This window comes from Cryptomeria japonica, chromosome 6 (genome assembly GCF_030272615.1).
Source record: "Cryptomeria japonica chromosome 6, Sugi_1.0, whole genome shotgun sequence".
Taxonomy (NCBI): domain Eukaryota; kingdom Viridiplantae; phylum Streptophyta; class Pinopsida; order Cupressales; family Cupressaceae; genus Cryptomeria; species Cryptomeria japonica.
The window spans coordinates 420645144-420717232 of record NC_081410.1 but is presented as its reverse complement, the minus strand read 5'-3'; the positions used below and the strand labels follow the sequence as shown (position 1 = coordinate 420717232).

The window sequence follows — 72089 nt, the reverse complement described above, 5'->3', positions numbered from 1 at the left end:
TGGATTGTGCTTCCTCTTGGAAAATCTTGACCGCTCATCATCATTTGATCTCAGCCTTTGGTTTCTTTCTGAATTTTCTATAAATTCAGGCTCTCATCTCTTATTAAAAAATCCTGGAGAATATATTGTTATTATGTTGTTTTTGCTCTAGGTTCATTGAGATATTGCATATTAGTTATTTCATATTGCTTAAATCATTTAGCTTAAATAGTCATATATTGCTTAAATCATGTTAGATTAATCTTGCATATCTAGCTTAAATCTTGCATCCATTTAGCTCATATTCATGCTCATATAGATTTAAAATCCTTTGTTTAGATGTTGTCTAGTCACTGGATAGCTTAGCAATCTGAGAGCAATCTAAACTTGCATCTACTAGAAGGCAATAGGTCGCTTTGTAATGGTTTATTATTCATTGATTATTGATTTACTAACCATGCATCTAATGACTTAATTGAAGTGTTGTGTATTCCAAATACAGATACAGGTCCACTTTTCACACACACATATCCCAATGCCTCTACACAACTTGTTCATGAACCCCTTATCAATTAAATCACCAATCTAGATCATACTACAAAGAGCAATTTATCAATGATTGTATGTGCACCATCATCACATGCCAATGCTGTAATAGAAATAGGATTAGCACTAGCTAATGAGATCAACACCTGGTTGGCTTCATCATCCTCTTCAAGTGCAACAACACAAACAAGCACAACATCAACAAATATCACAAGGCCAAAATCCATCATTCAAGGAATGAGAAACATCTCAATAAATTAAGTAGGATCAACAAGTCGTGCAAATATTCCACTCATCATCAACACTGCAAAGTTTTCTCTCACTCCAATTGAGAAAGAATTATATGATGAGAGATTAGATATATACACCTATGTGGAAACCATAACTGATTCACGTGACTATGAATTCCTCTCTTCATAGCAACAACACATGAGACATAGATAGATCTTATGACCATCTCCCACCTGTCGATGATGGCATCGCTTATGAAGATAAGGAAATAGATCCAAATTCCTTGAAAAGATGTTATGATAACCAGGCTTGCATGATATCAACAACCTTTCCTTCTAATGAGGATAGAGATCTTTGCCTCATACACTGACGCTTGATAGACTGGGGGCAAGAAGATCTACTAGAACTATATTGGTTTGAAAATGATGAAGCTATAACAGAAACTGCACATGAAATACACCCAGTTGATTCTTTATATCCTCTAAAAAAGGAAAGGTTCATCCAAATCTTCAAAAACATATCAATGAACTACTTACACAATGAAGGAGATACACTCTCTGACCCTATGAACAACATGCACCTTACAAGATATTACATCTAAGGGTTGGGTTAATTTAGTCTTTACTTTTTGCACTTGCATATCATTTTCTTTAAAGCATTGCATCTCATATAGTTTCTTTCTTAACCGCATCACATTCACAATCTTCATAACATATAGTTTTCGCATTTGCATATAGTTGCATCAATAAAGCAAGGAGACTGTTTTAGTTATTCACGTGTTTGCATTGAAAGAAGCGAAGGTTGTTTGGTTTCTTAGATACTTGTACAAAAAGATCTTGAAAGTTTTAGGTCATTCATCTTCAACGTCACCTTGGGTTGAGCTTTATCTTTGGTTGGGTAGAAGTTTCGCTATTGATTCTTGTTACCCAGAGTCTATCAATTGCTATATCTCGAACATTAATCATTTGCTCTAAGTCATTATAGATACCTGGTTGATTATGTGGCTAGTGAAAAATCCAAAATCTACTTTAGCGCCGTTGTAATTATTAGACCCATGTAGGTTTCATTACTTACAAGCCAAGGCAAGAATATAAAAAGAAAAGAAAATAGCTATGCCAAATTACATTTCAAGGCAAAAGAAGCAAAAATATATAACTGAAATATCATGCACAAAAGTGAAATAAATCTTGGCTATGGGAACATGCGAGTAAATCCATCAGGGCTATGGACACCTGCTGGCAATGGAGCAATATTTGAGAGATTTCAATGTATAACCTCATCGGGGTTATAGACGTCTAACTGGCAGCGAGGCTCTATCTAGGATGCTTTTGAAGTGAGAATAAACTACGTAGATAGTCACTTAGGATGCTAAGGGTCTCTAATGGTTATAAGTGTCAGAATAAATTTAGTTGCACGCACATGGGCAAAAGAAGATCAAATTTTTAAGAATCAGTGGGGAAGTTTTTTGCATCTCCATTTATAAATCTTAGTTACATAGTGTGTTAAGTTGGATGGTCCTAGGTATTTTTGAGAATGGATTGAACTCCTATCTCTTAAAAATTTTGTACCTTTATTTCAATTAGTGCAATACAGAATGATAAGTTCTTACAATCATCCTTGTTCAATAGGAAATGCATCCTCATCTTGTATCTTGCATCTAGCATAACTACATTTCAAAATTTCATTTGTCCCCACATGCATTTTGTAGATCATCATATCATAACAGATCTGCATACTGGCGGCATGACTGAAAAAATCCTAAAAATCAGATACATCTCTCAAAATTTCTGAAAAAATCATAATGTCCTGAAAAAAGCCCTAAAAAATCAAAAATTCAAAGCAAGAAAGCATAGACCATCCATCAAATCAAATCATCAACAGACAAACTCTCAAAATTCGCAATCAACTGATCAAATTGTCTTATCAATCATATCAACTATCCTTATCAAGTGATCATTATCTTGTCTTAAAAAGAAGAGGATACACTCAAAATCAGACATGTTAGTCTTAAACGAGATCCAAAATTTCTGAAACCAGACATTATCAACCATCACATCAAGCAATCAAAACAATGGCACATATCAGTATGGTTGTTGGATTTTGTCCAAGTTAGTCTTTATCTTTTATCAATTGGTGATAGATTATGTTCCTATGTTACTCAAGGATGTCCACTAGTGACTAGAGGAGCTGGGATGGTTCATGATCTTTTTCTTTGTTTGTTATTTATGGTGTGAACCGATGAAGTTCTGGGGCAATAGTTCCAGTGGGTGTCTGTGTTGATACATTAAATCGGCAAGTATTCTATGCAAAAATGAAGTCAAGGATAACTATACTTATGACTACCACACATACCTTGACCCTTGGTGTTATTCCCATAATAGAGGGTTCATTCCTTGTCTGCTATATGTTTGTTTCTGCAATGTGATATCTTTACATATTGGTTCCTAATACCCTGATGTACGAAGTTCCATTGTTACATAATAAGGCTCGGTGATGAATATATATTACGCTACGAATAAAGGCACAAAAATTCATGAAAACCATCATCTTCATTTTCAATCTATTATCTCATATCAATCATCTTCAACCATTCCTTCTAATTATCATCTTTCTCATCTATAATTCCATCTCAAATAATTTCCTTACGTCAACTATTCTATCAATCAATCAATTCTATTTCCTAACATTCTTCGCTTCCATAATTTCTTCATCATTCATCCAACTTTCATCATATTTCCTCAATCATGAATCTTATATAGGATATGTCCTTCCTGAAACCAGACACTATCATCTATCTTTGTCTTATACAAGATGTTGCCTTCATGAAACCAAATGTTTTGATCATCTTTGTCTTATACGGGATGTGTCCTTCTCGATACCAGACTTAATCTTTATCTTATCAATCAATCAATCATATCGATCAATCAATCTACAAATTGCTTCAACCATATCTTCTATTCAATCAAACTCATTTGTGTCATCAAGTTAACCATTCTTCATCTTTCATCTAACATTCTTCTTCTTTCGAGAGATCATTCATGCTTTTAATGCACAAACAATCTCTTGAGGGGGCATTATACCCTAACATCACTAGGGCACAATGGGGCAAGATTTTCTTTAATTTTCTTTGAAACAATATTGTTCCAACATTTTCTCAAAGAGGGGCAAAGGTAGACACCTAAAAATGTCTCATCATTCATGTACTAATTATTTGTCTTATTAAGTAAGTAATTCTTTAATTATTTAATTAAGCTAATTAATCTTATTTCTTCTCAACTAATTCAAATCATCATCTTCCACGGTACTAATTATTCAATTTCCAATTCTCCACCCATTCATCATTTAACCCCTTCTTAAATATTAATTATTTAGTTAATTGTGATTTTATTCCTTAATTAAATAATATTTATTATTTAATTAATTCTATTTCTAATGATTAAATAATTTAATTAATTAATTCATCCTCCAATTCCCCAAATTTGAATTTCATCATTTGAAAATTAAATTTAAAATTAAAATCAAAATGAAAATGAATTTAAATTTCAAAATCCTACAACGCATGTTGAAAATCGGGACTGATCAATCAAGTCAATTAACTAATCAGTTAACTCTTCAATCTCCACTTTTAACTCTCAATCACCTTTTTTCTGACTAACCAATCAATTCAATCTTCTCCCCATTCTATTCAGTTAACTAGCTAATCAATCTAGTTGACTAATCAATCAATTGAGTTATCTTTCCAAACTATCCTATTAACAAATCAATCAAAGGATTTAATAGATCAATCAAAATCAGTTAACTATCAATCAGCACTTGAGGTCCATTTCTCACCCAATTTGTCTCAAAAATCTATAAAGAGCAACCTCATTTCTCCATTTTTCCTAAACCACTGTCTTCAAAATTATTGTGCAATCTTTATGCAATAATCTCAGTGCGACACTGAGAGCCATGCCAACACGATGATGAAGAAGAGCAATGGAAGCCTATTGAATTTTCTCATCGATGTGGCCTTTACTCAAAAGTAGCTCACTGGGTTGTTGGGGGCTGAAAGGGCTCCCAATGATGCATATGTCTTCCACTGATGCCTTGGTAGTTAACACCTTGTTTGGGTTGACAGTTCAATCTCCACCTCACCGTCCGCACAAGCCCAACTGTCATCATCTTTCACTTTTCCATTGCATCATTGGAGCCTAAAAGAGGCTCCAACAATAGCTTCATCAATGGTAGGGGCCCACCGACACATTCTCGTCACCACATCATTGCCCCATAGTTGCTCTAGTTGGGCCCACCAAAGCATCATATTGTTGGGTTGTTAGGTCTCAAAAGGGCTCTCAACGACTGTGTAACTCCCAATGAAATTTGATCCCACGAGATGTATCTTGTGTTGCTTACTAGTTGGTTGTTAGGTCACTTAGGCCTAAAATAGCACCTAGTGACAATTTTATCTTCAACAAAACCCGCTTAATTTCTTGATCCATGTTAGCACTATTTTGGGCAGGTTTTTTTCTTCAAGGTTATATTTAGGTTTTCCCGTTGTTTTTAACATTTTTGTCTTAAGTCGCTTTCTTTTGAAAATAGCCCCACTAGTCATGGAATAAATAGGAAATTATTTTGGTCTATATTGCATCGGTTATGACTTTCACATACCCTAGGTCGATTAGGTTATGTCCCTCCCCACATGTAACTTAAAGGGTTTGTATTTGGTCACGTGCCTCGATTATCCTGAGGTGGGCCTTGATTAGCATAAAGATTATGTTGGCACCGAGCTATTGTCTGACGTGGTAGATTGTAGATCCCTAAACTATTAACTCGACACTTGGTGGAAATGTTTTCTTAACTTGGCTGAGTCCCAAGTTGAATTAGCCAAGTGAAGGTTGCTCGAAACTTGGTGAGTATTGTGTTTTATGTTCAATGAGTATCCGAGAAGGACATTGTGGCTACATCAAAAGAGTACTCGATACTCGATGAATGCCTTTTTTCCACCTCAACGAGTCTCAAAAGAAACAGAAATAAGTAGGAGCGTGGCGACCATGTGGAATCCAACGTGTCATCTTAGCCCTCGCTAAAGTAGCTTTTGTGATCTTGGAAAGTGCCAAGGGAATTAAATAAAGTGACGAGACAAGTGTTGTGATTGACAACTCCCTCGAGTATGGTTATTTGAATTTCATTGCCTGTCGTCAATTTTTTCATATCAACGGTGCATTTTTAAATCTGTGTAAAGCCTGTTTGCGCCATCATTTTTCACATGAATTCCATTTATGAGAAAGGAGCTAGTTAGTTAGAGTTTTGAACCATTCTAATCACAAATTACTAGAAGAGTTTGGTGCGGAGCCAAAAAAATAGGTTGCGAAGGTGTCCAACAACCATAAAGACTAGATAATGAAGGTGAATTTCAGTAAATCTTGTTACCCATCTATTTTAATTTTCTTCGAAGTGCTTGATAAAGGACTCAATTGTAGTCCTTTCTGAAGTATTGTTAGGGTTCAAGGTAATTTTGAGTCAATTTGGAAAATATCTACCCGTTCGAAAACCTTAGAATCTATAGAACCCAAAGCCAAGAGACATAAGAAAGATAAAAGCCTTCATGATGACTTAATTGCTCAATTTCTCGGGTCGTCTTATAGACCTAAGACAAAGGTTGGTGTTTTGAGGTTTGTTGATAAGCACTTTGAGTGTAGGGAGAGTTATTTTAAAGTCAGAGGGCACCATATTTTCAAATGTTTTTATATGAAGTCAGAGTCTGCAATTCCGGTGTGTAATCCATGGAGATTGGGACTAGCTAGATTAGTTGTTCCAAATTTTTTTCTCAATGTAGACTTGATCAAGGCTTTGACAAAGTGTTATAACACTGAGGACCGATACATCAGGGTCATAAATGGAAGGTTGATAGATATTGATAGAGATACAATACTGGAAGTATTTGGCCTACAGGATTGTAGAGATTGTGATATAGAGATTAACTTGGAAAACCTAAAGGCCGAGTGTGATGCTACAAAAGGACTCCTCAAAATAAAATGATTGCCTATCTATAGACCTAGGTACAAAGATAATTTGCACTAGTTTGCTAGAAATGAGGTGCCCCCATACAAGGTGGATCTGTTCTACAGATATTTTGAACTGACTTACCATGCAATTTGTTGGGTATTAGGATACAGTGGGGAGCCCATGACGCCCAAATAATTAATGTTGCTTGCTTGTGATGTACAAAATGAGAGTGACTACAGGTTTTATGATTACACCCAATTTGTTACGGATGCGCTACATGAGTCACTGGTGAAAATTCAACATGGTAGTTCAAAACCTACTTTCAAATGGTATTCATTACTGATGCACATGATATTATTTCAAGGAAAGAAATATGGTGTATGGAGTCCTCTGCTTAATATAAAAATTATATAGAAAGGTGTTAAGATGCTAGTTCAGTTATGGACTGCTATTTGGGATAGTGGATATCAACATTCTCAGGCTCTTGTGTTTGAACAATATTTTGTCAGAAAGGTATATGTTGCATGTGGTATAGGGGTTCCTCGGTTGACAAAGCAAGTAATGAATTTCTTGAGACTGAAGGGCAAGGAACAGTAAATCAAAGTGAATATTGACCATAATTGGGCCGACTGGTACCTGGATGAGCAATATACATACATTAGGGTATATGGATTCAAGGGAATGCCACATATTTTACCATTCATAGTTTCCAATAGATCGGCTGCTTTAGAGATTGTGTGACAAATGTATGAAGCTTCATCTCCTTTTAGGGCCAGCCAAAAGGGATCCTTTTTGCCCATGTGTCTAGTAATTGGTGATTTTGAAATCAATTCAAATAAAGGTTTTTAGTAAGCTATTAAGTTGATTAAAAGCTAGGGAATTTGACCCGGAAGGGTATTACACTTCTGCTAATAGGGCAATGACACTGGGGAAAGTTCAACATGAGTTTGAACTAAGAGAAAAATTAATGAGGAATTGTGATTCTTATGAAGAGGTGCAAGTAAGGAGATCAATGTACTTCAAAGTACAAAATATTGAAAGCAGGAAAAGGTTGGAAGACCCTTCTTATGAAGGACTTTTCTTGGATGATTATGACATGGTACTAAGGATGGAAAAGATTATTCAGAATGCCCCTTCTTTCCTTGCCAGTATATCGATTCCTCCATTGCCATCTCCAAGTTCATCAACTTTTGCAATAAGAGGACCAGTTGAGGTTTCTCCTTTGGATAGAATGTCTCTAGCACCATCTTCATGTGTTGATTTGTCTTGAGAAGGTGAAGGTGCAAGCAAATCTCAAGAGGAAATGGAAGTGACCCAAGAAGTAAGGTTGCAACCTTACATTCCACCTGATGAGAGTAATGATGATACAATTCTAATAAGTAACTATTTGATAGAAGATGTGGGAAGAAAAGCTTTAGAGTCTTTATATCTGATGTTAAATTCATTAAGTCTCAGGAGTTTAGATTATTTATGTATAAGTGGAAAGGAAAATAAATTGCCAGGGTATTAAAAGAAATTCCTAATGAGCAACGAAAAGAATGTAGCAAGAAGTTTTATGCAGAGCTCAAGGAAGAATTTGACCAAATGACACCCGAGAAGTGGAAGCTTAAAGAGGCTAAATGCTTGATAATTCTTGGGATGGATCTATCTTCTAATATTGTTTTTTATTATTTGAGAAGAGATCAGAAATTTGAATGTAGCCTCCCAGATGAAGGATATGACAAGCTTTATTTTGGTTCAAAGTTTAGACCTTCTTATAAGACTCTTTCCACATGGTGCATGTATCCTGATGGACAAAGGCCAAAGTTGATTAATAATATGAATGAAGTAATAGGATAGTTTATGGTCTATAGGCTTAAGGATATTGTTGCTAGTGATGTAGGTGATTTGAATATGAATATTGTCGGGTTTACTCAGGCCAAAGTGGAGGAGTTAAATGAACCAATTGCACAGGTTACCTGAGAAAACATTGAGTAAAGAGAAGCATTAGGAGCTTCAAAAGGAAAGGGTTTGTTGTTGGAAGATGAGAACACCATTTCAAAGTTGGAGACTAGCCTCATATATGAAAGGAATAAAAGAGAAGAGGCTAAAAAATAGGTGTTAAAGTTGCAATATGAGGTAATGTGTTTGAAGAAGGATCTCCGAATGAATAGGTTCACATGGGCTCAAGATTATTTCAAGAGCAGGGTTGAAAAATTGTTACCCTATTTACAAATCACATGGACAAGATATCATGAGTTGTTTCATGTTATGCAGAGGCAAAGGGCAGTAGAGATCCAATAAAAACTTACCATGTGGTACTTGTTCCAGAAGTAGCAATTACTCTATTGTATCTATGAGTTCATCGAATTCGTTGGTGGTCAGGATGCTCAAGTATGGAGGGATATGTTGAATGAATTAGAGTCCATACTTTCTAAAGTTATTGAGTTGCTAAGCAATCACCATAGATTCAATGGACATATTGAACAAGCTTTGAGAAGGTTTACCAAATTATAAGGCACTCCCCTCCCTTCATTTACAAAAGAAGGTGGATAACTTAAAACTGAACATGGGTGGAAGATAGAACTTAGAGACTGCCTTTTCTGCAAGGTGTTGGATAAAATTTTGGATGATGTTGATAAAGTGGTGGAAAACTTGCAGTTACAAGTAAGTGACTTGTACTAGTTGGAGTATAGTCTTAGGATATTAAATAAAGTGAATTCAACTTTAGTGACTCCTTCATACAACACACTTATGGATGCTTGTCAAAGCTTCTTTTCTAGAGAGAAATGAGTCTTGAGAGGTACTTTTGCTAGCTGGAGATTTTCTTTTGCTTTCGTGGAATTCTGTTGCAACTATTTATGACCGGTCAAAGAGGTTGTAACTAAAAAGGGTAGTGTTTCCTTTGAATCATGGTTTGTTACAATATTCCTTATGCTTGTTTTTCTTTGAGGTAACTTTCATGTTTCATCCAATGATGATAAAGTTGGATGGTGACATGTGTCTTAGTATGGGTCGGAAGCTTTGTGCTCCCTTGTTTTTTTATAAAAGGGAATTCATGGCCATTTTGTAGGGGTTTTGAGTTTTGGTAACATGGAAGCAGTTCAGTGATATGGTGTTATCTTTTTCTGGCATACGAAATTGCTGCATATATAGAAATTAATAGAAATATTCCAAATGAATTATCTCATATTTGTTATTTCTCAGTTAAACAAATGGAATTATCTCTATAGGTTTACTATAGATGTGTGATGTGATATTCAGGTTTTCTTTAAGGGAGAAATTAAATTCTGATATCATGTTATAGTAATTGAGGGATAGTAATATGACTTGTTTTAGTATGACTCATGAGGTATTACTATAGGATATATTTGTAAGGCATTTGTATTCAAGAAATTAGATGTGACTCTTGTCGGTATGTCAGGAAATATGACTTTGTGCCAATGAGTAACACACTGGTCTGATGATATATTCATTTAGTAACCACAATATCTGTCAAGAAATTGTTCTATCTTTTTACTTTGTTTATTATATGTTTTGGGTCCTCAGTTGATAATATCCCGTGAAATAAACAGAACAGGGCCAATTCTAAGCGCTTATTTGTATTAATTTTGTATCACTGAGTATCATCTATTTTGAAAGCAATACAAGCCTAATATGTTGTAATTTTGAGAGTATTATTGTGTAGGTTAACCCACCTGGGTCTTGCAGAGCCCAAAGTGTAGAAGGATTGCCCATCTTGTCGTGATGTCCTTATCAATTGGCCAATGATCTTGAGTTCTTAGGGAAAGAAGAAGGCTAATTCTTAGAGAAACTCAATAAGTCATTTGGAAACACCAACACTCCACATGAGCTAGGAGCCTTATATCACTGGGTTGATGGGGGCTAAAAGCGCCCCCCAGCAACAGTGGAGACTCTACCGATTGGGTCCAAGACTTAAATAAATATAAACGCATATGGACACCTAGTCCTCGCTAGGGACTTGAGGGGGAACAGGTCGTGGACTTAGGACATAAAATAATAAACCCAACACATTTAGACTTTAGAGAATTTAAAAAATCAAATAAAATGGGAAGCTAATACAAGAGTTAGATAAACACACGATGGTAGGACACATAAGTGATGACTTAAGAGTGGGGTCTATTGGGTAGACAAGTTTTTGGGAATATAACATTACAATGCAAATACAAATGGATTAGGGCTTTAGAATTAGGCAAGATTTTTAACATGCCCTAATGGCTTTAAAAGGGTAATCTCAAGGCAAATCCAAAACACAAAGTTACAAAAAATTTGATGGTCCTAACATGTCCCTCCTTAAGGCCATCTCTATATCTCTTGCTCACTCACACACACTCTCTGTATCCCCCTCACTCACTCTCTCTCTATCCTTTCTCTCCATTACTTATTTTTATCACCTCCCTTATATTTCACTTGGTCATCCTTTGTCTCTATATTGTCATCTCTCTCTCTTAATTACTCCCTTTGCAACACTCTCTTTCTATATATCCCTCTTTTTACCTCTCTCTATCACTTACATATTTATCTTGCTATATTTCCATCTTCCCCTCTCCCAATGTCTCCCTCTTTCTATCTCTATTTCTCACTCTCCCTCTTCCTCTCTTCTTTCATTACTCTCTCTTTATATACTTATCTATCTTTTACACTCTATCTCTCTATTGGTCACTCCATTTCTCCTACTTTTTCTCTATCTTTCTATCTCTCCACCCCCACTCTCTTGTCACTTTTGTCTATCTCTATTTCTCTCTCTCTATCTCGCTTCCTCATTCCATCTTCCACTCTTTACACACACACACACACACACACACATATATGTATACATACATACACATACACATACACATACACATACACATACACATACACATACACATACACATACACATACACATACACATACACATACACATACACATATACATATACATATACATATACATATGTATGTATGTACATACATACATATATACATATATGTACACACACACATATATACATACATATATGTATGTATGTATGTATGTATGTATGTATACACACACACACACACACACATACACATACACATACACATACACATACATATGCATATACATATACTTATACATATACATATGTATGTGTATGTATATGTATGTATATATGTACACACACACACACACATATATTTAAACACACACATATGTATGTATGTACTTACATATATATACATACATACATATTTATGTATGCATATGTATATGTATATATGTATGTATGTATGTGTATGTATGTATGTATGTATGTATGTATGTGTGTGTGTATGTATATATGTATATGTATATGTATATATGGATATATATGTATGCATGTATGCATGCATGCATGCATGTATGTATGTATGTATGTATGTATGTATGTATGTATGTACGTACGTATGTACGTACGTACACACACACACATATACATGTGTGTGTGTGTGTGTCTATATATATGGCCCGTTTATGGGCCTTCTCAGGTTGATCCAACCTCTTCTTCTTTGCCCAAAGTACAATGGGAATCGCTGCAACAAGGGTGGTATAAGGAAAAATTTGATGAAGCCTCCAAAGGCAATTTGGGTGTTTCAAGAGTAGGGGTTGTTATTAGAGATTGGCATGGAAATGTTGTGATGATGGGATCTCAAAAACTTGAGTGGGGCACAAATAATGATGTGGAGGCCCAAATAGCCATATTGGTAGTTCAGTGGGGCTTAAAATTTGGGGTACAAAATTTGCACCTTGAGGGGGATTCACAAATCGTCATTAACGCAATCCTCCAAGGATAAATTAATGCCTAGAATTTAAATAAATATATCTCTAAATTAGAAATGATTTAAATATTTTTCAGGAATTACAAGGTCTCACATGTGAGAAGGACATGCAATGAGGTGGTGGATGTGTTGTCCAAATGGGCAACATCATTTGAAGTAGTGCACGAAACCCATTTGGAATATTTTTTAAATCTGCAGGAGGATGATGTGGTGTAGGATGTACAAGGGTATCATTAAATGTACTCATTTTGTAGTATGGAAGGAATGTGGGGATGGGACGAGCATTTATTTATAGGGCCTCGAGCCTATTTTTGGAAACATTGGGCGTAGGTTTATTGTGAGTTGGTGACGAATATGGAGGCCACCTTTATCCTATATACATCTTGACAACTGTTGGAATTTGTTAGTGATATTTAAGGCAAATAGTTGAAATGCATTTTCAAATTCTGCGATGATGCATTTGTTTAGATAATGACAATGCTATTGGGGGAGAGTTTCCTCAAGACTGTGCATAAGTACAAGACAAATGTAGATGTGGTAACCATGGTCTTGGCTTGGGGTTTAGAATTGGGAGAAAGGAAGGATGTGCTGGTTCAAGTCATGTGGAAATGTGTGGAGGATGAATGGCTTGACAATTTGATGGAGCTCTTGGAGTTGGCAATGTTGGGGGCCGGTTTTGATGTTGGGGAAGGGTTGGACATTGATGGAATTCATAAACTGCGTGAATTGGTCCCTTACATCCGTTGGCCTTTTGGTTTAGATAGATATGAGCGAAGAGCAAAGTCAGAAATTGCTTGGGACTCTCTCAAGCTTTATCAGAGAGATAAAGAGTTAGAATTGCAGTGCCCTGCAGTGGGTGGCTCTACAAGGGGTGGTGTCACAAAGAAGACTATGAAAGTGAAGGGCAAGCAAAAGGTGTCGGGGAAGAGGAGGGTCAAGCTGGACAAGGAGGTAAAATATGTTGATGGTGTAGAGATGGGTGGTGGTTGGGGAAATGCTAATGAAGGGTCAAGTGACATTATCCCAAAAATGCCCTAATTTGGGTCTGCACAATGTGGTGGTGATTGGTGGCTCCTGTGTTTTTTATTTTGTTTTCATTTTACTATGCTAACTATCTCGTACCTCTATGGTTTTTGTGAATTCTTTGGTCTTTGTATGTGGTGTAGATAGTGGTGTCGGCTCGAGTAGTAGAATCTTGTAGGGCTCGAGGTGTATGGGTTTATGGTTGTAGTGGCTTTTTGGGGTTTCTTCGTGCCCAATTTTTGTTTGAATGTTGTAATACTAGCAAATTTTGAAAGAATACCAAAGTAATTATGGGTCTATAATAAAGGTATGGTAGCTATATGGGGGAGGGTTTCTTAGTGGTGCCTGAATCTATCAAGATTTTTGTAATCATGAAATGTAAACTTTTATTTCAATATAATAAAATACACTATAATTATCGATGATTTTTTTTTTACACACACACACATATACATATACATATACATATACATATACATATACATACACATACACATACACATACACATACACATACACATACACATACACATACACATACACATACACATACACATACACATACATATACATATACATATACATATACATATACATATACATATACATATACATATACATACATGTACACATACATACATACATACATACATACATACATACATACGTACATACGTACACACACACACACACATACATACATGTAAAGTGGAAAATTGGATCCTAGTGACTCCCCACCTAGGAGAGAGAAAGGAAGCCACTAGGATGATTTTCGCTTGGGAGGAACTTTACATTCAAAAGAGGGGTTGAATCCACTAGATCCAAATCAAAGAGAGACAAGGATATGAACACTAAGTGGATTGCAAGTGGTTGATGTGTGATTTACCCTCTTTTGTAAATGAGAAAGTTGACTTGTTGACTACGTGGAAAAGAGAGGGAAAATGAGTGAAATGAGGAGCTAGATTCAGGATCGCGTTGTAACTTCGGATCTGAGCTAATTAAACTAACATGGATCTACCTTGAAAATTTGGAGAAAATTCGTCGGAACCGTGGCGGGAATGTACATGGTCCGCCACAAAATCGGCGAAACGAAAAGGGTTCTTTAGTCTCTGCAAATGAAGCCCAAACTTATAATTACAGCTGCGCACCTGCAACCTACACACATAAAGAGAAGAAATGAGGGTCGTGGATAGGAGTTTGCCTCAGTCAAACCTCGATTGAGGAATCAACCTTGAAAGAAAGTAATTGCAAATGCTTGAATCTGAACAATGGATATATATACCTTGTAGATCTGCAACTTGTTGATGATGATTGCTTTGCTTCTTGAATGTAACCACAAATATTGTATGAAATGGCATGTAACATAATAAAACCCTAACACACACATGCTTGAAAATGAATGTTATAATATTGCTCCAATGGATGAATGAAGAAGACTTGAATGCTTGATGATGACCTTGAAATCTTGTATCTTCTCCTTATGCTCTATACATGTCCTTTCGTTGTTCATCCGTCTATACGCTATCCATCCGTCCTTGAATGAGGGTATTGAATTCCCTTTTATACATGCCTCAAGGATTAATTTTCAACCGTTGAAGGCTGACAAAGAGGAATAACAAACCCTAAAGACAAGAAGTGCACAGGAGATTGGGAAACCCACACATAGGACCACCCTAGGAGGTGAGGACAATGGAGCCACACCACTATCCTAGGGGGAAAAGGGTGCCACACCCCTATCTTAGGGGGGACAGGGGCACCACGCCCCTGTCCTGCCTTATTTCGGGGCCCGGACAGGGTCTAAATCAGACACAAGACATGAAGGAGGACGAGAGAAGGGTTAGAAATGTAGAAATAGGTTTCGGTTAAGGAAGGAGATGTCGTCGCCAAGGTGAGGACCCCAAATGTGGTTAAAATTGCAGGGGTCGCAGTTTTATGACACTACAATACATATATACATACATACATACATATACATACACATACACATACACATACACATACACATACATATATGTACAAGAGAGAGAGAGAGAGAGAGAGAGAGAGTATGTATATCTATACATACATACATACATGTATATGTATATATATACATATACATATACATATATGTATATATATACATATACATATACATATATGTATATATATACATATACATATACATATATGTATGTGTGTGTATGTATATATATATGTGTATATATATGTATACGTGTATGTATATGTATATATATACATACATATATATACATATATACATACACACACACACATATATATGTGTGTGTGTGCACGCGCGCGCGCGCGCGTGTATAAATACAAATACACACACACACACATATATATACACACACACACACACACATATATGTATATATATGTATGCATGTATGGATGTATGTATGTCCCCCTCTCTATCTATTGAGCTCACTTACATACACACACATACTCCCTATATCTATCTCTCTATCTTTTTACCTTTATATCTCTCTCCCTCTATCTCTCCCTCTCCCATCTCTACCTGCCTATCTCTTCATTCCTCTCTCTCTCTCTCTCTCTCTCTCTCTCTCTCTCTCTCTCTCTCTCTCTCTCTCTCTCTCTCTTCTTCTCTTCATCTGTATTTATCTATCTATACTTCTCTTTGTTTGTTTATCACTCTATCCATCTCCCTACATCCGTATCTTCGTCTTTGTAACTCCTGTAGACACATAAAATTAATTAAATTAATATTTAATTAATTACCCCACGTCGCATAATTAATTTCATTAATCATGTTAGCCCGCTATTATTCTTAAATTAATTAATTCACATTTAATTAATTACCCCTTCCATCCATATAATTAAATTATTAATTAATTATATATATCTCATTTCTTCTAAAGTTTGATTTATTTCAATAAATCAAACTCAACCTTAGACAAATATTTCAGTCTTCCTTCTAATCCCAACTAGTTAAATTAATTCACAATTAATTAAACTAATACCCTAGTTCCTACAAATCCCCCTCTTAATCCCTGCCATTTAGCCTAATTAATCCATGCCTAATCATCATTATCATTTCTCTCAATTTAAAATTCTCCACTCATTCTCTCTCCACCCATTCTATCCTCCTAACTTGTTCACTTGCACCATAACCCCTCATTATCTAACTTAATCACCCTCACTAATCATTTGCACATTCCTAATGTCAGATTAGGAATGAGTCAACCACATGTCATAGATGGCTCTCCCATCTCACCTCCCACCCTTAAATGCTAGCCACTTTTGTCTACCCAAGGAATTTTGAATTCCTTTATTTTCCCCATGCTCCCCTTCCCAAGGAATTTTTAATTCCTTAATTCCTTTATTTTTTCCATTCCTCTCTTCCTAAGGAATTTTGAATTCCTATTCTCCTTCCCAGGGAATTTTTAATTCCTTGTTCCTCTTCTCGATATCCTTTTTCCCTCTTCCCCATGTCCTCGAGGAGTGTGGAGTCAATGAATGCCTTTATGGATAAATCTCAAGTGGATCTCCCTCTTGTCCTCTCCTCTCACATTCAACCCTCGTCCTTCATTATCTTTCAATCTCAACCGTCCATTTCCAATTCAAAATTTTATAAATTGGAGTTCCATCCCTTCACAAATTATCCACTTCCATTGCATTCTTATGCTGTTAATTTGATTGCATAAGCCATCTATTCACCAATCCACACCCCCCTTACCATGTCAAAATCTTCATCCATCCACACATCTTTTGTTATGCAAATGTGAGAGCAATCTAAATTCATTATCTTCAACCATCTCCCAATCTTCATTCGCCAATCTTGTAGCAATGGGATTGTGAAGAGGAGGACAAAGAAGAACAAATAGTATTGGGAGCATCATAAGGGAATTAATGCTCATTTGTTTGTTTATTTTGGTATTTTCTTTATTGCTAATCTTCCTCTATATGTTGTTAAATGGCTTGAATTCATTATGCTCATGGTTGGGCTTATCATTTATTATGAATTCATATTGATTACTAACAAATCTCCATTTTATTGACATTAACTCCTCCTATCTCTAACTCTCAACCACTCTATCTCACCATCTATATCACTCTCCCTTGACATCTCTCTCTGTCTTCTATCTTTCTCTATCATTATCTCTACCTCCACCTCTCTCTATTTCTATCACTTTTCCTCTTTTCCTCTATCCTCCTCTCTCACCCTCTATCTCTAGACATGTCTCCCTCTCTATCTCCCTCTTCCTCTTCGTAAACCTTTATACTTGTATCTCTTTGCCTCTCTATCTCCATGGCTCCATATTTCTTCTTTTATCTCTCCCTCAATCTCTCTCATTATCTTTCCATCTCTTTATACCTCTATATTTATAAACATATCATAAGCCTGTTGGTAAAAAATCATTTATACCTCTATATTTATAAACATAACATAAGCCTGTTGGTAAAAAATCATGATTATCCTCTTAATTTAGAGGGTTTTATTTTATTCGTGATATATGCAACTAATAGACCAATTTTTTTCCCAATTGACCTTCCAAACCTCTTTTGTGTACTAATTACACCTAAGTGCAATTGCTAGTTTATACTTACTATGCTGAGTTAAAAAAATTACTTAGAAATAGAAGAGAGGAGAGTCGTCGTCCGACCGTAAACCCTCCTCGACCGGCTTATTGGTGTTATTTGGAAGAAAGTGTCGTGCCCTGAAGTTTTGAGAGGCTTGAAAGGTAATAAAAAGAGGCGCTGAAACAATCAGTCACACACAGCGTCGAACAATATAGGTCTATGATTGCACTCTTTTATTTTCCTTCTAACCGTTGCACATAAACCTCTCCAAACGATTCGTCTGATACATTTTTGCAAGCACATAATATGGCGCTTTCAATGCAAAATTTGGACATAATGGGCGAACGACACTCCGGGCAGGACGTCCGCACTCAAAATGGTTTGTCTTACATTTACACATTTAAATCTTCAATAAATTGCTTTTGGATGGAAATCTAACAGTGGTAGATGTATCACAGTAACGGCATGCCAGGCAGTTGCAAACATTGTCAAGACGTCTCTGGGGCCGGTTGGTTTGGACAAGGTGAGTAGATTAGGTTTTGTATCCTAAAACCCTAAACCATTAGTAAAATAGGGTTTTATCTTTTAAAACCCCGAAAAATGTTGTGATCATGGTTTGAATATTTAACTATTTAATATAGAAAGTTATGTTGAAATCATTTTCAATTTAAAAGCAATATTACTACTTGAATAAATGTTATGGAGCACAGTAGCAAAATTTGGGGAAAACTTGTGAATAGTAACTAGAGATCATGGTTCATTGGCTTTCTAGTGCTGGTTCTAACCACTTTAATGTTCTTAAGTTAAACTTGCAAAAAAAGTGGTAAAAAATTGAGAGTTATTGAATACAGCCCACGTTCAACCATGCAAAAAGTTGGGAAAAACTTACGATTGCACTTATGCCATGCCATTTGATGCTGTGTAAGTATAATGTGACTGTGGTACAGAGTTGCAGATTTAAGACAACGCAATAAATTGCTTGATAACAAATTTATGATAAATATCTATACAAAATTAAGCAAGCATAGAATTGACATTTAGATAATATACGAGTTTGACAGCATTGAATTTTTTTGCCTTAAGTTGGTTACACAATGTAGATTTTTCATGGAGCTATGTGTTGTGAAATATAATTTGACACTATCTCTGAATAGTGCAGTGGGGTATTTTTATATTTCCTGCATTTATTGTGGAATTTTACAGGTTGTTTTTCTCTGTGGGTGGTTAACTTTCTTTTAATGGAACTCGAACCTATAACTTCAGCTATTAATCCTGAAGTAGTTGCTATTGTAGTGGCTCATGATGCCATTTGCGAAGAAACTTTGAAATTCATTTCAAATGTATTTCACAAGCTGTGGCAAAGTATTTGGTATTGTAGTGGCTCATGATGCCATTTGCAAAGAAACTTTGAAATTCATTCCAAATGTATTTCACAAGCTGTGGGCTCTGAAACTTGTCTGGATTTTGTTCTTTCAGTTCCGTATTTTGATAATGCTGCTAGTGACAAGAACAATTTACTGTTATAGGATATTTTGAAAGAAGAATCCCATTTGAAAGCATACTTTAAAGCTGGGTGAATACTGCTTGGGTCCCTCATGGGATTGAACTAGATGCAATCCAAAACTCAACCAATGATTTTTTTTTTATGCTCTGCAGAAGCCAAACATGTGAATGTTGTCCTTAGACATGGCACTTGCCATGACCAAACTTGTTATTAGTTTTCTCCCTTGGACTAGGAGATTTTGCTCTACCACCAACCCTTCGAGGTGCTAGCATGGGTTATACTTTCTGGTTTTCCTTTGCCTTGTTGGCCATTTTAAAAGTGTAGTGCCTCCTTTTCAAGAGGATTGTTTGTGTCAATATAAACAAGTTTTAGTTAGCTTGACCATAGTGTAGTGTTTGCAACTTTGCATGGAAATAGACCTTTCTTATGGCTTTAAGGAAACCATTGATATACGGATTGCGATATGAGCCATGTGTTGTATATCATTTTGCTAAACATTTGTTTTAGGTGCTAATCCTTTGGGTTCGAAAATTTTGTCATTAGTTTTCTTCATCCGGGTTCGAAAATTTTGTCCCTAAATTTCGCTGAGTTTCAACCTCTGGAAAACCCTAAACAATATTTAACTCTTTAAAATAAAAAACACTAAACAATATTTTTAACTTCCAGAAATAAAAAAACCGACATAAAATTATTTTGCATTATGCATAAGAATCTTGTTTTGTTTTAGATGACTCTCATGGCATTTTGCGAATAGCAATGGGTACTCGAAAACATGAGCACTTGATTTTTGTGGCCCGCTAAAAGAATTGCACACCAGACGTGATAATGAGCATCCATATCACTAGCACCATCGATCAAAATATCTCTTGCTGCATTCCCTCACTTGATGCCTGCTTGCTGTTGTCGCCGCCATTTTTCATATTTTGGCTTTCTTTGACGACCCCTAGCTGGACACAAATCAATGATGCCAAAAGAAGAATGATTAAATAGTTAATATTGTAAATGATGTTCAATTTACATTCAATATGCAATTTATATTCTATTTAAAATGATCTTGTTATATATATATATTACTGAATTAATATATGAATCTGACTATCTTCTTCTTTGTGGCAGGTGAGAGGAGCATTTGTTGTTTTCTATGTCCTATCTCACGAATGCCATTCAATATAAGTATATAACAAGTGGGGTACGATCAAGCAATGCCTTGATTGGTCATGACCGATCAAGACATTACTTGATCGTGCCTCTTTGTTAATACCAAGCAAATGCATGTTCATTGCTAATGTCAATCGGTATGTAAATACTTTAACACTCGATGACTATCGGTGTTTGCATAATACTAACAGCCAATAGTTATCGGCATGTGGTTAGCCTTAACAGCCGATAACTATCGGTGTAGGCTTAACAACCAATAACTATCGGTAACCTTTATCATGCCACCCGATATATATTGAAGCATATATAACCCAATATCAATCGGTGTTTGATTAATCATTTATTATTATTATCAATTATGTTAATCGATACAAATCGGAATGCAAGATTTAGTAATCGATGAACATAAACAAAAGATATAGTATGATTATCAATCTTAAGGGTTTGCTCGAACTGAATAGGTTATTTATATGCAAATGTAGAATGGCTATCAAAGAGGAATTAATTGCTTGAAGGTTTTTATCATAGTTATCGATATGATAGATGATTGAATGAGAGACTTCATTTATCTCTCATTCAATCATTTATCTTACCGAAGCTATCATGCATTAACAAATATCATGAAGTAGTTTTAAAACTTAAGCCATATCAGCAAAATCGTGTGGGGAAAAAATTGGCAAACCAAAAAAGTATTGAAAAAAGGGGCAAAAACTAGATGGTGACAGTTGTACAAAGTCAACATATAAACTAAGTACAAAGATAAAAAAACTCAAATGTAGCTAGTGACTCTTGCTACTATAAGTAGAGCTATGCTAGAGGGCAAGAGGTCTTGATGATGAAGCTTTTGGGTAAGAGCCTATCCTAGCCTGTTCAATAACACGAGGATCCAAGTTGGCCTTCGTTAGGATCTTAAAATCCTAAGGCTCAAGAAAAGCATCATCACCAACAATCCACTTAGGCTCTGGATCAATCTCGTCAAGGTTAATTGGCTTGTCATCCTCAATAGATCCTATTTCTGTCCATGTAGAAATTAGTCTTTGCCTACAAGTGAGAAACATAATGAATATGATTTCAATTGACTATAGGTATATTAAAAGTTAACTTTGAGCTTTCTTTAGCTTAAAGCAGAGGTTGTGGTGAAAAAACACCAAATCATTCATCAGTTGTCCATGTAGAATTTAGTCTTTGCCTTATAAGTGAAAAACATAATTAATACAATTTCAACTAACTGTAGGTATATTAAAAGTTTAACTTGAGCTTTCTTTAGCTTCAAGCAGATGTTGTGGTGAAAAAACACCAAGTCATTCATCAATTGATGTGTCCAAGTACGCTCATAAGCGAACGAGCTGCATGGCTGGCTTAAAATGCGTTTCACCATCCACTTAAGATTTTTGGTTCCATGATAAAAAATTCCTACCTCTGCATTGAAAAAAACATTATATGTAGATGATATAATGTAAGAATTTCTTAAAATATTAACACATTTGATGATCATGTCCACAAAATAGACTCTTAAAAGTTCATAGAGTCTTCCTAGTGGGAAAGTCTTCTTGACTTCCACAACAACCTTAGAATGTAGAAAACACCTTGCTTTCTTGTACATTGGCAACTCTGCCATAGCTTAATGCAGTATTCCGAGTTTGGAAACATGCATATGAACTAGCCCCGTGTGATCTCAATGTCAAGGGATTGAGAAAGTATCTTGCAACATGGAAAGGAGAGTGGATTTGTCGATCTCATCTCTCATCAATTATGTCCCATAATGTTATATACCTATCCTTTTTTTTTTCAATCCTACCCCTCATCACCTTCTCGGCCCTATGCATGGTGCTATACAAATATCCCATGGGAGATTTATCCCCATCCACTTGTCTCAAGACTTTTATTAGAGGCTTTAAAAATTGTACAACTTGTTTAGCCGCATGCCAAAAACTAGTAGAATACATATACTTTGCCACTGCTATGCCATCTTTTTGATTTGTGAAGCCAAACTCCATCTACTCTTTTTGCAAAACCTCTTTAACCCATTCAAGTTTTCCAATGTCCTCTAGGGTTAGATCAAGGCAATGTGCTGCACATGGGGTGAAAAACATGAAGAGGTTTTTTTTGTTTGTCTCTCCTAGTGGCACACAAGGAACAACATTGTTTATAATGAACTGAACCACATTTTGCACTTTCCATCCATGCCCATTAGGTTAAATATCTCGAACTTCGCAGCTGCAGATTTGATTGTATTTGATGCATCAACAAATGTAAAAAATATCATGCCAGTATCACAAGAGATCAGAAAGTTGATGAGGGTTTGGTTCCTTCTAGCTATCCATCCATCTAACTTAATGATGCAACCACTATTAACCCACTCTAATCGATGCACATTAACAACATCTTTAGCATCATGCACTGCATCATTGAGCATACCTACCTTCAATGACTTATAAGATAGGGCTTGAAATCCAGGACTTGTAGTTGCAATAACATCCACCTTACCTTGCCAATATGGAGACCTGGCAACATGGAATGGCAAGCTAAAGTAGTACAAAAAAATTGCAATCCCCTACTTTGCTTGTTCATGGACATTCTTCTTCTATCATGTACACTCCAAAGTGGTTTGTTATCTTGGCATAGTATGAGGTGCAAAGAAAGATTTAATGTTTCTTCCACTTGTATTTGGGCCACATTTTGTAGAAGAAGGTGTTGACCCAGATTCCTTAAAATCATAGTTACAAGACTTGGAATTGCCTTGGACTTGGCAAGCATGTTTTGGGCTCAGCAAAAAAAATTGGCAAAATTTTGGGAAAGTGAAAGACCCAAGAAATTTAGAGATTTTTAAGGATGTATAACTTTATTCATGCATCCTTAATTAAATAAACTTAAAGACACAATAACATCATCAAATAAAATTATAAAAGCTAATTTGATCCCATACACAAGTATACATCGATCGTATAAGTATGAATTCAAATTGTAGCTGAAGGAAATAACACACTTAGATATATAAATATTGTCAAATGTATACAAATCTCATGGAACATGAAATCCATAACATCAAAATTTCCAAACAAATATCAAAACAATAACTAGAAGTTTATGGCTTAGAGGAGACTGCATCCTTCCTATGAAGGTGTCTAAGGCAAGTCCTGGATGATGTAGCAGCCATAATATATTTTTAACTATGAATATGCAGAGATTTGCAACAAGGGATATGTATTATGTAGATTTTTAAGATCACAATTCATAATTGGCCTATTACTTGCTTAGACTTATAGTTTGGTGGGGGTTTGGGGGCACCAACAAAACAAGTTTGAGGGCAGCACGCCTCGCGGGGGTTTGAGGGTGAGAGATAGGTCTAGATCTTGGGGGAGAGAGGAGAGAGTGAGATAGAGGTAGAGAGAGGGGATAGAGGAAGAGTGATTGTGAGAGAGATAGGTCCAAAGTTTAGGGGAGATAAAAAGAGTGAGAATAGAAAGAGCAAGAGAATGCTGATAGGAGGATGTTGATTACTGAAATTTTACTAAGTTTGAAAACTTATAACATCTTTTAAAACCTAGAATTTGCATTATAACTGCTAGAGATCTGAAACCACTCTTAAACATCCTGCCAATATATACATGAAATATAACTTTAAAGTATAAGAAAGGAAAAACACATATTGAAATGTATATTCTGATGAAGAGAATGAGACTGATTTAAAGACAAAAAGCATTGAAGCTTTGTGAGTTGAAAAAAAATGGCAGTCTTAGGCCCAAACTTGTCGAGTCTGGGAGTGACTGGGCCAAGTTTGAGCGCCCCCCCCCGACTGGGCGAGCCATCTGGCTCGCCTCGCGAGTTTTGGCAAGTCCAGATGAGGCTCGTTTCTCTGCCTGAAATACTCATGCGCACCATCTTCCCAACCCAAGTGATTACTTCTAGCATTTGTAGAATTAGAAGCTATTTAAACTCTGGTTTTGCCTTTTTTGCCTTACCCTCAAAAATCGAGTTAAGAGCTTGTTTTGTTTTGAAATGCGACATTTGTAGGGTAATCTATGCAAACATTGGTGCTAATTCTCACCTTTTTTGCCAAATGCCACTTGAAGTGATAAATTCCACCACTGGTTTAACTCTAACACCAGTTGCATTTAGTGTTTTGTGCTACCTGCAATTGGTGTGCTGGACATTGTAATGAAGAATTAAATCTGCAAAAGCATTCCATTCAGTCTTTAATTTTTAATGCATCTAGGGTTGGGTTTTTCCAGGTTATTTAATTTTCTTATTGAGTTGGAGTATTTTAAAGAGTCTGATTCTAAAAGTGTAAATGGTGATGGCATAGGAACATTGCATTTAAATTTCCTTGGCATGGGAAACTGAGTGTAAATGTAATTGAAAACAGGATAAATATTAGAGAAACCTAGCAAATTAGAAAACTTTGAAGTATTTGTAAAACATGGAATTTTTTTTGCTAGTGCTATTTCATGCCCAATATAGTTTAGAAAGTCTGATCAAATTTATCACATGGTGGAATGATTATTGTCTTTCAGAAGAAAATGCTGAGACTGTGGCACTACACTATTTCAATTGAATTCAGTATTTTCGATGTCTTTAAACCATTACATATGGGTTGCTCAAGGCTCAAATCAGTAATAAAATTTGATCATTTTTTTCACTGTTGAGTGATTGATAATTTAGTAGCTCTATATCAGTCAAGAAACAAGCTATCTCCAAGCTAGTCAGAAATTACTAATTGGTAAATGAAGTTTAAATCAGATAAGTTCTCAAAAGTGACATCATATTATTTAAGCACAATGGGTCGGCTAGCAATTTTTTCCCATATGCAGCTTAGGCGTTGTTTCACGTAAGAAAACATACAATCTACATTCATGTGTTTTCGTTGTTTCATAATATGAAGCTGCCCTAGAAGTCAAATATAATAATGAAATTGCATGCTCTATGTTTGAAGCAATACAACGGTACTAGAATGGTCGTTTTTAAAATCCAATGTTATTATCCAGCAATCATGATAAACACCTTTTGTAATTTCTAATTTGTCATGATTCATAATTTTAAAGTATTAAGTGCCATTTGACATTTTAGCCGTCATATGGAGAAAAGGTATGCAACATTTTGACTGACATATAAACAAAAACTAGAGACATCATTTTGACATTTAATATTTCCGAGACCTGCCACTATAAGGTGTATATATAGAAAACAGGATCCAAGTTTACACACAAATAAAAATGATATGATTTTGGCATAAGATATGGTGATCATCACTATTAAGAGTTTATTTGTTGCCTTTGAGCATTTTGTTGAAACCTTTCGTATTACTTCTCCTAATTTTTACTTGACATTTCATGATTTGAGCAAGTTTTGGAACAATATATGTTTAAAAAGCAATTTGGTAGAAAAAGGAATGGGGATTCAGAGTTGGCCACCATAGCCAAATTCAAGGGTAAGGGGAAGAAGTTTGATGGCAAAGACAAAGAGTGCAACAATAGAACATATGACATAGGTAATCAAAAGTCTTTTTTAAATGTTACTATTTGTGGACATAAGAAAAAGTTTTCTAGGAAATGGTTGGCAGATCAGGAAAACCAACCAAGTGCCTAAGAAACAAGATGATACCAAAATGATGAGGATCTATTTATTTTTATAGCTGTGGATCAAGTAAATAATTTGAAAAATTGTGCTTCTTGTATATATAAAAAAACAGGGTCCGAGTGTACATACAAATAACAATGATAATATTTATGCGAATTTAGAATAACACTTTCAGTTTTTGGCATGGTAGTTAAGATATCTTGCAGCTTGCCAACTCAATGCAAAAACTTATGTCCAGTCTGTCTTTCACTGTAACGTTTTCACTCTTTCATGTCATTTTTTACTATTTCCTGACCAGCTGTGCAATGAATATGTTGCACAACCCGATTTATAGCCAATTCATGGTTTTTTTTATTGTTTTATGAGTTTTTTTGGTTTTTGTGTCATTTTTAGGGTTTCGTTTTTTTTTAAGCATTTTTTCCTGATTTATTGAACAATTTAATTGTGATATAAGTGGAGATAAAACTGTTGAAAGTTGTTGACCTATTTAATCATGATTTTAGATTTTTTGGTGGAAAATGTCAGGCAGCTAGGTGACTCTTGATTAATTGTGACCAATTGCATTTTATTTTAGTCTTTTGCTTCTATGATTCAAACTATTAAATACTTGTTAAACTATATAGTAATAATATGTAAGAAAATTATAAATTAAAAATAATATAAAATTTTGAAATTACAAATCAAAAACTTGTATATTTATACAATGGTATCAGATACAAGTATGTTTATTTATTTATTAAGTTTTTATGCAAATTGCTACCAAAGGGGGTAGCTCCCTATATTAGCTTAAAAAGATAAAGAAATTACATATTAGGTTTGCAGCTGGTGGAATAAGAAAATCATTCCTCCACTCAGCTTGAAGATCCTATCCAATTGTGCGGCTGTGAACAGGTTTTCATTTTCAGCCATAGAGTTGCTGAACTCCTCTATGTTTGGTTTGACAAATTCCCTCTATGAGGAGGGTACAGGCTTTGCTTATGTTTACTTTCTTGCCTTCACACTCTGGTCCTTCAAGTAGGTTCCTGCATTCTCTTTGGTTTGTTAATCGTTTGCATTGGAGGATAAGCTTGCAAAGTACTCTTCTTTTTCACTTGAAGCTTGCCAAGGATAATTCTTCAAAGGTAGATGGTAGAAATTAGAAGGCTAAAACATAGGAAGCATCAAGAGAAATTGTTGGCACAAAATATCTAAGTTACCAGTTCTGGTTCTGGTTTTGGGGCTTAGTTTGGGGATTTGACAAAATGGTTTTTTTTTGGTTCCTTGGTGTTGAATATAATGTTGTCATTGATGTCAAAGGTGTGATTGGTGATGTCAAAGAGGTTATGTTAGAGTATTTGAGAACAACGAATGATAGAATCTAGTAATGTTAGATAGCTCTCTTGCAGAATGTTAATTTTATCATCATGTACTGGTATCAGTTGTTTTTGGTTTTCTAATGTATTTGCAAAGCTTCAAAAGTGTCTGTGGTAGGTTTCTGAGTTTTGCTGCTTAGAGACAATATTTGTATTATGTTGCATTGTCATGGTTTTCGGTACCGCATTCTACTGTAGTTATGGCTTGCGGTTTTGAAGTAAATTCACACATGAAGCACGTTATATCCAAGTTTCAAAGGATTCGACCAAGTGTACAAAAAGTCAGAAGTGACATAGTGCACATTGTGTTGGCTTGATGACTGTGCATATGTTCTTGTTGGATGTAGCAGAGAATGAAACGTGCACCAACTGGAAGAAGCATGTCAAGGTGGTTTTGGACTAGTTGAGTTTGTGTTGGGTAATGCATAACGTGATCTAACTCCTGGTGTAACTTGTTGGCTTTAGAACCTAGCTGACAACACATTTGGTTTAAGCAATGTACTTCTGGCTGATTTGCGAATATTGTAAATACGTTTTAGGCTGACATGAAGATGTAATTAGTATATTGGAATACATAAATAATGCCAGTTAGTTCCATTCTAATGTGAGAAGATTTTAGAGAAGTTGCAGAAGTTGTGCAAACTGTATATTGATAAGAGGAGTATAGATGTGAGAAGTGTGCCAACTAAGATTCATATTTTATACACATTGTGAGAATATTCTAAAACAGATCAGATCAGACAGATGATGAAGACTGAAACCATATAATATATCTTTTGTATTTCCTATTGTATTTGAGGTTGGTGCCTCATTATCTAAGTTGGTGCTCGGTTCTTTGGATTAGGGGATTGGTGTCTCCTATAGGTTGGTGCCTGCAAATCAGATTGGGGATTGGTGTTTCCATCCTAGGTTGAAATTTCAATGGGTTGGTGCTTGCAAAATTATTTTAAGTTATTTATATTTCTGTGAGGCTGAGTAGATCCAAGAAGCTTTTTTCACCATGGTTTCTCCCTTTTGGGTTTCCATGTAAATCTGGTGCTCTCTTGTGTTGATGTGTGATTGTGCTTATTACTTGCATAGCTGCTTTAATGATAATGTGAGATGCAGTAATTGTTTTAATGTTGCATTGGTTTTGAAGTTAAAGTTGGCATATGTTGATTCCCTCAACCCCTCAACCCCCATGTATATTTGTGTTCTTAATACTCCATACAAAAACATATAAAAATGATAAATAACAAATATATTGGATGCATTATCCCATCTTACCAACATAGTCATTAATATGGTGTATCTGAAAGTTGTATAAAACACTTGAGGAATTAAGGAATGAACTTGTGTAGATTTTACAATAATACAATTGTTTTTAAGCTTAAGTAGGCCATTAGCCGGACAGTATTATTTAAATTTGCTTTCTGCAAGATGATAAGAGACATCTTTGACTATGATGTTGGTTTTATGCTTTAACACGGCTGACATATGACAGATGTTGGTTGATGATATTGGAGATGTTACAATCACCAATGATGGAGCAACCATTTTGAAGATGCTGGAGGTGGAGCATCCAGCTGCAAAGGTTGTGTTATTTGTTCTCTTGTTTTTTCTTATCATCCCTTTGTTGTTCTTATCAGCTACGCTATACGCAGTCAGTCGTATTGGATGAAAAAAATTACATTATTTTGTCTTGTTCTTCAAGATCCCACTATGTTTATCAATTTCATTCTATAAAATTTTTCAGTGCACTCAAAATGTATTGTTGACAAGGTTGGCGTGTTGTTCATCGATCTCTAGGTTTTGGTGGAACTTGCAGAATTGCAGGATCGAGAAGTTGGGGATGGCACAACATCAGTTGTTATTATTGCTGCGGAGTTGCTGAAGGTATGTTGTACAGATTATATCTCCTTTTAGGGAAATTGTCTTTTGTTTGACCTTATATACTTTTCTAAGAACTTTAAATCTTTACCTTTCTTTTTTAGCTTCTTATTTCAAATTTCTTCAAGGGATCTTCTTACAGTCTGCTGCATGTGCCATTTGATTTTTGTACTTTCAGCGGGCAAATGACCTGGTTCGGAATAAAATCCATCCAACTTCTATCATCAGTGGATATAGGGTAATTTTAGCTATTTACCTTACTAATAAGAAATGTATGCATACAGAATTGTATTCATGGATTAAATAAGCATAGTTTGTGAGAATTAGAATCAGCTGTTTTGCTGTAATTTAGATGATTGTTTTATAATTTGAGTGTTTTCAGTTGCAAATCATATTGTGATTTTTATTTTGAACAGCTTGCCATGAGGGAAGCCTGCAAATACATTGATGACAAATTGGCTGTCAAGGTGAGTTATGCATCGATAGTGTTAAGGATGCTTCTAAAAGTAATGCTTGCTTGATGTACAGTCTCATATGTTGTGTGTTTAGGTTTAATTGTTAACATCATATTCAGATTTTATTGGGGAGTCGCATTTTCAGCTTCTTATATTTGTATTAACTTGATAATAGGAGGTGACCTTTTTTGTATAGGAATAAATGTTAAAGATTTTGAAATTTGATCTATCATCTAGAATATTTTGATGAGATTCCTTTTGCCTTGATGTTGAATGCTTAGTACGACAATGAGGCCAACTTTTGAGGAGTTGAATGTCTCATAACAGGTTGAGAAGCTTGGCAAGGATTCTCTTATCAACTGTGCAAAGACTAGCATGTCCTCAAAAATTGTAGCTACTGACGATGACTTGTTTTCAAAAATGGTATGTCTTACTAGATCAATCCAGAATAATAATTAAATGGTGTGAGTTTAAATTATCATTGTGCTATAAATGATGAAACTGTGGATGCAAGCAGAAATATGGTGTTATTTTCAACTTTGTACATGTTCTTGCCATTAAAATTTGATTTTATTCATGAATTGTTCATAAATATTATATGATGATGGCTGAAAAATGTGAACATGTATATTAACTCTGTGCTTTCACAAATAAACACTTTTCTTGGGCCTTAAAAATTGCAAATATGGGAAGAGCTTCAGATACATGGTATTGCATTGTGTTGCCTGGTTAACATTGTTAGGAAGCAAAAATTTTACACTTTAGGTTCTTCTTCTAAACCAGTGTAGACAGATTACATAGAAGTGAAAAACAAAAGATGACTGATGAAACCCTGCAAGCACTATATTGAACTTAATTAACATAAGATTATGTTGATTAATCAGTCACATAAGCATATAAATGTTTATGTGAAGATCAAGCTCCAAGACAATGTTTGAGTGGATCGGACTTCCATGATACAATTCAGTTTACAGTGTTGGTATGTCATAAAAACCTTCTTTATACATCATTATTGAATTATTCTCATTTAGAGTCTATGAACCTCAGATATTTAGAATCCTGCAAAGAAAAGCTTAAAGCGTTGGTATGTCATAAAAACCTTCTTTATTCATCATTATTGAATTATTCTCATTTAGAGTCTATGAACGTCAGATATTTAGAATCCTGCAAAGAAAAGCTTAAAGCTAATATTGGAACCTATTATGAATCAAAACATCTTCTAAAGAGTAAAGCCAAATGTAGACTTAGGAAATATGTTTCTTTTCTTTCATAATTTATGGAGGGATGATATTGGGGCCCTCACTCATAGGCAAAGCAAACAAAATACACCATAGACTATCAGACAAGGGGGCTTAGTACCAAAAAATTGCAGAAATAGTGACCTAAGTCCAACAAAAATCAATAATGCCAAAAAATGGACAATATGGATATGGGACCAGCCAAAAGAAAAAGAGTGTTATGACAAGGAATAAACTTCCCAACCATCAACACCACCACTGCATCCAGAAAATGAATCTGCCAAATAAGGAGATTTATTACCATGAATAATCTCCTTGCACTATACAGAATCACGGAGGGCTTCATCTACCGACTATGGGATACTGTAAGTGTTGGTAACCTTAAGGGGTCCTAGGAGTGGGTTACGGAGAGATTTTGCAGAATGGAACGCAAATCTAAATAGGACTGCAAATCCATGAGGTACTGGTAACCTGCCAGCACTTCCTTGTTCAATACTCAAACACCACTCTTAGAAGCTAACTTCTGCAAGGTAGCACCTGTTGAAGAGGAAGGCATTTTTAGTTGTAAATGCAGAAAGAGATTTATTGGAGAGGAGTGGAAGCATTGCAGCCAAGTCCGTAATGTCCGCTTTTCCTATGCTCTAGTTTTTGTCCTAAAATAACAATTCTAAAACAAGTGGTGGAATAGAGTTAGCGATATCATTTACCAATTGTGGAACAAAATAGTTCCTGGTTGAGACCTTGCAATTATGTTAGGAAATCCTCGAAGCATAATCCATAAAATACATCTTTGCTACTAGAAACATTATCTCAACAAGCGTAGGTCTTTCCGAGTAGGGTTGGGAACATTAACTCAATCATATGATATAACTAATTTGATTGAGGGAGTTCCTTGTAAAATCATGTAAGGTGCCTCAAGCTTATTCCTTTCCATCAAGCCCAAGAGCATGGAATGACATCCACCATTCGGCCGCCTGGCCCCACTCAAGGTGGCTCTACTTGAATGGAACTTAGGTGCTTCTTGCATCCCATATTATGTATTCCAATAATACATTTACCTAACAACCTATCCTCATTATGGTGTCCCTTGGGAGATCATACAAGGCCCCTCGAGCCTTTCCATAAAATCCAGGAGCACCGATGGCACCCGCCATTTGGTCTCCCAGCCCCACTTGGGGTGTCTCTACATGAATGGATCACTAGCTACTTGCATCCCTCATATGTACATTCTCCCCTCCATAATGGGACGGTTCGTTGGTTAAAGTGTTTAAGAGTCTTTGATATCTATTATGCATTAGCAAACAGTATGTTAACTGCTTATCATTCCTACCACTTATCAAGTGGAAGACAAGATAACAAATCAGCCAGAACAGAATTCCTTGCATTATGCATCTTATCAAGCACCTTTCATTGTCTGCTGGCTTTCCCTTAGTAATTCTGAAATCAATTAACCAGTTAAGACACTCAGATCAGATAGTCAGTTAAGATCCATTGACTTGCTGTCTATTTCTCCCCTCTTGTCTTGTATATATATATATATATATATACGAATAGTCATGACCTTGGCAAGTCTACTTCTTCCTCAAAAGAGGCGTCTCTTGTAAACCACCCTTTGCCTTTTCATTAATAAATTGCTTTTTGTTTATGTGTTAAGATAACAACCGATACCTCTCGACTTGCCATTTACTTGGTTCCTTTGCAAATAATCAGTGATATTCTTGCTGCGTGACTCATTTTGGATTAGTGCTTATCCATCAAGGCTGTAGAAATGAATATCTTTACTGATTGGTTAGGACTGGAGATTGTCGATCAGTGGAAAGATTATTGTGAATGCTTAAGTTCTTATCTGCCACCCTCCAGCCTTAGAAAATCGTGCAGTCTTATCGATAAGATGATTTTCTGGATGTATGTATCTGAATCCATCCAAATGACCGCATGAAAGATGTTATTAAGGTGGGGCATGACACATAATTTTCTGCCCTAAACCTGCTCCTCATCTCCTCTTAATCTGCCTTTTTATGTCTGCCCCAACTAGAATTATATTTCAATCTGTTCTCCCCTCATTTTACCATATTTTATCTCCCTTTATACCACATCAAAGGGTGCGGTTCTCCAAGAGAGGTGACCTCTTTAGGAGGGTCGGCGTTTAGTTCATTTTGCCTAGACTTAATTACAAGCTCAGCCCTTTAATCTAGTTTCTTATTTATTTGTATTTTTATCATCTATTTGAGTTGGCCCATGATTTCTATTAATTTCAGTTAAGCCCTAGGTTGGCTCTTCTGAATTTGCAGCCCTAGTTTCTATATTAGAAATGGTGGGGGCATGGCAAACTTCTTACCATGGCATTTAAAGCCTTTTCATCAAAACAATGTAGAATTGTTTTGGTATAGACAATTTATTGTGATGCTTCCTAGAATCTCCAAACCTTTTAGGCTCCAAGATATATGTTACCAAGTTCAAGGAAAGTATCGTTGAACTTCATAAACATGTCATGGAGTTTGAGAGTTGTTATGGAAGTTGAACCATTTCAACCATTTCTATGTGATTCATCATTCCCTAATGGTTAGGTAGTTTAATTAGAAGAGGCAAACTATGTTGGTGGATGACCTAGCATAGCACAAGCCTCAAGAGGGCCATTTCGATTATGTGACTACTACATTATCCGATGTTCGAAATAATGCAGTGATGTTTGTTGTGAATTAGCCTTTGTGGTTTCCCTTGAGAGGTATGTTGGACCTTGCTGAAGCAATGGTAGAAACTATCAAAGGTTTGGCAACAAGATGTTTAGTGCAGAGTCCAATCTCGTGTAGAGTGCCTGCACCATTGTAGGGATGTGTGTGACATTGACAAAGGATGGATTGATGATCCTTGTGTAATGAGAACCATTTGGAAGGTGCTTTGATATACCATAGATTATGGAAATGTTAACACAGGCACCTCAACCCATGATATAGGTCTTGTTGGTACAATAACATTAGCTTAGTAGGCAGGCATACAGATAGATAAAGGATGGCAATAAATTGGAAAATAACACCCATACATCTTACTCAAGAGTGTACTATAACTGCATGTGTCTCATAGAATAAATAGATAAATGAACAACATTAGTATTCAATTTCTATATATCTCATCATCATTGCTTACATCTATCTTACAAAGCTTTTGCACACACATATGACTTCATCTAGATCCTCATCTAAAGAGTTGTCCATTGGGGTTTTATGTGGGTCTCAAATTAGTGGTTTTAGAGAGGTTTGCCTTGTTCTTGCATGACTTTTCAAATGTGATTGAAATATTTGAGCCTCAACATTAAACATAAACAGTCATTAGACTAACTATCAAGTCATTTTGAAATGGTTCAACCAATGCAAGAGAAGATACTTGTGATGATCAAGAACGGAATTGTAGAAGCACTCAAGGACCAACTAAAACTTCTACTCAGACGGTTTGTAGAAGTCCTCGAATGGGTGGTTCCATCAACTTCATCATTAGGCCAAGACTTTTGTGGTTCAAAATTTTAGGGTTTCATATGGTCTTTTAGGGTTTAAACTTGCCATATCTTCAAAAACCTGTCCAAAATGTGACACTTGTCCAAAATGAGTTGAACCTGGCCCTGATTTATAGTTGCGAAAGGGCAGGATGTCATGATCCTGTTTTGATGGGGGATAGTCGGCCTCATGGCGGTGTTCTCTACCACACTATGTTTGCTTTAGATTAATTAAATAAATTAGAAAATTGTAATAAATGAAAGTATTATTGAATTTCCTAAATTGTAGGTGGCTGACCTGTTTTGGTTTCGCAGTAGTTTAATTTATATTTTTGTTTTTTTGTCTTTTTGCTAGCTGATTTGAGGGTCGGCCATCCCATTACCCAACATAGGAAGCCTATATAAGGCGGACTACCTGTGGAAGAAGACATGCTTGGATGACTTATCTCTGCCTTGGTGCACTATTTGGCCTTGGATGAAAACCCAAGCCTTTAGCAGGTTGGGACGTAGCTCCTAACCTTGCATTCCAATTAATCTGAGTAGTGCAGTTTATCATATGCAAACTGAATTCATTTTTCTGTGTATTAGCAGCAGTCAAGGTTTTTTAGGAGGACTCCCAGAATCCACCTGAGAATACCAATTTGGAGGTGAAAATAGAGTTACAGTGTAGAACCAATCCGTTTCTCAAGGTGCGTGATTCTGAAGGACATCACTTGATAAGGCAGTGATAGCCTTGCCACGTCCTCTATGGGCAAGGATAATACGACGATCAAAATTGAGATGGTCACAAGTTGTGAATATAGTCACAGCAGAGGCGATCTCATAATGCAGAGTGCAATCTGAAGGATTGGAGAGCCTGTGTGGTTGCAGAGGAAGAAATACAAGAGGCATACGGTATTGAATAGAGCCCACCAAACATCGCTTGTGACTGCAGCTGGAGGTTGTTGATTACTGTCACCAGGAGCGGTCAGTCCATTCTGAATACAAAAATCTGTTTGTGTACTAAATGTCAGAATAGTTATCTGACAAGGAATAGTGATATCTGTTAGTTGGGAATGCTCTTTGTAATAGAACTGAAGTATTTTCTGAATCGGTTATTGTGTTTTGGCAATTGAAATTTCACTTAATTTGTCTGCACTTGATGTTTTTCACTGGAAGTTTGTTTTGTCTGTTCATTTTACAAACCAAGATATTTCATTGGACTGTGACACGTGTTTACATCTGATGACGCCTGCAAATCGGTGAGGCTATTCAATGTGCTCTGATTCAATGGTTGTGGACTTGCGGATTTTTGATACGAAGTATTTTAATCAATGGTCTTCGTGCCCATGCAGATTAGAGATGGTGGGTCCCAGTGAATGTTGTGGAATTTTGGACTTATGACTTTTGGCATCCCTAGTGTTGTGCTGGACTGTAGGAGGATGTTCAAAAGTCTTTTCTTCACTGGAGCCCACTAATATGACATAGAAATTAGTGCTGACATGGATACTTCTTATTGGCTTGACATTTTTAAAGGCTTTGCGTGAGTCAAGATTATCTCGTCCATTGATTGTGCTGATAAAGATCAATATCAACGACTGTAATTCAAACTTGCAAAAAGTTACTAGCTCATGGCGTTTGGTTCGCGCAAGTGAATAGTAATGATGGAAATGATGATTTCAGCCTGTTTTCTCCACCAAAATTGATCAATAAATGGTGCATTTTGATTGTTGGTTTATTTCACTTGTAACTATGTGAAGATTGCAAGAGAATTGAGAGCGAAAAGACATTATTTGTGACAAACTAGGTTTTCGATTGTGACAACCAGTAAATTTGAAAATTCTCAAATTTGATCAAATTTTCTTAATTCTCCAACTATGTAGGGTTTTTTGTATCAAAATTATTATTGTATAAAGCTGTAGAAATTCTTAAATTACAAAAACCCTATATAGAATTTGTAAGACCTTAGTTTCAGAAAAACAAGATGAGTCAGTCTAAGGGCCAATCTTTCATCACCAAACGTTCGTTCAATAGGATCTTCTAGCTTGGTTACTTGGCTCATCAAGGAAGATGGTGCATGCCCCAAGAGCAAGTGCATCTTTTGTGAAGACAAGTCTACAGAATGCAGAGATACAAATATCCCATATGCAGAATGGGATTTATTTTTACACTGGTTTAAGAGAAGAGGATGAGAGGCACCTATTTCAAATGTGTGGACATATGATTTGGGTAAACTGGTTGTCCCAAACATTTTCATGAATGTAGACCTTGTAAGGGCAATTGCTAAGGCTTATGACCCTAATGTGAGAATGATAAGGGCTGGGAATGGCTGTGAGCTTACTACTATCAACAATGCTAATATCTCAGAAGCCTTTGACTCAAGTAGAGGGGCAAATAAGGCCATTAATGTTGATTTTTTCAAAGAAGAGTACTAGAAGCACAAAAATAGCTTCATGGTTATAGTATGTCCTAGGCATAGACTCAAGGGTTACAACCATAAATCTGACCCAATCCCTGGTAATGAGAAAGAGCCCTTTGGAGTGGATAGATTTGAGGATTATTGAGACATATTATTCACCATGTCAAGTATTGGGAGGGGATGTAGGGGCAAAGATCCCAGTAATATTAATGTATATGGCAGTGGACATTCAAAGTCCCATGGTAAACACTGAGTTTGATTTTGCTGCTTTAATTTCAGATGAAATTCATAAGCAGCTAGTGGAAATTAAAAGGAATGATAAAGTGGTGAATTTGAGATGGTATTCCCTGCTATGCCACTTGCTATTTTATGAAGGAAGGACAAAATGGTACAAGGCCCTCCAGGTGAAGATTACAGATGAAAAGAATAAACTGCTGCTATTCCAATGTTGGACAATTATACGGCATAAGCATTGTCCCAACGCTAATTATGTGCTTTTGGAGAATCATATTGGGTCATTTGGGTGCTGAAGTGGAAGGATTGCCAAGTGCAGCCCTGGATATTTTGCCAAGAGAAAAGACTCTTGATGTAGCAATAATGCACAATATGGTAGATTGGTATTTCCATACAGATACCACTGTCATCAGGATTTATGGATGCCCAGTAGCTCCCCATGTCCTACCTAAATTTGTGCCTTAAAGATTGGCATTTTTGGGGACAATTTGGCAAATCAATGAAATTGAAAAATGCCACCTAAAAGGTCAAAATAAGGGACTCTTTTCACCAAGATTTCACCGATCAATACTATCAAATTTATCATCCATCTAACAACTTCAAAGCAAATTACTTAAGCAAATCTAATCTAATTGTTGAAGGGAATATGCAACCATGCAACCATTTAGCAATAAAACGATTTCAAAACAATACTGATAATGAACTTTTATTACTCAAATAGCTCTGCGCAACAATTTCATAAATCTCTCCACACTGAAATGAAATGAGAGAGCGAGTTTATATAGAGTTTTTGAAAGCAAAATAAACGGCCGAGATCAATCCAAGATCGACAAATGAGATCTAGACAATCTAACCCTAGACAGAGTTTCCAAGAATAATATCAAAGATCAACTTCAAAAGAGACAAGTGGCACGAGATGCTATTTTTTAGGATTGCATCACCTTCTTCTGATATTCAATGAATTTGGACACAATTTGGTCCACTTCCTCCATGGTGACATGTGGCAACATGTTGATCCTGAACTCTAATCCTTCCAAGTCATCTGCACACAAAGCAAAGGTGATCTCCTAGTCTAATCCCTGTTTGTGAAAGGCATCTTTGATGGACATGAGGTTTGACGCCTTAGCCAAATTATTCTTCAAGACTGGTCCTGTGATGGTAAAGAAGATGTCCTGAACTCTGACCTTCAAATTCTCCAACTGTATATCGCTCTCCTAGATGGTCTCCTTGCCAATCATTTTTGCAAATACAAGGAAGATCTTGTCCTGAATTGTCTTTATCTGTCTTTCTATTCTATCAGTATCATCTTTCACCTTCTCCAAGACTTCATTCTGTGCAACTAGTGTCCAATGCCAACTGCGGAAGTCATAGGCAGCCCCTGTTTCAATTATCTTCTGATCAGCCAACTCTTGGGGTGAGATTCCTTTTAGCTCTCTAAGGCATGGAATGATTCTATCCTGGACATCCTGGAAGTCAGCCCACATTTTTGCCATGTTCTCAATCCTGGAAAGCAAAGAAGAAGTTTGATCATATCTTGATGAGATTCCTTCTATAAACTTGGCTGCCTCTTCTCTTATACTTTCTATCCAATCTTTAGTTTCTCTGGTTGTTACTGCATCTTCCTCAAAACTTTTGACTACCTATTGTGAATCCAAAAGTGGGAGAACCTCTGGATTGGCTTGATCAAGTGGCTCAGTAGTCAATTGCCGAATATATTCTTTGAAGCGCTCAACTTCTCTCTTATGTTCATTCTTCTTTTGTGTCTTTTCATCCAACTTTGCCTTCATGGAAACATTTGAATTGTCTAAGTCCTCTTTTACTTGGGCCTTTGTGCTTGGTCCCAAGTCAAAGGTAGTAATTTCATATTCATGAGGAGCAATGTCTCCCTTTGCTTTGTTCACCTTTGGCACAACTATCTGCACTGTATGGTTGCCTGTCTCATCCCTTTGGATGGTGGAGAATCTTTTAGTTGGTTTCTTCACTGCAACCTTTTCTAGTCTGGCCAAGAAATCTGTCATGTCATCCTCTTCAAGATCCTTTACTGCTGGTGTCTTTAGTTTCAATCTTTCTTTCAACCAATCAGGAGCGGTGGGCTGCTCAATGCCTTCCATCTCCTGATTGTCTTTTTCACGTCCAATACCTCGAAGGGCATAAATCATCCCTTCTTGAAATTCTCCTTCCATTTCGTTTTCTGATTCTAGAATCTCTGTGCCAGTAGGAGATGGTGGCTGTTCATTTTCCTCGTGGACTGATTCTGCATTCTCCTCTTGAATTGAAGAAGGAATATCTATTTTTGCCAATGACTCAAGATGTGGCAGAACGAGATGGTTCCACCCTTTGCTTCTTCTGAGTAGGCTCTTCATTCACAACTGCTTTCCCCTTTCTTTTAGTATTGACACTTTGAGTTGCTTCTTCATTTGAGAAGTATCCTTCTGCTTCTCCCATCAGACCATAGGTCAATGCTACATTTCTCCATTTCAATTTGTGACACTACTGTTCAACCCACCATTTGGAATATTTCATAACTGGCCGCATTAGGGTGGTTAGGTCTGCATGCTCTGGCTCTGACCACTTGATAGGAGGAAGGGGTGCATGCTCATCAAAATCGGGCTGAGTATGTTCTCCATTATCTTCCTGCTGATCTGGCACAATGAAAGGTCCAGTCATCCTGATCAGGCTTAGTGGCAACCTAGAACACATCCTTTTCCTAACATCAAACTCATCTGCTGCATTGGCCCAAAAATCTTCTATGTCTACCCTGTGTCTGTATCTTTCTCCATTTGCTGATCTGATGTTGTTATGAGGATCATAATTTGCTCGAGACCGGTAGAATGTGAAAGGATACCACTGCATCTCCAGCCTGACACTTTCGGTTGCCTACTCTGTCGGACAAGATTCTTCCATGTTTCCAATGAAGAATGGGAAGGATATAGCTGCCTTTTGCCTTATTCTTTTGAAAAGAAGTTCTGATATGTCTCAAGCTGTCTGAGAACTTCAAGCAGAACTATCCTGTTAGTTGGGTAAATTGGAAGTTTATAAGGACGTCCTTCAAAACCTTGGACTCTTATGAATGTGAACTTTGGAAACTGGATAAACCAGGATCCACATATTTTGATCAAACTTTTAGCCTTAGGAGATAGCCTCTGGTGAGTCCCTCCTTGCAATGTCCTTGTAATGTACATCAAGAATGCATCATATGTTCGGTAGCTCTTTTTCTTAAGCTGCAACTGCGGGTAACAATCATAGGATCTGAATTCATTCTCTCCATTGCCAACTATGCCTCTTTAAATTAGTCCAGAATATCTATAGGTTGCAGCTAATAGACAAACTATGTAAGAACTCATGTAGAATGATTTGGTCTTCTCCAAATTTATCAGCTGCTCATGGAGGTTATTGCTGATTATGCGGGACCAGTTAAACATCCTTACTCCTGATGTGATCTCGTCCATGAAGAAATACATCCATGTTTCGAATGGTGCACCTTTAGGGCTGCCCATTAGCCTATTAAACAACATGATAATATTGCCATACTCCTCCTTGAAGTATGGGCGCAACAAGACCTTAGGTACTTTCCCTTGGGGTCTCTTCTTCTCCAACAATGATTTGTTTACATTGGCTGCACAGAGCTCAGACTGAGCATCATAGATCTTCTTAGTATCCTCTTTTGTCTTGTAGGTGGTTTTATTATATTTTGGAATTCCAAATGTTTCTTGGATGGACAACTCTGAAAGGTTGGCTAAAACCCTTCCATCAGGTGCAATTATTTCTCTTGATTGTGCATTGTAGTGTATAGCACATTCAACCATAAGTTCAGGGCATTGCTTGGCCAAAGGAAATCCTGTTGCTTGGACGATGCCATTCCTCGTCATCTGGCAGGCCATAGGTGTTGGCAGGTGTCCATCAAGACCATACATTCTTTTCTTGAACTCTTCAAAGTCAACATGTCCAAGGTGACATTCTTCCATTTGGACTTGTTCTTAGATTCCATTTGCTTCCCTTTGCTGGCAAACTTCATTGATGCTTCCTGAATGGTGTCTCCTGCAAAATACATGAAAACTTAATATTATTTTCAGATTGTAATTCTGATTTCTAATCCTTTTTCCTAAAATTTCACTTTCAGCCTGTTAAATGGTTAAGTTTTTGTGAAAAAACAGATTGAAAGTGAAGGGTTTGGCCAAGAAATTGATAAAATTGAGGAAAATAAGACAGAAAGATAAGTAAATTCAGTCAGATTGAGTTTTTGAATCCTCTTTATGACTGAAATTTATCTCTGATTCTGAATTTTTTTCTTAAAATCAAAGAAAGTACTTAAATTTTTGACCTCAACACTTAAATTTTTTTTCTCTTGAAAATAAAAAATCCACAAACTTGAGAGAAAATTTCTTCTCAGTTGCTCTCTAAATTCTCAACCTGAATAATGAATTGTGAGAATGAACTGGTTGAGAATATATAAAGTTTAGGATTCTTAAACTTAGAAGTTTTATTTTTTTAATAATTTTTTATTGTTTTTTTGTTTTAAGTCTTTCCAAAATGGAAAGTTTTATTTTCTTTCAAAATTCCTTCTTAGCTAAAGAATCTTCTAGAAAATTATTTCATGAAAATAACTTTTTATTTTGGAAAATAATTTTAATTTTTCATGTGACAAATTTATTTTCCAACTTGTGTGCTTGATTTCATGTGAATAAGTTTTGTCTATCCTTATGGCGTGCCAACTTGATTATCTTCCCGCTGATTAGGCATCTTCACATATTCCATTTATGCTGAGATGAATCAATTTGTGTCAAGGGTTTAATCAATTGTGCAAGGGTTTGGACAATTTCTTCATGGCTTAAGGTTTGTGTCTTGGAACAAATTTACTTCAATATGCACCTTCTATGTCTTGGCATGCTTCATGTCGATTTATGTCAACTCTTTGTCATGTCATCTTTGGTGATTCTTCATACTTTATAGGCAAATTTTCAATATGTCATCCTTTTAAACCCTAGGTAGGAGTTTAGCTAACTCATGTCATCTTAATTAACTGCAGATCGGAGTTTAGTAGGGTTTGGACAGTCACGTGTTTTGGGTCGTGATGGGCACGTGTTTTTGGAAATTGTCTTGTTATTGTGCTTGCTGATGATCAGACAATTTGTCTTGCCTTCTATCATGTCTTTTGTCAAGGTTTACTTCATACTTTATGTGATGCTTTATTGCCCAACCTTAGGCGGTCTTGAATGAAAATGTTCCATGCTTTGGATGCCGCCTTCTTGGCAGAATTTACAAGCTTTGGACAGGTTTCAATTGGTACTTTTTTTTTTTGACAGACTTAGATATTCTCTTCTTTTCAAGGCGAACTTAGAAGACGAGATGTTTATCTTTGTAGGCAAAATTGGAGTATGTTTATGGCACGCTGCTTTATGCATATCAATCTTACAATCTGCTATCTCCTAATTCGCTGTCTATGATGATCTTGGATGAGTCTTGGACATGTCGAACTTATTGAATGCTTCCTTCAACTTCTTGGAATGCGCAAGTGATGTCTTTTACATTTCCTAACTGAGTTCGTGCATGATTGAAGGCTGTATGCTTTATATTTTCTTTGGAAAGCTTGGCTTTAATTCTTCTTCTTCAACCTTGACTGAGTCTTGGACATGTATCTTTCTCCAAATTTATCTTGCTTTATCATCAAGGGTGGACTTGATAGTCTCTTGGATAGGGTGAAGTTTGATGTTTGAAAGATTACTAAGGAGTCTTTGTGCAGATTTGAATAATCTCTCTCTCTCAAGGCGGATTTAAAGATGATCAATGGTGACTTCAGAATATTTTAGGATATGAAGATGCTCTATTGTCTTATCACCAAACCTTCAATCTGCTATCAATGGCAAACTTGGAGGATTTTGGATGTGTCAAACTTCTCAATTGCTTCTCCAAAATCCTTGATTATGCTTTGTCCCTTATCTTCAAGGTGAATTATGCTATCTCTGCTGCAGGTTTGATAACCTGATCAGACTCTGAAGCTGCTTCCTTTGCTCATACTTGGCGAATTTTTGGAGAAATCCGAACTTTGCTTGGATGAGATAAAACCTTCTTTTATAGCTTCTCAAGGGGTTTCTAGAAGCTTTCTTTAGAAGTTTGAACTTTTTGCTTGGCAAATAAGAAGGTAATTTTAGGAAAGTTTTATTGTTTTATTCCTCCTTAGGAGGAATTCAAACTTAATCCTTCTTCTAAAAGGTGAACTTAAAAGGAAAGCTTTCTTTATTTTATTGTTTTTACTGCTTTCCTCTTGAAAATTCAAACTCTTTACTTTGTTCTAATCCTTGCAAATTTAGGAAGTTTCTCAAACTTGTTACTTGCTTCTAGAAGGCGAACTTGGGAAATATCTTTATTTATTTTATTGCCATGTAATATTTCCACTTCAAACTTCAAGCGGATCCCATGCCGTGTCATTGCTTTATTGCCAGTGTGTCAACTTTGCTATCCTCCTCTTTGTCAAGTGAGTTTTAAAGTGCCATGTCATCAACACATTATTGCCAACCTAGAAGGCTCCCTAGGCGAACTTAATACTTGTTATGACAACTTCAATTTTACTTAAGTGGACCCTACATTGCCTTAGTCATCTTTTCTTAGCCTTGACGGACTTTGGAGGTATCCTTCCATCTTTGCTCATGCCTTAGGTGGAGTTTAGCTTGCTTATGCCACACACTTGGTAGGGCGGACTTTTCATTCCATGTGCCAATGTAGGGCGGACTTGGAAGACATGATGCCAACTTCATTTGCTTGACCATAACCAAAGGTAGGAGTTTTCTTGACCCTTGCCATGAGTTAGGTAACTGGAGGTAGGAGTTTAGCAAGTGCCAGACAACTTTGCTTCTTGCCTTGGGCAAACTTGAGAGTAGCTTGGACATTCTTGTTTATGTGCCGTCTTCCATGCTTCCATCCTTGGCTTGAGGATGTCTTGCCATTAAACATGCCTTGGGCTAAAATTTTCCTGGATGCCAATTTGCTTCTTATTTGATCAGCCATGCTTCCATCTAGACCGACCATGTTCATATTTGATCTTCTGGACAAAACCCTAAGTTCTTGCTTTTGCACTTGAAGACGTGATTTTTCAATTCTGAGAACATGGTACTGATCATATGACGTGAAGAGTGCTTTTTTGGAACAAAACCCTAATTAGGGTTTCCATCTTTCTTTGTTCCCATAGAGACCATATTTTCAAAATCTGAGAAGATGGGTAGTAATAATTTGGCATGGGGATCAAAACCCTAATCTCAGAAAAAAGCAAAAAAATTCAAACCCTTGCTTTTTACACTTAGAAGCAAAGAATTTCAAATCTGAAGACATGGGCAGGATTAAAATGACCTAAAGAACAAAACCCTAATCACAAAAAAAAAAAAAATTTTTTGATGCCCTTCTTTTTATACCTAGACACAAGATTTTCAAATTCAGACAAAATGGGTAGTAATAAAATGACTTGAGGAACAAAACCCATATGCCACTTTCAAAAAGCAGAAAAAAGCAAAAAATTTAAAATTTTAAAAAATAGCAAGTTGTCAGAAATGACCCAAAGCAATTGCGATCCTCGTCCTTCGGACCTTCTGAGCACTTTGGCAACATTCAAATTTAATTCTGAGCAAGATTTCTTAATTTGATTCGGGATGACCTCAAAACTCTTAACTCTTAAACTCTCTTGAAATGAAGATTTATGAAAATGCAGAGCTAAGACAAAACCTAAAAGCGAAAAAAAAGGGGGTCCCCATCTGCGATGGGGCGATGTGTGAAATAGGTCACAACACTACCCTCTGTGCAATAGGTTTACGGGGAGAAAGGAAAAGGAAAACAACTGTGGAAATTCATTCTCCAACATCACAAAGCCCCCCTGTACCTGCAATGTCTGCGGAACTGCCATCCAAAGAAGAAAAGTTAAACAACCAAAGTTTGTTGATTATTAGATGGCAGAAGGAGAAGGAGAATCAAAGGCAGTAGGAGAAAGCAATGTTCTAGAGGAAGAGAAGGTTAATCAACCAATGAAATCACCTCTAACTGTGGAAGCTGCCCTGTGCCTGAGGATAGAATAAACATGAATAGAGAAGTAGGTAGGGATGGTACTGGAGATTAGAGCTCTAGCTTGTGCACAGTTTCTCTCTGATGATGATTTTGTTAAAACTCCAGAGTTCAAAGGATTATTAACGAGGACTAAAGTAAAGGAGTTGCAGAAAGATTAACAAGCAAAGATGGGCGTGGATCCTTCAATGTATGAAGAAGTAACTGCCTGGGTTTCGAAGGAAGTAAATTTTGATACAAAGCATATCACTTCCGAGGAAGGAAGAAAAATGGTAAGAGAGTGGTTTACTCCTCCCAGAATGGTATATTGCTTCTGTCTTGGCAGGCATTGGATGCAATGAGAAGACAAAATGATGAGGGCTTCATTTCATACAAGGAAGAAGAGGAAGAAGAGGAAGAAGAGAGTAATATGTGGGTCAGGTTTTAGCCCAAAATTGGAGACCCTAGCTATTTGGGCAATGACCACAGACACCAATAAGCCACAAGTGGCAGAGATTACACAAGAAATGAAAGGGAGTTTGATTATGAAAAGATTATCAGACACAGCAGCCCTTTAAGCAACAATGGTAGCAGTTATATTGCAATGTTTAGTCAGGCTGCCACAAAAAAATAGCAAGAAATATTCAATAATCTGCAGGAGGATCAAATTAAATTGACAAAAGCATATAATGAGAAAATGATGGAGAGCGCTCCTACATCAGCCTTAGAACCTCCAACTCTTGCAGTGCCAAGTCTTCCATCTCCAACTGCTTCAACAGATATTGCTCAGTATAAAAATGTAGTGGCATCCGGAATTGAAGAGTTGGAAGAACAAGTATTAGAAGTTAAACAGAGTGCTAAGAGGCAAGCATTAATAGCCATTGAGAAAGTCTTCAGGCATAGAATAAAAAAGGCTACTGAAAGATTAGAAGATACTCATGCATTTTACAAAGGACTTTGCTCAGCTCAAAGTAAGTGTGGGGTAAATGCCCAATTCTTAGGCCAATAGTTGAAAGGTGGGGAACAAGGAGTAGCACATTGAGATTAATGTGCAGAATTGCACAATATGATCCTGACATTCCTCTAGAGCTTTGGCCTATAGAACAGATGGCATCATTGGTGATGGAGGACAATACTTTTTTACAAAAGTTGGAGTAGCAGGTGAAAATGAAATTGAGATGTTTGAGATTATTCAGCTTAGGGTCGTGCCAGACTTTTTGGATAAACAAAAGGAACCAAAGGAGTTGAAGGATTTTGATTGATGGCAATCAGATTTTAATAAATTGACTCCTGTAATTCTTTCATTCATTGATTCAGATGAGGGAATTGATTTTGATTTATTTAATGCTGCTGTGGACATAATTGTTATTGTTGAATCTGGTTTTGAGAAAATTATCCATGAAACCTGGGCAGTTTTAGATCATAGCTATATGCTTCATTTACATATTGTTGGGAGGATATGAGCATTCCAATGGCCATCTGAAGTAACTTGCATACAGTGGCAAAGAAAATATTGCAGGATAGCTTAATCAGCAGTGTAGTCTTTGTTACGATCAGCATTTTTTGGCCACATCATCAGCTCACGGGTATTTTTTTGAAATATGAAATGAAATGAAGAAAATTCAAACTTTGATTTGCATTTCGATTGGTTATCTTCATGTACCTTTCATGCCTCATCATCATTATCAAAGATCACATGTTTATCAAGGTATTTTCAACAATTTGGTGATCAGTACAAAATCGGTTTTGAGGCTGGTGTATATCCTCATGACATGGGTGCATCACTAACAACATCAACTTCTCCAACATTTTCTTGGATGAGGATAAAGTGCTCTTTTGTCATCTAGTTCAACAAAGATGCCTTTTGGCATATTTTCATGTAATAAACGGTTGTCAAATGAAAATTGACATGTACATGGCTTTAAGCTTGTTGCTATCTGGTTTTTATAAAAGGGAATTCCGAGCCATTGTTAACGGATTCTACTGTTTTTAAATTCTGAAGTAGTAGTTTGTCAAGTCAGGTCTTTTCTTGTAAAGTGTCAATTCAGTTGTTATAGGATGAAGTTATAGCCTGTTCATATGATACTTGTATAGCAAATATTTTGATCCGAATGAGCAATGAAATATATTATTTCTATTGCAATTGTCTCCGTAGTATTGTACTCAAACTCTTTTGAAATTTAATGAACAAGTTTCGTTGGTTCCAGCTCTGTGTTATTTTCAATGTGTATGTCTTATTTTCTGCATCTTTTCAAGTAAAAGATTAAACTTCTTAAAATAAGATATAAGGATTTGGGTGAAATATTAGGGATCTAGAAGAAGAACTACAATGGGATATTATCATATTAATTGTCGGTGTTAATATAATGCATTAATACCGTGAACCCTATGATTGAAATCAATTTTTCTGTGCTGTTTGCTTCCTAAAATTGACTTTGCAACCCTCGATAGGCACTGTTAAGGAAATCTTGTCTCCATCTGATAGAATCACACTCAAAATTGAACAAATTAATGCTACTTTAAGTCATTTTTGTGTTTAAAGTAGTCATATATGTTGTCAGAGCCAGCAATGCATGATATTCAAGAATTATTCTGAATTGTTACATATATTATCTATTTCCTGACCTAATTGTGAGAGCATCTTTGTATTACTATACCCAAATTGTTGAGTGAGTAAATCGTTAGGTATTTTTTAAGGATCATCCTCCTTAGTCTCGCAGAACCAGAAATGCAGAGGAATCCAACTTTGCAGTTTATTCTTGTTCGTTGGCAACTGCCTTGAAGTCTTTGGATATAAGAAATTGGCAAATATTTAGAAGATTTGAAGCAATCAGTTGGAAGAACTGACAAAGCCCTCCCTAGGTTTCAAGTAAATCTAGACATTCTTTTGTTTGAAGGCAAGATAGATGAAGAAGCAATAAATAACAAGTTAGAGCAATTAGGTCCTATTTCCCGAGGATTTGATTTTTTTGATGAGGAGATCAAAATTGCACTTGTGAAAGTCCCTTTACTTGTCAAGAAGTGGTGGCAAGCACATGGGCTTTGTGAGGAAGACCTAATGGGAGGAAAATTTGAGCCTACTTGTGATGCATTCTTAGAAGCTTTCATGGATGAATACTATCCAGACGATGTATATGGTGGTTGCTAAATGCAATGCTCACATGGAGATGGCAGTACGTCTAAGCCTATACCAATGCCTTCCATGATCTTTATGTAAGGCGATGCTTATTTGAATCAAAGCAACATTGAGTCCTCAAATACCACAATTGCCTGTGATCACCCATTTAGACCAAAGTGAACTTGGTTAAAGTCAAGATGATAGGAGAAGCTTATTGCTATGCAGCATTTGTTCAGGAGTTCAAGAAAAAGAGCAAGCAGGAAGCAACCTCTGCACCGGGGTAAACACCTCCTTTGGACAAGAACAAATTGTCCAAGTTATGTACATGGTAGGACAAAAACAAGTCGAGCAGCTAATCCAATGCAGATTGTCATGCTCAAAATATTTTGCTTACATGAATTGAAATAGAGGATTATGGAGTCAAGACCTTAGATGGAATCATTGACATTGATCCCAATGTTTTAGTCAACACTGCACAAGAAATCCTCATAGTGCTAGAAGTTGAAGTAGAGCAACTTGGTCACAAATGTGGATGCAAGGTCAGCCTCTTAATTTCTTGATTGATGGTGGTAATTTGATTTTTCCAGTAACCATCGTGCGCTTGAATTTGCTAACCATGCCTCATTTATAATCATACAAATTTGGATGCTTCAATTTTTGCAACAGCCAAGGTGTATATGTTACTCTCTGGTGCCACTCTTCATATGTTATTCATCCTTTTAAGGAGTTAGTTTGTGATGTGATGCTGATGGAAGTATTTAATGTACTCCTTGGACATCGATATATGCATAGTCACAAGTGGATATACAACAGAAATCCTTGCAGCATAGTTGTATCAGTGGGCAATAAGAGATCGGATTCTTGAAGTGAATTCAAGCTCAACACATGGTCTACCAATAGTGGTTCCTGTGGTGACACCAAAACCATGTGGTACCTATGGTAACACTTCTCTGATTCGTAGCACACCAGAGCATCTCCCAGATGCTTGTGTTAACACAAGGGTGATTCATTCCTCTTTTGTCGACACTGCACACACGCCAGCAGTGGCACAGAGTGCTAACCACACTTTTGCCAAACCTTCTAGAGTTTCTAGCACATCTTCAACAAAGTCCAACACACCTTTAGGCCAAACTCCGAAGACTAATTCATGGTTAACCATGTTGTTTCAAGTATCACACTACAAACATTAGGTATTGTAGTCATTGTGGTAATCTAGGTGACATCTCTGATGCTTGTGCTATGCTAAGTCTTTGACCAACACCTTCCATTCACACAATATAACCTTGGGGAGATGTTGAGTCACATGGAAATGATTTAGCTTCCTTAATGACTCTTGGCTTATCTGTAACATTAGCTTAGTAGGCAGGTAGATAGATAGATACAAGATAGCAACTATACATCTTTATCAAGAGCACGCCTTGTGCAAGACAAACAAACAAATAAAAGACATTCAGTGTTTCTATTCTATATCTCTCTTTGCCTTTGCCTACATGTGTCTCACAAACTTCCACACAGAACTTGTTCTAGATTCTCATTTAGCAAGTTTTCCTTTTTGTTTCTGCCTAAGCTCAGTATTAGCTTTGCAATTGTGAAAATATCTTTTAATCAAACCCTGAATTACTAGATGTGTTAAATGAAAGGTCAGTTTGATATCAAAATTAGACGACCTCAATAAAATCAAGAAAAAGTAAGGAAAACCTGCTAAACAATGGAATAAACTCTAAAAGTTGTAAGTGTTTGAAGTATTAGAATCATAACTTCAAATGGTGGCATTTAGTATTGCTGTACATAATTTGTTTTTAAATTAAGGCCAAAGTGGTTTTATGCCAAAGTTGTTATAGACCAAATTAGAGGATTTCTTATGTAAAATTTGCTTTGATAAATCCTTTTAAAATTTTTTCACAATATTTTAATAGTAAAGAATTGCATAAAATGAGGAAAAATGCTGGGTTGAGGACTCGATGCAGCAAGGATCAAATATTGTGCCTTTATGGAACACAACGTTTGGCCTCTTGTTGAATTGGGATGTGTTTAGGAGACTGTTGCTTGTAGATGGGTTTACAAAACAAAATATATTTTTGATGAAACAAAGGATAAGCATACTGGAAAACAGTCAAACAAGTATTGCTGTTGGTAGTGCCCTCGAAATGAAAATTGACATAATATTCCTCCTAAGGCAAAGTTTTTAACATCTGAAGTGATATTTCCTATAAACGAGTGTGGAAAATTCTCATGTTATTCTAAAATTATATTTCAAACTAAACATAAAAACTTGGCTTCCTGGTATTGTGTTTATAAACAGGTATTTGCTGTTGATTAGGTTTCTTATATCTCTGTGGCAAAATGGCTGATTTTTTTGTTTGTTTTTGTCTTGATTTGTAGGTTGTTGAAGCTGTTCAAGCTGTAAAAACTCCTGGCAACAAGGGTGAAATGAAATATCCAATCAAGGTAGATGGTGGTCTCTATAAAGCTTGTAGTCCTGTGGTATCTATAGTTTAATAGCTTTTGTTTTATATATTGCCATTTTGTGCTTGCACTTTGTTTTGTTATGCCCATTTTCAGGCTGTGATGGATTGTCTCGTTGAAGAGAAAAATGCCAATAAATTTATGCAGGAGAAGCAATGCTAATAAAATTTTAAAACTTAATAAAAAGAAATAATTGCAACTCATAGCATAACTAGAGATTTTTCTTTGGGAAACCATTCTATTAAAAAACCCTATTATGTCAATCATTCATAATATGGTAACATTTTTTGCACTTGCTTAAGATTATCCTTGTGCAAGTATTTATTGGCCATCTACAGAGGAAACCTCTAAGTGGCATCATGATATCCTTGTGCTTTTTGATATTCTTTATTGCCGACTTTTAACTTCACCAAAATAACAGTAGGTTTGAAGAGTATCAGAGAATGAAACAAAGAACAGATTAATACAACCTTTTTATTAAGATCCCAAAGTTAATCGTTAATTTAGCATAGGAGGTTCGTTTAAAGTTAACCTTTTGCCTGACTAGACAGGCAGGTAGGTTATAAGCAGTATAAAACAAACCTAAAAATGGACCGGCTTTGTACTTCCTTGCAGTCTATAAAAGGAAGTAGGTTATAAGCAGCATTAAACAAACCTAAAATTGGACCAACTTTGTGCTTCCTTGCAGTCTATAAAAGGAAGTATACTCATACCCTGGTGTGTTAGTCTTGCTGTGTAACTGCCAACCAGTTTTTCTTTGAGTGTTGTACAGGAGAAGTATAATTGTAAGCCCAAATTAAATCTTATTGATGACTGTTGGTAAGATGGTGTTGGTTGCATGATTTCTATCAATTAATGGATGTTAGTGCTCCATTTAACAGGACCGTAGTCTGCCATATATTGTGTCTATTAATGAGCCTGTGGATCTTTTTCTGTCAGATGGCTATTTCTTATTTGACTGGACTTCCTTGGGAAATGGTGGGCTGTATAAATACTCATGGGGGGATAATTCATTTTCTCTGCATAGACTGTAGATTAGGATAATTGAATCAATTTTTCGGATGCTTGCTTATGAATGACCATGTTTTGCTTTTTGCTCTAGGGTATCAATATTTTGAAGGCACATGGACAGGGGTCTAAAGATAGTTATCTATTAAATGGTTATGCTCTGAATACTGGTCGGACAGCTCAAGGCATGCCTACAAGAGTGGCACCAGCAAGAATTGCATGTTTGGATTTCAATCTTCAGAAGACAAAAATGCAGATGGGAGTGCAGGTTCTTGTCACTGATCCAAGGCAGCTTGATAGGATCCGTGAAAGGTAGACAAATTATGCAGCTTATTTATTGATAAGATCTAGAGTGTTTGTTGAGTTTTGGATAAGTTATATCCAATTTTTAAGTTTTTTATATTTACATTGTGATGTGCTTTTCTCAAAAACCCAGAGGTTCCTGTAAAATTTATTTGCAAAGATGTGCTAAGCATTGCCCATGGCAAATATAATGTGCATAAGTTATAGGACTACTGGAAAGGCAGGAGCTGCCTTGATTTTTTATCTTGAATTGCTGTTGCTAGTCTGTTTATATTGTTAGAAATTGTGGTTTTTTGATTGAAGATGAGCATGGTATGCGTCGTTTCCAATGCAGCAATGTGGAGTTGGATAGATGGTCAAGTATGGGTATTTTTAACTTGCAATTGCATATTATTGATCACTGTCATGTTTTTTTCATTTGTTTGTGCAGAGAAGCAGATATAACTAAAGAGCGTATTGAGAAGCTTTTGAAAGCTGGTGCAAATGTCATTTTAACAACAAAAGGAATAGATGACATGGCTCTTAAGGTCTACTTGCATGCTATCTCACATATTGCTGCAGTTTAGTAGTTTACAAACTGAAATTTTGGTAATGTGACTGCTGTTTAGATAAGCTGGTTAATGTCTGTCGATTTTTACATGGTGCAGTACTTTGTAGAAGCTGGCGCAATTGCTGTTCGTCGTGTACGTAAGGAAGACTTGCGTCATGTTGCCAAGGCAACTGGTGCTACACAGGTAGTGAACTTATTTTGTCAGCTTTCTAATCAGTGGTAATTAATTATTTTCTAGAAGATTAAAAGTTCGCAAAATAATATGCCTATTAAGGACAGTTTCATATCATACCAAACTGGAAGCAACAAATTTGAATTTATTAATTACAGAAGTATGTCGAAAATAAGACCCCCTATCAAATTTCTTTAGATTACAGAAGTATGTCGAAAATAAGATCCCCTATCAAATTTCTTTAGAACCTTTAACACATCACATTTTTAACTCACAAAATCAAATCAATGCTGGGGAGTGAGCAGAAGCTCCAGCAGTAGTTTTTGGTGCACCTACAACATCATTGTGGTTAGGTTCCCTTGGCTAAGTATCGAATCCCTTTAGCTTCAACACCACATTTTTGCCTCACAAAATCAAATCAATGCTGGGGAGCGGGCAGAAGCTCCAGCAGTAGCTTTCGGTGCATCTGCAACATCACTGTGGCTAGGTTCCCTAGGCTAACATCAAGTCCTAATTAGTAATACCCTCCTCATCGTCCTTGGCTTCCGTATTATCAATCTCATGTATGGATGCCATCATCTGATTAATAGTAACATACAACTATTGCTCTTGTAATCTCCAATTGAAGCTAGTATGACACCACCATAGCTTCAATCTGGGAATGGATGTCAGCAAGGGATGAATCTGAGCAATAGTGCAATATGACTCTTTAGCCTTGGCTTTAACATCACTAGAGCTTGAAGATAAGTCAAAATTTAATTTGCTCGTTGCCTTTGATCTGAAAATCAGATAGAAGAAACTGGATGATTGGGCTCATTGTGTTTTCTTCTTCACAGTCAAGGAGTTGTCTTAGTGCCTTAGAGTTATGAATTTGTCGAGTTCTTTGTGGTGGAGAGCAGTAGGAACTATATTCCTTTTTAAGGAATGTCTTAAATGATACAGAGCATCTTGGGGAGTCCTTGGAATTGGAATTGTTTGGTCTGGCTTTTTTAGGAGAGGCAAAAGTTCATTGTAAATTGGTTAGAAAAGTTGTTTCTCATTGCATCCTTAATTGTTCTAGTGGAAGTGATAGAGCAAAGGTTTTTAAGTTGCAGAGGCACATTGCAGGGGTAAGGAGGGACTTGTAGACATCGTTACGACACTTGAAAGCTGTGAGATTTTGCCAAGATCAAGAGCTCAATGAAAAGTACAAAATAGAGAGACAAAATATTGATAGGAATAAACTGTGTTCTGTCAAGATTAAAATACTGATCAACTGGATCATCAGGAAAAATTACATACAATGTAGATGAGCCTGTTTATAAAGGCAAGGCTAAGAGACAAGAGAGTACACAATGATGACATGTGGCTCAATGAGATGCAAGGCTAGGTAGGGGTAGGTAGGAGAAATGGTAAAATATTCCGCATGAGGTGGATCACCCACCGAAGGTGGAAAAAAATTACATACAATGTAGATGAGCCTGCTTATAAAGGCAAGGCTAAGAGACAAGAGAGTACACAATGATGACATGTGGCTCAATGAGATGCAAGGGTAGGTAGGGGTAGGTAGGAGAGATGGTAAAATATTCCGCATGAGGTGGATCACCCACCGAAGGTGGAATTATCACTCCACAATAACTGGATATGATAGAGTAATAACAAGATCACACCATTAAAGGTGGAAATTATCCTACATACACACTCCCAATGTAGCACATTTCCCTAGTTGTCTCATATGCAAACTACTATGATATGCATGTACCTAAGTAAACTTAAGTAGAGTGTAATTATATTCAAGATGAATAAATAGTTACACCAACACCCCGCCCCCCCCTCTTCCCCCCCACTTAAGTGCAACTTAGGGGAATGCACTTAAGTCTATAATGCAGCTAAGCAATGCAAAATGGGTCCCGGCTACTAGGCCATGTTAGGTACCCATGTACAAATGCAAATGCACACAAACCAATGCAGTCTCTCATAAAGTAGGGAAAGAGAGAAAAACCCAATGGGAAAAAATCCTCCCCCAAAAGAGAGATGAAAACTATATACAAAGGAACTCTCAAAGAAGTATGTGAAGGACAAAACCCCATGTGAGGAAAAAGTCCCTCCCATATGAGAGAAGTAGAGAGACCAAGTAGCCCCCCTTTAAGGTAGAATCTACACAAATGGTAGAAGCCCCCTCAAGGTAGAATCTGCACAAATGGTAGAAGCTCGAAGATGAATGAAGAAACTGCTCCACAAACGTTGAACAACGTTCCTCCCCTTGGGAAGAAATAAAACCAAAGGTGTATCCATGAAGTCTCCCCAATCATGAAGGGAAGATGTAGGAAAAAAACACATGATAAATGGAGTCTCTGAAAACTGCTCAAATGTCCTGTTGTGACCTTTTCACACATCGCCCCATTGCTAATGGGGACCCCCTCTTTTCCTTCTTCTCGCGTTAGTTGGTTTGGGGTTTTGGCAACTTAGTGGGCAATTTTGAGTTTCCCGTGCCTGAGTCTCGGAGTTTTGATCATGCCTAGTGTTGTTTAGGTTTTTTTTGAAGTTATAGGATCAAGCAGGTAAAGTTCAGATTTTAAATGATCCTAATTTTGTCTAAGTGTAGACCTTTTGAGCGTTAACGTGTTTTTGAACGTCCACGTCGGCGATTTTAAAGTGCTAAGGTATTTTAAGACCTTTTGGAGTTGTTTTCTCGCTCCGAGGAAGTTATTCAAGTTGATTTTGCACTTTATCCCGATGGGTTTCCTTATTTTTTGTCAAAATTTTGGCTAATTTGCCTCAAGTCCAGCTGAGTTTTGAGTTTTGAAGTTTCGTAGTGATTTTGAGTGGAAAAATCATCATTTTCCGGTTGAAAATCCATATTCTAAGGGTTTAAAGGTCAAAATTCCACACTAGAGGTGCTTTTCCCCTCAGATTCTTGACTAGACATGGATTTCCCCTGAAATCCAGACTTGCCCCATTTTTCCACCATTGAGAATCTATAGTAGGGTCGTTTTTCCCCAGGATGCTATAATCTTGACTTAGTGTTAGGATTTTGTCCCGACTACCCTCGTTTTTCCACTGGGAGTATGGATAAGGTTGCGGATGATGTTTGTGATGACTCCACACCTGGATCGATTTTCAACCAGGCTTTTTGTGACAAGATTTTGAAGATTTTTGTGCAGATATTCATTCCAGACCCAAGATGATTTTCCACTGAGAGTTATTTTAATATTTTCGTGTTCAGATGAACATCCTGACTAGGATCGATTTTCCACCAGGGGAATTTTTGTGTTGAATGACGAAGTTTTAAGTGGAATTTTCATTCTAGACTAAGATCGATTTTCCCCTGGACCCCAATTTTGTGCATGTTGATGAATTTTGATAGGGATTTTTATTCCTATTGGGATCGATTTTCCCTAAGGGGACAATTTTGACGTTTTTAAATGATTTTTAATCCCTACCTAAATCAATTTTCCCCAATTGGCCATTTAAGTTTTGAAATATTTTAATAAATGAGCCTCATTTAATTGTTTTTGATGAAAAACAATGATTATTTAAATAAATAAAAAACAATTACTGATTTGCAATGAACATTTAATGATTTTAACCTTCTAGAAGCAAATCGTTTTTTGCTAGGCAAGTATAAGAGCAAGTTTTTATCCCACATTGCTTGTGTGGTGAAAGTTGATGGTGAAAGCAAGTTTAAAGGAAGAGATCCCAGCATTATTTTATCATTATATTTGCCAAGTGTATTCATGCAAGGGCGATTTTTCCTCCAGCTGGCGATTGAAGATTAGTTTTATTGCCATTTTTTTTGCCATTTTCCAGCCTAGCAATTTTCTTGATGGCTGCCATTGCTGTCTATTTGCCACGATTTTTCGGAGGATAGCGATTTTTTGTGAAGCTGGCGATTTTTGTGTTTGGAGGTTCTTACCTCCAAATTTGGCGATTTTTCCTCCTTGGGTGTGTGCTGCCATTGTTGTAGCTTGCTGGTGTTTTGTTCTCAGACCTGAGGAAAATTCATTTTTCAGACTTGTGTGACTCCATAGCTGGTTGGAAAATTCATTTTTCAGACCTACATGGTGTTCCCAGCCCATTTGTGCCTTAGGCAATTTTGTCTAGAGGCTGATTGGAGGTCATTTTCAGTCCATTTTCAGAGTTTTTTAGAGCTTTTGCAGGTCTGCAAATTCCATTATTGGCTGCTGTCCTTGGAGATTTTGATTTGCAGCCACCTGTCACCTTTGGCGATTTTGCTTGGAGTCCATTACTTTGTCATTTGTCAATCATTTTCAGGGATTTTAATCTCTTTCCAAAGTGCTGGTAAGTCTGAAGTAATCTATTTTCAGACTTGTCGTCAGAAATTTAAACTTTTACCAGCCATACCTACATTCTTGGATATGATTGCTTTCATCATCAAAATTGATTTTCATCAAGTTTGTGCATATTTGGGTGATTGCAATATGTTTTTTAGAGATTAATTTGTGAAGTTGCAGGTTGTCTTCAGATTTGTTGGCAGCCATTGTTGACTTCGGAAGGTGTCTTCAGACTTGGTTTTGTGTGAAAACACAACCTTTCACACCTTTTCCTTAGTCATTGTTGATCCGTTATACTCCTTTGCATTCTAATTTGAACATAATTTCTAAGTATAAAGTTATTGATTTTTGATGAACTTAATGATGGTTTTATACCCCAACCTTGTCACATTTTTGTATTCAATTGTTGAAATATATCAAGAGTGGATTATTTTCCTGATTTCCATACCCAAAATTAGTCTAAACCATTAAGAAGTTAGGAATTTTGTCTAGAATAATATTTATTTTCCTAAGTTCTAATTTCAAGCTTTGTATAGGTGCGATGTTGAAGTTCGGACTCAAGGAAATGAGAGAACAACAGAAGATACTTGAGACTGAATTCTATCCAGAATCCAAGATGTCATCCAGATGGAAGGAGATTACAGACACGAACATGCATTTCCTGAACATGAACCAAATGCGACAGTGTATGTTTGGAATTGGAAGCCAAATCCCTTCCTCAGCCTATGTGAACATTCTGAAGAGTGGCATTTATTAGGCTGCTGGATTTCTGCAATCCATACAGTGCAGTGAGCTTATCCTGGAGTGTGCACGATGTTATGATCCTCACTCCCGAATGATCAAGACTCCTAAGGGTGCCATCATTGCCTACCTTGTTGAGGATGCGATTGATGAGGTGTTTGGAATTCCACGTGGAGCAGACATGAAGGATATAACTAAAGATGAATATGAAGACATATAAGAAGAAAGTGGATGAGTGCAAGACTGTGGTGAACAAGGAGTGGATGATTGAGCCTAGGACTCATCACTCCAAGGCACCGAAGACACTCGTGTGCACACACTTCAAAGAGAAATATAGTGATTTAGTATTCCTGCTTAACGAGTGATGGGGATGCCGCAGGGTGCAATATATGATGGATGGATGTTCTATTTCATCCAGGATTGTCTAAAGGGAACATTAATAAATTGGTCTAGAATCATAAGTGACAATATGAACTTTCAATTGAGGAATGTGGAGCAGTCCAAGTCATTCACTATTACTTCCTATTTGGTGTACCTGCTTGCTTGCATGGTTTGTTACCTACAAAGGATTGATTTGCAGAGGTGAAGTCGGGAATGGACAAGGACAATTCAGGAGTTATGAGTGCTATCCACAACTGAACATGTAGAGATTTGGAGATAATAAGAGAGTGAATGATGTATTCACAATGTACATCATGCAGATGCTGCAAGGTGGAGTCCACAGGAGGTTGTCCAAAGAGACAACAAAGCTGATAGAGAAATATGGATCGTGGTATATACAGTTTCCCACTTTCACATACCTTAGGTTTCATGGGTTTCAATCCGAACCCTACAGGCTTCCTTGGTATCCTTCTGACAGAGTGATCTTGTTGGAAGTGGTGAGACAACTTCTTGTGTTTGATTCTATCCAGAAGGAAAAGCACAAAACGGGCATGGCATTTCCTTTTTCAGTTGGGAAAGCATTGGAGGTTTGCCAGTTTGCCATAGCAGCTAGCACAACAAGTGAGGAGCTTGCATTCTATCGATTTGCAGTATATAAGAAAAGGGAAAGATTTGATCCAGATAAAAAAGTTGGAAGGATCAGGGGAGAGAAGTTCATCCACAAGGTAGACATAGAAGGTTATTGGGCCAACCTGATGGACGAGCAGGCAATGAAGAGACGAATGTGGTCCAAGATGTCAGTGGATTTCATGAGGAAGTGTGGACTTTTTCTCATTCCTGACCAAGTGTTAGATGACAGGGATCATACACATCCACAGTATGAAAATGAAATGAAGAAGGCGATTCTATTGCCTAATTGGTCAGAATCAGAAGAAATAGATTTGAATGTATTGATGAGAGAGGTCTTGAGTTTCTCTTGAGCATGGGTAGATATTTAGATGAATAAGTTAGTTGATATGGGTGTCACCTTCACTTATGAAAAGATGAAACTGGAGGAGTCCGCTTCCGAGGATGATCAGAGGACTATCAGTGATGTCAGGATGCATGCGGATGAGGAGAGACAAGCTCCCAAGAGAAGGAAGAACACACTAGGAGAAGTCAAGGCTAGATGGAAGAAGTTTGAGGAGGTCAAGAAGAAGAAACAAAAGACTATTATTCTTTCACCTATCATTCCTTCACCACCTCTCAGTGTCTCATCAATCAAGGAAGTTGAAATGCTAGAACAAAATAGGGAGTTCGAGCAATGTTCCAACACAGTGATACTACCAGAGAATATTCAGGATTTACATGACACAACGACATCTGCTCCACCTGATGAGGATGATGATCAGTCGGGATCCCCTACTGTCCTTTTGGAGGTTAGTTTGGGAAAGAATGTATATGATTTGACCAGGAATAATCCTGATGATGATGGCGATGTTATCTAGGCATTGAGAGAGCTTGATCAAGATATTTGTCTCGATGATGGTATGGAGATGGGCGCTATTCCTGATTGGCTAATGAAGAGTATACAGTAAGAAAATGATAAAGGCACAACCTATTGATGACTACTTAGCTAGGAGCAATAAGGAGAAAGAGCTTAAGAGAGCTGAGATTTTGTCACACATAGCTAGAGATGAGACAGGAATGAGGATTGCGCAGGTGGCTGTTCCTATTGCAGGTGTGACGGTAGACATTGCTACTTCCATGGATTTCCAGATTACTTCAATTGCCCTTGGCCGTACTACAAGAGAGCAGGAATTTCAGGAGGTTGGTGATAACCTTAGGGCAATCAGTGCGAGATTGGATAGAGAGATTGAAGAAAAGGAGAAGTACAAAGAAGAGAATATCAGACTTAGAGAGTACATTGCAGGGGTAAGGTGTGATAATCCCACCCTTATTTCCCTTATTGCAATTGATCGTGGACTACATTCACATTATGAGGCAGCAAGAGATACACTCTCGGAGGTGGAGAAATGGATTGAGAATACAAGGAGATAGGCAGATGATTTCCTTACTCAGTTTGTCTAGGCATTTGACAAGACAACATGGCTCATGTTCAAAATACAATATTTTGGAGGAGTTTGGGAAGAATTCAGGCCTATTCAGGAGAAGACTATTCCACACCTCAAGGCTTTGAAAAAGGTTCCTAAGTCCACGTTGGTTAGGGAGAATGTTGTGCACAATGGAGATAGATACGATTTCCATGGCTGGTATTGTTCATTGGCCATGAAGAAATCGGCTTATGAGAGCGCACAACTGAGTTGTGCAGAGATGGAAGGATCAATTCATGATATTCAATTGAAGATCCTTGCCTCAATAGAGGAGTTATTGGGGGTTGATGTCAGTGATGCTAGTGGTTTACACTTAGCCGAATTAAGAGACAAGATGAAACTTATGTATTTTTGTCAGTTGGACTCTTTGAAGAAGAGTCAAATGGATGATTTGGTCTCTTTGTTGATTCATGTTCATGGTTCGCAGAAGCTCATGCCAGATTGGGAGAACACTTTGGATGCTTGCTCGGATGCGTTGGACGTGATTGATTTACAACAGGATACCTTACCTAACATTTCCATGGAGGAGTTAGATTCTGTATTGGCTAGATTCTTGGAGTTTTTGGGTAATGCTTATCTAGATAGGTTTTGATTGTATCAAACCCTAGTTAAGGTTTAGGTGGCAAAATCTTGGCCCTTGATCTACATTCAATCTTGGCCATTTGTCATATTTGGGAGCACTATATAAACCCATTCATTTTTCATTTGTAAGAGATTAGAAGAGAGACTTGAAGAATTGTTGTTATTTTGCTGCTAAGATTAATAAAGACATTGAAGTGTGGTGTTTTCTATTCAATCTTAGGAACATTTGCATGGTTATTCATCTTCTCAATCTAAATTTTAGGATTTTGTTTAAGTATATGAGTTGAATGTTAGATTGTTGTGCATGATTCATGGTGAAACTCCTAATCTACACCACTAGCAGTTTGTTGATTGCAAACTCGCCTTGTGTGGTCAATTGAAATCATTGAATGTGCTTAAATTCAATTGTTATTCAATCATTGATATGCATTCAATTAATGGTGCATATGCTTGATAATAATTTGAAAATTTTATGCAATTTCCTTGAAGATTGCATTAGTCCTTGTGGAGTTGTTCTTGTATGTCGAAGCAAAGATTAGTAGAGTTTCATTAGAATTGTCCTTTATCCTTGCATTCCTAGGTGTAGTTTTGCATTCCTCAACCCTCCTCAACCCGTCTCTTTTGCATTTTCTTTATCAAACATCTAGTAGTAGTAGTAAGTGAGAGAGCTCCATTGCTCATCATTCAAAGAGCATTCCTTGAAGTCAAGACATTCATCCTTTAAGAAATACGTAAAGCCCCTTGGAGTAACAACTATCACAACGACCAATTGTGCTTATCCACAGGTCGAGACCCGACAATAGAAACCTTGGAGTCTTCCAATTGATCACAAAGTTTAGCACTTAGGAAGATTTTGATCAAGAGAGGATAGGATACTCTTGGTATCTTATTCTGTGTTTGAAGTGTCTAAAACACATATTAATAGTATGCCTGGAGAATCTAAAATGAAGAGCAAGGAGACAATTAGTTAGCAATTGAAGAAGAAGAAACATAAGCCTAACACTTCTTTATCCACCACCAGTTCCTCTTTAGTAAAAGAAATAGGAAAGAAGAGTAAAGAGTTTGAACAATGTTCCAATATGGAGATCTTGTCGAAAAATATTCAAGAATTATAGGCTACAGTGTAGTCGGCACCGTCGAATGAGGATGAAGAGCAACCTAGATCTCCCAAGGTCCATTTGAATGTTAGTTTGGGCAATAATGTGTTTGATTTGACTAGGGATAAGGAGGAAGATGATGATGTCATCTCAACATTGAGAGGACTAGATCGAGAGATATGTTTTGATGATGGGATGGGTATTTCCACCATTCCCAATTGGTTATTACAGAGCATGGAGAAAAGCAAAATAATGGGGATGCAACCTATAGAGAATATTGATGATGTCTTAGCAAGGACAAACAAGGAGAAAGAGCAAAAGAAGGCTAAGATATTTTTTAATGTGGCTAGAGATGAAACAGGTGTGCGAATTGCACAAGCGGCTATCTTGATGGGTGATGTGACCAAGGATGTGGCCACTCCCATGGATTATCAGATTACTTAAATTGCCCTTTGACGAACTACAAAGAAGTAGGAATTCCAAGAACTCGATGACACGGTTCAGGCAATTAGGGTGCGATTGAATAGGGATGTTTTGGCTTGTATTACTCTAGGTATCTTTCAATTGCATAATATCAATCTGAAAACCGATTTCCCTTTTGACATCAATTGCATTTGCAAGAAACTGCTTTGGTTGGCACAACATTTGCACAATGTCAGGGATATCTCTTCAAGTCAAGGCAAAAGGGCGAGCTTTCCACATATTAAGTGAGAATTATAAGCATTACACACATGTATGACCTTGAATGTAATGTTCCTTTCTGAAATTTTCTTCTCTCCTTTCATATGTATGGTATTAGATTTTGGTCTTGAAAAAGAAGAAGAAAGATTGGGTTGATGATGTAGAATGGGATCATACACACTCATGATTTGGAGGCATACCCAACTTTTTTTGGTCAAATATATTTTCTTTTGCTTATCTCAATCTGTGAACTGTGATTCCTTTTAATATAATCTAATAGGAAGGTAGTGATCAAAATAGCATCAATGATCAATGTGTGAACATAGCAATGCTGAAATGGGTCTTCTACACATATCAAACATTTGTGTGGGCTCAGTTCCTTGACAAATTGGTAATTGCAGTTTCTTAGCTTGACAGAACCAAGTGTTTTACCTGCTGCAATCTCAAACGTTTCTACAATATGATTCAAATATTTTCTTTTGTGGTTGTAGAGTGATTAGGGGTGTTTGTGGACTTGTGATGATTGGCTCTTGGATATGAACTACTTATGACCTGAAGTCCAGAAAGAAAAATGGACAGCAACTTAAACATTGAAGGGGATAAATTAGTCATAATATCCAACCGTTTTTGCTCTTGGATTTTCTTCAGGAATTCCAAGAAATCCTGAATAAGGCCCTCCACGATTCTGGGGCACCTCGGCCAAGCGACCGGATCCTTTTCAATGCTCACGGAGAGCTCATCAAATACTACCCTTTCCTACTTGATCTGAAAGGAAAAGATTTGGACATACACAGAGTCTTTGCTGGAGTGGGTTTGAGTTATCTTAAATGGAGGTTTTTAGGAGACAATCCAGATGCCCAAGGAAAAGAGGAGGACCTCTTCCAGTTTGCAATGCTGAATGGAATTCTGCCTATGAAAGCTGCAGAGGCAGAACCACAAGCCGAACAGAGTCAAAGAGGCGGTTCGAGTAGAGGCCGTAGGGGTGCGGGTCGTGGCCGGGGTCGTCCAGCAGGTAGAGGCCGAGGAAGAGCAAGAATTGAGCTGCACCAACCCGATCCTTCCACTGCAAGCTAGGCTCTATTTTATTGTTGTGTCAATTTCCCTTCTTGATACTTAACGTATAACTGTATAAAGTTTATTTTGGTTTCTTACTTTTATGCTTAAACACTCTGGTTCTGGGCAGTTGGGAATCTGCCACAATCGTTTCTAGTTCCATTTTATTCAGACTGCTTAATTTTGATGGCTCTGTTAAAATGGTTAAACCATAAGTTTAATGTTTTCCTGTCTGCTGACGAAATCATGGTTTGCTGGGATTGCTGAGAATAGGTTTTTAATGGTATGATTCTCAGATAAGAAATTTTTGTATTCAATCTAAATTAATATAAATCTTGGCTCTGCCTTTACCGACCAAAAAAAATAAAATATTGTTTTCTTTGTTCATTAGTTCATTGCTTAATATTGGTATATTCTTCTAACGTTAATGAACACAATTTTGAATTTCAAACATTTTGACTTGCACTAAATGATCATTAAAATTGCTACAATGATGGGAATGATGAAAGTTATCCATTTTTGGGCAATTATTTTATAGTAGATAACCTCAGATTTTCTATTCCAATTTCAAGATTCCATTTTAGTATATTGGCAAATTTAACCATGGAAGTAATTAGAGAAGATTTTCTTGTCAATGTATGTTGTTGCTTATTGGTGAAATGCTGGTTATCTAGGTCCTGACATTTGCTGATATGGAAGGTGGTGAAACATTCGATCCATCATTCCTTGGTTCTGCGGAGGAGGTTGTAGAAGAGCGCATTGCTGATGATGATGCCATTTTGATTAAGGGACCGAAGAGTTCGAGGGCGGTGTGTAAAATTATTTATGATGCTAAATGCTGAAGTTGTTTTCTCTGAATGATAGGATCTTTCTGTTTCTTGATGTATTCTTAGGAGTATGAAACAGTGTGATAGAATGACGAATTCTGATGAGCTATTTCATATACTCGTTTCATGAATCAGGTTTCTATAATTTTAAGAGGCGCTAATGATTATATGCTGGACGAAATGGAACGATCAATACATGATGCCCTCTCTATTGTGAAGAGGACACTGGAGTCCAACACTGTATGATTCCTGCATTTATAGAATCTATTGGTTCTTGCTGGTGTTTTCTATCTTCTTAATTTATGTGTTATGATATCTCTTTTTCTCCCATTCTTTGTTTTCGTAAGCCCTTATATTATTTGGCTGGAATTTTTTGTTCTCAACAGGTAGTTGCTGGCGGTGGTGCTGTTGAAGCAGCTTTATCTGTATACTTAGAGAATTTGGCAACCACTTTGGGTTCTCGAGAACAACTTGCTATCGCAGAATTTGCAGAATCTCTGTTGATCATACCAAAGGTTACTGCATAACTGTTTTCTCTGAAACGTGCTTTTATACACAATTTTCTTTTTGATGTAAGTCATTTTATTTGAATACAATTTTATTTTGTATTGCAGGTTCTTGCAGTGAATGCTGCAAAAGATGCCACAGACCTTGTTGCAAAACTTCGTGCCTACCATCATAGTGCACAGACAAAGGCTGACAAACAACATCTTTCAAAGTATGAGGGATAGCATTGGTTGTTTTTTATAATTATTATCTTCGTCTCTATGTGTAATAGGCATTATTGAAGTATAGCTATTAGATGCCATTCAACATTGAAAATTTAAGATTTTTTTGCTTGGGTTCCTGTTTGGAACTTTCAATCCTAGTTTTTACTAATATATGTGCAGTTATATGGCTATAAATACATAACTGGTGTGTTTCCGTATAAAAACTAATAACACATTCCAGAATCTAATAAACTGACAAGAAACCAGGTATAACTCAAGGGAATCATTCATATTATAAGAATATAAAAATTAATAACACATTCCAGAATCTAATAAACTGACAAGAAACCAGGTATAACTCGAGGGAATCATTCATATTATAAGAATATTTTTGCTAACAAATGCCCTCATTGAAAAACTTCAAGATTCACTAATTTAAATGCAATTGTTTATAAATGTTTTCTAGTGAACTGTGTAGATTTGGAGTTTCTTCAAACAAAAATTGGGTAAAGATTTGAGGTGAACACAGTTAAATTAATATGATTTTTGAAAATGTGTGTAAAACTAGTTTTGTAAGTTTTCCTAAATGCTTGAACTTTTGATGCCTGCAAACTTTTACCTTAAAATTCCATGATATTACTGAGAAAAATCCCAGGATTTTTTAATGCTATCCTTATCTTAAATATTTTGTGGAGTTTCTTCCTCATGCTTTTTTGCTGATTGATTTGTAGCATGGGGCTTGATCTTATAAAGGGACAAGTGAGAAACAATCTTGAAGCAGGTGTTCTTGAGCCAGCTATGAGTAAAGTTAAAATCATACAGGTTTGTGATTTTGTAAGGGATATATGAGGTTTTAAGGGAAATTCAATTGTTTGAAATTTGTCACCCATGGATTTAACTAATTTTATTTGCTTGCAGTTTGCGACCGAGGCTGCTATAACAATTATGCGAATAGATGACATGATCAAGCTTTACAAAGAGGAAAATCAAAACGAAGAGGACTAAACACTGCATTTTCTATTGAACAATTTTTGTCGTGGTGTAATTTTTTTTGTTGTTGCACACGACACTAGAGTGGTTTCTGAAGTCTACTTTTAAAATTTTTAATTATTCTTCTTTTGCAATTTTGCCAGAACTTAGTTTCTGTTTTCAAAACCACTTTGGTAATTACAAGATTTCTTAGGTGTGTATAGTGGGTATTTGTAAGACTTCAATAGTAAATCAGCAAATGAAATTTAGGCAGTTGCAACTAGCTATTTCCTTGGAGTTCTTAGTTGCATATTAGCTGGTGCAACACAAAATGTATACTTCGAACAAATTACCATATTAGCTGGTGCAACGCAGAATGTATACTTCGAACAAATTAGTAATTTTGCACTATTTTGCATTTAATAGTGCAGAAATAGAACAGTGATTGCCAGGAGACTTGTAACTAGACCCCTGGTACTTGTATCTCGTATCAGAAACACATTCCTGCCCTGAATACCTGCATGGACATGTCTCCAGACTTCAGGAGACTTGAAGTTTATTTGTGCCACCTTTAGGACTCCTATAAGCATTCCTCGAAAATGAGAAAAATTCTAATGGGTTTTATGGATTTTAGGAAAAAATGCTGATATGTGGTTGACAAAAATGAAAAAAAATAAAAATACGTAGTTCGTAATTTTTTTATTTTCATAAAATTCTAGAAGTTTTTTTGGGGCAGAAAATTCCTTATTAAATTCCAAAGAGGTATGAATTTGAAACAAAACAATAATAAGTTTAGGTGTGCAAATGCATTGAAGTTCTATCAATCAACTGGAAACATAGTCATCTCCATAATAACGGGATTCATCTCTTAGTTTCTTTGTCATTCCAGAGAATTATGGTTTTAAATATATTTTTTTTATCAAGATGATGATTGTCAAATATTAATACAGTTAATCTATTTTAATACTCGAAAAAGTAAGCTTTATTTCTAATTTTAAGCATTTTAGTTTTTAACATTAATTATATATAGTCTGGAAATCGCCATTTTGATCGTTTTTAAACATGGTGTACCGGTACTCGTCCTTGTCTTGTGGTAACTATGGAAATATAATACGACCATACATGTTGAAAGGATTGGAGAGGTTAAACAATGAACCAATGTTTATAGCATGGCTAGATTATAGTGACATCTCAATATTAATTATGTTGGTATATTTGTTCAATTTAAATATTATCTTTTTGTTTCAAAAAATATAATGGCATTTAGTAAAAATTAAGATTAGAATTGAGATGAACCATGCACTATAATTGAAAAGACCATTGAACTGGGCCATTTTGAGTGGGCAACCCCAAAACTTTTTCATCTCGACAACTTTTCAATGAGAAAAAAATTTGTCAATATGTTAAAATGTTTTTATTTAGATAAGCTTTTTTGATTGGAGTTATGAATTGACAAAGGGTTTTGAAAAAGATCCCAAAACTCATGAATGTCAAGAAAGGAAACAATAACAATAAACTAGAACCAACATAAAAAAGAGGACCTTAATATCAAAGAGGCCTTTGAGAAACAAATTGTAATGTTGTAAATTGTGTCCTCGTACAATTCACTCACACATGGGGCTCACTTTGGTGGTTTTCCCCCATGCCCTTAATTTTGAATGATTGTGTTCAAGCCAATGCCAAATCTAGAAGTTCAACACTAATTCGTGCTCATTGACCAAGATTTTGGCTCAAGATGCTTGGTCCTTAGATCTCCTAGACTATGGTGCTTAACACCATGATCATGTCAAAATGTGTCCAAATCCAAACCTTTGATGATTGGAAAGTTGAGTGGGAAAGTGCTCCTTGATGTCAACCTTCTTCAAGTTTAACACATTTTGTGAGGTCATGTATAAATACAAGTCTCACTCCTTCATTTGAACATCTCTCTATAAGGCATTCAATTCCAATAAAAAACCTTCAAAGCAATGAAGGAGAGATAAGCGTTCAAGTTAGCGCCCATGATCAAGTTATGTGTTTCCATCATGAAAGAAGGCATGCATAAACTAACATCAACCTTTCATGCGCTTCAAGATAAGAATATTCATAGCAAAGGTATAACATTGTCAATTTTGCATTTAAGGTTTTTAGCTTCTGCCTTGCAAGGGTAAGCTCTCTCTCTAATCAATCATTGCCGTTGTTAAGGTTAATTCTTACATGGGGTTTGACTCAGGCAAGCCCTTATATAGCCCAACACTTTTCCTCTTTTTTATGTGTAGGTGACATATATGACGACAAAGAGTTACATATCTAAAAATTGTAGACAAAGTACATAGTTTCAAGTTTAGAATAGACGAAAAACCTTGGTCACTATCAATTAATTGTAGGGTTCAACACATTTTTGCTGAAATTTTTGGAAGATGATATACAAAGTATCCTAATTCATATTCCACACATTTGAGTTGACAAAAACACCCCTCTAGGCAATGGAACCTAACTATAGTGATCGACACTCATGCCTAGATTGTAGATAGGATTCTCTCTGTATCAAATTTCCAGATTTGAGCTTACTTTCTGATTTGCCCGCATCTTCCTATTTATGTCATTTCTTATCAAAATCCCTAGGGTTTGCATCAATTCTCATTCTAATAATATCCAACCATATCAAAATAAAAAAGAGAATAATAAATCACAAGTGCCGAACTCTCCCAAAAGGCTAAAGTTGGGCCTAATTGGTTATTCTCTAACGAATGTTGATGTGAATGAGTTTGATTCCTATTTTGCATGTTTAGACCAGTGAACACCCATTTTAAATAAATTTCACAAACAAAATTCAGTGGAGGGACATCTAGAAAAAAAATAAGAAAGGTTTCAATCCTTAATTAAGGAAGGTTCCTTATTTGTTCCATTGCAAGAACCTTGCTTATTGCAAGAACTATTATATTAACGTGACCTTCCATTGCAAGAACCTTCAATTGCACTTTTCAAGATGGTGTGATTGGTGGTAGTTGAAACCCATAAAGTGCCACAAATGTAAGGATTATGGAAGTATGGAAATGTAATACCATTATTTTGCTTATGACAACCATTTAATTCATTGGGATAATTTATCAATTCAAAGCAACAAAGATAACCATCAAAGGATTTGACAACAATCTTAGTTTTCTTGTGAAATTCAAGATGATTAACCATAGGTAAGTTGAAAAAAAGGGAGTAGATCCAAAAAAGTCTATTATCAAATCTCATTCACTATAATTTTGGGAGTGATGTTGCTATGATGCACCTTATAAAATGATGACAAAAAGCATAATAATATGCCTATTTTGTGGGCCCATCTACCATACCTATTTATATTTTACATTTAGATTTTGACAACATGATGAAGAAATTCACCAAGATCGCTCATTATTAGCTAGGAATGGATACGTGTTGCAAAAGACTTGACATCTTGACAATCTCTTTTTTGTTTTGTTAAGACAAATAATTTGACAATTTTTTTTCTACATTATCTTCATCACACATTTCCAAAATGAAACTTGCTTGAGCTTGTGATATTCTTCGAGAATCTTGAATGTTGACCAATAGGTGATGCATTTGTAGACACCTATATAATGTCATCTTCACCTTCATTTTGACGTAGCCAATCAAGTACACATTATCATTTAATCGTTTATTTCATCATGCCATCATCTAAGCACCTATTTATCACCTAATCATCCATTTCATCAAGTCATTATCTAATAATTTAATAATCAACTAGAATCTTATCACCTATTCATCACCTAGGACACACACTATTACTTAATTAAATTGGGCTACCATTATTCATAAATTTAAATATTATTATTCATTTATTTTCAACCATTGATTCATTTATCCACATATCATTCATTAATTTAACACTAATTTAGACCTCATGCGAACCAATAATTCAATTAATTAATTATTGAATTATCAAATTCCACCTCACCTAGTTGGCTACCTAGTCTAATTAGTTCACTCAAACTTACTTCCAATCCCACTCACCAATCTAATCCACTTCACTCATTCATGCAATCAATTAACTATTCCCTGCAAATAATCAACTCCCCTTGATTCTTTTGTGCACTCATTTTACTCCTCCATGCAAGTGATTAAGTCATCAATCAGATCTATCATCTCCCTAGTTAATTTGAGTTGAGGAATAATAATTATTTTAAGTAACAACTAACGTAAATATCAACTCTCCCATGCTTGCGACATCTTCTCATGAGTCCCCTAAATCATGGGCCAGATTTGAGAATCTAGATTGAATCTTAACAATTCATCTATTTCTCTTACAAATCTACAAATCAAACCATTTTCTCATAATTTCATAAGCATTCATTTTTACAATAAAATCTTGTCAGTTTGATGTATAGAGAATGCTAAGGTTATGCTCGTTAATTGAGCACCCACATTTCAAAATGAACAAAGCTTTATAATGTGCTTGATTTGAAGTTTGCATGTGAAATTTTCAGCGTGATATTGATTTAATTTCATTGCTATTTCTTTTATTTCTTTTTGCATGCATTCATTTTGGTGAACTCAATGCGAAATTATACATACATCATTTGTACCTGTAAGTTTGATCTTATAGGTTTGTGCTTTTTTGAAATGGTCCTAGGGATTGAATTTTCATAAGAGTTTTGTATCATGAAATTAATGTCACGATTGTGTCCAAGGAGGCTAAAAGATGACTTTTTTGACATATACTTTGTTATATTTTTCTCACTATGAAACTAATGATTTTTTAAGGTCGCTAATTTTTTAGTATGAAAATATGTATTAATCTACGAAATTTGTATGATCATACCACATTTTAAAAAAGTTTGACATATGATTGTACGAAGTGAGACTCTACCAATATCATCAAAGCCAAAAACACATAGAGAATCAAGTTGAGTAAGATAATAAGCCCAATTTATTCTATCTAATAACTCATCGTAACAAATATTAATGCTTGACTCATTATAAATTGAGTTATGTTTTACCTTATGTTCATGAATGTAGGGCGTGATCATGAGGGAATCATTTTATTTCAAACCTCTAAAGGAAGCAATTCATCTTGTGAGAACATAATATCCTTTTGTTTAGTAGGAGGAGAAGCTACCTTTTGTAAGGCTTCTTGGATCAACCCATGTTATGAAGGTGAAGTTTGAATTTCCCAAAGGGAGATCTTAGCTAATGGTGCATGAAGTTGTTCACAAGATTACATTTTCTACTAACATGTTGCTTAAGATGAGAGGTGAGAAAGGGAAGAGGGGGGGAAGGGGGGAAAGTAAGGGAAGTAAGAAGAACATTTCAATTATGCTTGTTGATTCAAGTGTTATGTGCATGAACTATGTCAATAACATTTTTTTATGCTAGTTGTTTTTTCATATCACCTTTTCCACATATGGATTTTGCAACTCTTAAGAGATAGTCAAGAGATCTTTTTGGCTTAGGCTTCTCATGTTTATTTGTATGATTGGAAACATGGATTATATTGACATGAGGTGAATTGCCCCCCCCCCCCCCCCCCCCCCCCCCCCCCCACTCCCCCCTTTTTTTTCCCAAGGATTCATCTTTAGAATTGGGAGCATGAAGGAACATGCTAATGATGTCATCCTCTTGCTCCAAGATATCTTTATGAGTAGGATAAACTTTGGGAGAAGGATTAGCAATATCCATCAA

General features: G+C 36.3%; 1 protein-coding gene across 1 annotated transcript; it reads left to right on the top strand.

Annotated features, from left to right (window-relative positions):
- Nucleotides 1–18121: 18121 nt before the first annotated feature.
- On the top strand, nt 18122–67044 carry LOC131038895 (T-complex protein 1 subunit alpha). The gene is made up of 17 exons (XM_057971459.2): nt 18122–18476; nt 18556–18620; nt 29172–29261; nt 29477–29563; nt 29736–29795; nt 29974–30024; nt 30340–30435; nt 50892–50957; nt 52078–52295; nt 52717–52813; nt 52934–53020; nt 64585–64719; nt 64873–64977; nt 65124–65252; nt 65352–65455; nt 66179–66269; nt 66366–67044. Exons 1-17 carry the CDS (start codon nt 18404–18406, stop codon nt 66450–66452), a joined length of 1641 nt encoding a protein of 546 aa, XP_057827442.2. The 5' UTR covers nt 18122–18403; the 3' UTR covers nt 66453–67044.
- The last annotated feature ends 5045 nt before the right edge of the window (nt 67045–72089 follow it).

Bases quoted from the DNA above. Each gene is read 5' to 3' on its own strand.
- LOC131038895 (XM_057971459.2), top strand. From the start codon at position 18,404: ATGGCGCTTTCAATGCAAAATTTGGACATAATGGGCGAACGACACTCC. The intron at 65,456-66,178 runs GTATGAGGGATA...ATTGATTTGTAG, and splicing joins GACAAACAACATCTTTCAAA to CATGGGGCTTGATCTTATAA. The intron at 66,270-66,365 runs GTTTGTGATTTT...ATTTGCTTGCAG, and splicing joins GTAAAGTTAAAATCATACAG to TTTGCGACCGAGGCTGCTAT.